Below are 72089 nucleotides of genomic sequence, written 5' to 3' on the forward strand. Positions count from 1 at the left end.
GTTGATGATGGAGTATTTCTTGGCTGACTCTCTTCTTCAGGAATTGAAATATGAGGAAGCAAAAATGTTTGTAATATGTGCGATTAAGAAGAACCCCGGATCAAAAATCAGAGGAAACACCAATGCTACTATTTCAGAGTATAAGAGGTTAATTGATCGTGTCATGCAAGAAGGGGTTCATCTCCAAACCTCAGTATTGATTGCCAAAGTCCCACATCGGTTGTGGGCAAAATATTTATGGAAATTTCACCTATAAAAGGAGGCCTAATGTTTAGGATTAAAACACACCTCTCATTTGTTTTCTTATCTTCTTAAGGCATTTGAATCTTCTCTCTTTTAGTATTATTTCACTTGTATTTTTGGAGTGGAATAAATATTGGTTGTGTCCGAGGAAGTAGGCAAAATTGTCCGAACCTCGTAAATTCTAGTGTTCTTTTTATTGTTGCTTTATTGTCTTATTTATTATTTGGTGGCTGCCATAATTTTTGGTATAGTAATTGTGACTCATTCACACTATATATATTTGGCTTCCGCAACAATTGGTATCAGAGCCAAGGTACTGTCTAAGTATGCTCTATGGTTGCAGCATAGTCTGATCTTCCACATCAAAAAAAATTTATCTTGGTAACTGTGTCAAGGTTATGTCTTAGTATGCTCTGTGGTTGCAGCTTAGTCTGATCTTCCACACCAGAAAGGAAATAATCTTGATTCGTGTCGTCAGCTATTAAATAATATTCGTGTCAAAATGGGAGACAATAAACAAGAAGAATCTACATCAAGTGTCAATAATACGTCATCGTTGACATCTTCTCTTATGACAAGAATTGTGTCAAATGCGAAATTTGCGGTAGAAATATTTGACGGATCAGGACATTTTGGGATGTGGCAAGGCGGGGTTCTAGATGTCCTTTTTTAACAAGGGCTAGATCTTGCCATTGAAGAAAAAAGACCAGATGTTATTGGAGAAGAAGATTGGAGAATTATCAACCGTGTTGCGTGCGGTACCATTCGATCCTACCTTGCTAGTGAGCAGAAATATCCATACACAAAGGAAACTTCTGCAAGTAAATTATGGAAAGCACTGGAGGATAAATTTTTGAAGAAAACAGTCAAAATAAATTGTGCATGAAGAAGAGACTGTTTCGCTTCACCTATGTTCCTAGTACCACAATGAACGAACATATCACCAGTTTCAATAAGTTGGTCACAGACTTACAAAATATGGATGCAACATTTGATGATGGTGACTTGACCTTGATGTTATTGGGGTCACTTCCTGATGAGTACGAGTACCTTGAAACTACTCTACTCCATGGGAATGACGAAATTTCTCTCAGAGAAGTTTATTCGGCTTTGTACAGCTATGAACAAAGAAAGGGAGAAAAACAAAAGGGCGGAGAAGGAGAAGCACTGGTTGTGAGGGGTCGTCCTCAAAATCAAATGAGGACAAAGAAGGGAAGATCCAAGTCAAGATCTAAACCCAGCAAAGATGAATGTGCCTTTTGTCGAGAAAAGGGGCACTGGAAGAAAGACTGTCTGAAGTTGAAGAATAAGGCCAAACATAACAATGGAAAGGCCATTATGGATTCAAATGTAGCTGATTGTGATGATTCAGACTTCTCATTAGTTACAATAGAGTCATCAACATCATCAGACATATGGTTGATGGACTCGGCTTGTAGCTATCATATGTGTCCCAACAGGGACTGGTTCGTGGAATTTCAAGAAGGAGAATATGGAGTCATCCACACAGCGGATAACAGCCATCTTACCTCATATGGCATTGGTTCAATACGATTAAGGAACCATGATGGAATGATCAGAACATTAACAGATGTTCGACATGTACCGGATTTGAAGAAGAATCTCATCTCTGTGGGAGCCCTAGAATCAAAAGGGTTCAAAATCATTGCAGAAAATGGAGTGATGAGAGTATGCTCTGGTGCACTAGTGGTAATGAAGGCTAATCGGAAGAACAATAACATGTACCACTATCGTGGTAGTACAGTTATTGGGACAACGACAGTGACGTCCAATGACGACAAAGAGGCAGAAGCAACCAGGCTATGACACATGCGCTTGGGACATGCTGGAGGAAAATCCTTGAAAACTCTATCAGATCAAGGATTGTTAAAAGGAGTAAAGACTTGCAACTTGGAGTTTTGTGAGCATTGTGTCAAAAGAAAACAGACAAGGGTTAAATTTGGTACAACGATCCATAATACTAAAGGTATTTTGGATTATGTACACTCTGATATTTGGGGTCCTTCCAAAACACCTTCATTGGATGGGAAGCACTATTTTGTAACCTTTGTTAATGATTTTTCCCGAAGAGTGTGGGTGTATACAATGAAGAGCAAAGATGAAGTGCTGAGAATTTTTCTCAAATGGAAGACGATGGTGGAGAATCAAACAAGTAGGAGGATCAAGTGTATTCACATAGATAATGGAGGTGAATATAAAAATGATCATTTCAATAAGGTTTGTGAAAATGGTGGCATCGTCCGACACTACACTATCAGACATACACCACAACAGAATGGAGTGGCAGAACGTATGAACCGGACCTTGCTGGAGAAGGTACGGTGTATGTTGTCCAATGCTGGCTTGGGCAAAGAATTTTGGGCTGAGGCAATTATATATGCATGCCACCTTATTAATCGTCTACCATCTGCTGCTATTGATGGCAAGACACCATTTGAAAAATGGTATGGAAAGCCTGCTGTAGATTATGACTCTTTGCACGTGTTTGGCTCAACTGCATATTATCATGTGACAGAGTCAAAATTGGATCCAAGATCAAAGAAGGCTTTTTTTATGAGGATTACTTCTGGAGTCAAAGGATATCGCTTATGGTGTCCTATGACAAAGAAAGTAATATTCAGCAGGGATGTTACCTTTGATGAATCTGCTATGGTAAATAAGGTAATAGAAGATACCAAACAAAAGAGGGTGCTTCTAAGCAGGTGGAGTTTGAGGGGAAATTTATTTTTCCTATACAAGAAGCAGAAGAGGAAACAAATGAAGATTATCCTCTGGAAGAAGAGCCAGTAGAGAGAGAGATTCCAACTCAGGAACCTCAACAACAACTTGAATCAATAGCAACCAGCAGGCTAAAAAGGACAATAACAAAACTTGTTCGTCTCATAGAGACAGTTGCTTGTGTCACCTCAATTGTAGCTGATGATGTTCCTACCACTTATAAAGATGCAGTCCAAAGTTCAGAAGAAGATAAGTGGAGGATTGCCATGAATGATGAAATACAGTCCCTTCATCAGAATCATACATGGAGATTGGCCAATCTCCCGAAGGGAAAGAAAGCAATTGGGTGCAAATGGGTATTTGCAAAGAAAGAAGGATTTCCTAACCAAGAAGATGTTCGCTACAAAGCAAGATTGGTGGCCAAAGGATATGCTCAAAAGGAGGGAATTGATTACAATGAAGTATTTTCTCCAGTTGTAAAACATTCCTCCATTAGAATTATGTTGGCTTTGGTAGCACAGTTGGATTTGGAACTAGCTCAGATGGATGTAAAAACTGCGTTTTTACATGGAAACTTGGAGGAGGAAATCTACATGACTCAGCCAGAAGGATTCAAAGTTGCTGGAAAGGAAAATATGGTGTGCAAACTTGAAAAATCGTTGTACGGATTGAAACAATCTTCTAGACAATGGTACAAAAGATTTGACAAGTTTATGTTGCGGCAAGGGTACAAGAGAAGCAAGTACGATCATTGTGTGTATTTGCGTAAGCTCAAAGATGGTTCTTTTGTATATCTTCTCCTATATGTTAATGATATGTTGATAGCTTCTAAGAATTCGGAAGAAATTGATAAGTTGAAGATTCAACTAAAGAAGGAGTTCGAGATGAAGGATCTGGGTGAGGCAAAGAAAATTCTTGGCATGGAGATAATAAGAGATAGACGTTCAAAGAAACTCTGTTTATCTCAGAAAGAATATTTGAAAAGAGTACTACACGTTTTGGCATAGATGAAAATACTAAGCGAGTTAGTACTCCACTTGCTCCCCATTTTAAGCTAAGTACTACTATGTCGCCAAAAGATGAAGCTGAACGAGAGTATATGTCAAAGGTACCATACGCAAATGTTGTTGGTAGCTTGATGTATGCAATGGTCTGCACGAGACCTGACATTTCACAAGTTGTTGGAGTTATTAGCAGATATATGCATAATCCAGGAAAGGAGCATTGGCAAGATGTGAAGTGGATTCTACGGTATGTTCATAATACTGTAGATGTCGGGTTAGTTTTTGAGCAGGAAGACAATCAGTCTATAGTTGGATATTGTGACTCAGATTTTGCGGGTGATCTGGACAAACGAAGATCAACTACTGGTTATGTGTTTACTTTTGCAAAGGCACCAGTTAGTTGGAAGTCTACTTTGCAGTCAACAGTTGCTTTGTCTACAACAGAGGCAGAATACATGGCTATTATAGAGGCTGTGAAGGAGGCAATTTGGCTTCAAGGGTTGCTAAAGGAGCTTGGTGTTGAACAAAAAAGTATCATAATTTTTTGTGATAGTCAAAGTGCTATTCAATTAGCGAAGAACCAAGTTTATCATGCAAGGATGAAGCACATTGATGTTCGATATCATTTCGTACGAGAAATCATTGAAGAAGGTGGAGTCACGGTGAAGAAAATTCATACTACAGAGAATCCTGCTGATATGCTGACAAAAGTGGTGACTGCGGTCAAGTTTCAATATTGTTTGGATTTGATCAACATTGTTGAACACTGAAGATTGAAGATGAAGACACAACCAAAATTTGTTACTGAGAGAAAATTGAAGATGTGGAATTTTGCAAGGTGGAGATTTGTTGATTGCCAAAGTCCCACATCGGTTGTGGGCAAAATGTTTATGGAAATTTCACCTATAAAAGGAGGCCTAATGTTTAGGATTAAAACACACCTCTCATTTGCTTTCTTATCTTCTTAAGGTATTTGAATCTTCTATCTTTTAGTATTATTTCACTTGTATTTTTGGAGTGGAATAAAATATTTGTTGTATCCGAGGAAGTAGGCAAAATTGTCCGAACCTCGTAAATTCTAGTATTCTTTTTATTGTTGCTTTATTGTCTTATTTATTATTTGATGGCTGCCATAATTTTTGGTATAGTAATTGTGACTCATTCACACTATATATATTTGGCTTCCGCAACACTCAGAACCCTCACAACAGAGTATTATGATTTTCTCTAAGAACAGTCCTATGATGTTGGAGAGCACTTCCTCTAATGTTTTCTCTATGGGACAATTAGAACAAAATAATGGAATGCTGGTTCAGACTGATTCTGATGAATTCTTTGGAATGGTGAACGTGGAAAATCAAGAATGCTATTATCAGGAAGGTTTCTTGGAAGAATTTGATTGGGATTCTGTTTTGGATTTTGATAATCATGGTTTTATGCAGAATGACTTGGTTTACTAATTCTGGAAAATTGGACCTTAATGATGTTTTTGAAAAGGGTATTTTTCATTTTGGAGTTTCTTTGAAATCCAAGATTTTTTTAAAATTAAATTAGGGTACTTTTAATTGGTATATCTGTGAGATCTTAGGAATTTAGGAGCATGATTCTGACATTGACTTATGTTAGGAGTATAAACTAGGATGTTTAGATGATGTTTTTTAAGTTCATTCTTGTTGTTTATAATGAAAAGTTCAGTTATAAAAAATGCTCTACTTTGCTTTTGCCCATTTGTTGATGTCATGTTTCTTTTATCCATTTGAAATTTTCTCTTGGTTTGGAGTTCCTTGTATTGTTATGTCTTGCACTCATTATATTAGTACTTAGAACTTTCACTTACCGAATACAAAAAAGAAGTAATGAGAAGAACTTTTACTGTCTCGTTGTATTCCATGAATATATTCATATGTTTTTTTTAATTAATATAATTTATGTATTCAAATGTATATATGTATTCAAATTGCTCTGTTATTGTTGTATTTATCGGCTGGGAAAAATATTCAGCATATTTTCTCTGAAGATTGCTATGTGTTTGAGGTGTTTTTCGGTTGAGAATCTTTTTTATAACTGGAAATACAAATTTTGTGTGTTATAATTGAGTTTGTTGAGTTATATTAGGAGTCTATTATGTTAATTGATTCACTTTTTGTTTAAAAACAGTTGTAATCCCCTATTTCATGTCGTGAATACAGTCGAATACAAAAATCTGTCTAACTGTAATCCCCTGTTTCACGCCTAGAAATACTACTGTATTCATGAATACAATAGCTTAAATACATCAAATACACTCTAAAAACTCTGAAAACATAGCTATAGGAAGTAATATAGTAAATGATAGCTACAACTAACTAATAACTACTAAAATATAGTGGTTTATGAAAGTTTCTCCCTGCTGTATACTCCACTTGTACTTCTCCGGATCTTATAGGCTATAGCTACTATAGAACAAGTGTTGTGTAAAATGCATGTACTAGTTGTAGACCTTACACTAAAGTTAGAAGCAACTTGAGTTATGGATGTAGTATAACTTGAGGATTAGAAAACTTTTTTTATTTTGTGTCTCACACATTTATTAGCTTTTCTTTTTTTGTTAATTTTGAAATTTCTTTTACCTTATTTTTAAAAAAAGAAGTAGAAATGACACTAGGTAGCCACTTTAAAAGGTTGCTATTTAAGAATTACCCTGCGTCCTAAATTTCAGTTTTTCAGTTCAAATTTTCAGGACTAAAATGTCCTGAGTTATCCTGAAGTTAAGATTTTTAGTTTAAGATTTCAGGACAAAATAAGTACTGGTTAATTTCTAAAGAACATCCATAAGAATGGTTATTTTTGCACTTGCCCCTTTTTAAAATTCATCACCAATAAAATCCATTTTTATTAAAGGAGCTTCAATATATAAAGGGTGACAAATCGTTTTATCATAAAAGCAAGGTTGAAATTATAATTAAAAAAATGGATAAAATTTAAAAGCTAAAAGTTGAAGAACCTCATCAACCCTTATTTTTCTTAATTGATTTTTTTCATGTATTAGTATCTTTACTTGTCAAATAATGAGATGCCTAGCGTAACTTTTGTTTGTTATGCAAAATACAAATAAAGTTTCTTCTGTAGAAGTATAAATTAAACCTAGCTAGCTTCACATATATAACACGTGGGACATTTTTAATGGGTTTGAAATAGTATTACGATTCCGCGAAACTTTCGTACTTTGCAGATTCAATATGTCATCATGTTGCACCCTCTCATCGTCCCTTTTTCTTCATCATTGCTAAGTAGAGATTAACACTGCAGCAATTTAAGAAGAATCAAGAATTGCATAACGTACGGTGAGAATACAAATTTAAGTTTAAAAAGTTCCTATGCATTATTGTTTATGTATTTATATTTTAGATGGACAAGTTAAATAAGCTTTGTATTTGTTCAAAAATCAAAATACAAATGATTTCGCCAGGCAATTACCATAGAAAATGCACTTCTTGATGGTGATTTTGCTATCTCCAAATTTACAATTTTAATGGGCTATGCTGTAGCATCAATTTTTATAAAACCTGTGATTCAATGCATATAAGGACTTTACTCTATGTACGAAATAGGAGTGGCAAACGGGCGGGTCAGGTCAGATATGGTTCGGGTCGAAAACGGGTAATGAAAAAATGAATAAATTATCCGACCCCACCATATTTAATACGGATAAAAAACGGGCTAACCGGCGGATCATGACTTCTTGCATATTGATCACTTTTGGGAGAATTCTTAGTCTCCTCACTTGAGGAACCCCCAATTTGAGGTTTTACAAATGAAAAAGTTAGACTCATTGGTTATCCATTGGTTACCCATTGGTTATCCATTTTCTAAATGGATAATCTGGTTCTTATCCATATTTGACCCATTTTAGAAAAGTTCATTATCCAACCCATTTTTTAGTGGATAATAGGGGTGGTTAACTATTTTCTTTGAACCATTTTGCCACATCTAGTACGAAACAAGGCTAATTATACGTGGGTAGTCGGGTTATAATGATTACATGTCCGTCTCCAAATACAATGTAGTTCATGGTTGTTGAGAATATGCTTTACCAGCTCTTGGTTGAAATTCTCAGGAGTATAATATAAGTATCAAGTTAAGTAGTTCACTTTTTTGGGTCTGGTTTCTCTATTACTCTGTGCGTATGCATTCCCATAAACTATTTCTCGTGTTCTATTTCTCAATGATATCAGAGCTAGACCCTACTCCATTCTTGGTTTACTCAATATGGGACCCTCATGTTGTGTTGTCCATGCTTCAAATGTCCAATCTGGGTATGCAGGGTGTTATATGTCCCATATTGATTGGGGGAATGGGCCATTGTCTCCTTATATAGTTTTAGGAAATTTCTCACTTTATGTATTTAGCTTTTACTGTTGAGTTAGACCCAATGTGTATTTTCTTAACAGGATCTCACAGTTTATGACATGGTTATAAGCAATAAAAGGGCAGCCCGGTGCATTAAGCTCCCGCTATCCGCGTAGTTCGGGGAAGGGCTGAACCACAAGGGTCTATTGTATACAACTTTACCCTACATTTGTGCAAGAGGCTATTTCCACGACTCGAACCCGTAACCTTCTGGTCACATGACAGCAACTTTACCGGTTACGCCAAGGCTCCCTTTCAACATGGTGTAAGCAATACATGAACGAAAGGGTCTTTTATCTCAAAGGAGAGTGAGTAGAAGAATCTTCAATTGAACCGTTGGTAACCAAAGTAGTCCAGGCAAAGGATGCAAGCCATTATTCTACTACACTCTATCATTAAAGCCAATTCAAGCCTATGAGAGCAGTGGGACCCTCCAATTCATGTATGCTAGAGTTTTACATCAATTAAGAGTACATACTCCACTTGTCCAGTCTTGACTATGTGGGGTGTTAGAATCCTACATCGGTTAAGTGTCTTCTTATGTGGTTTTTGAACAACTCTCACCGCTTAAGCTAGCTATTGGAGTTGAGTTAAGTGCGGGATCCATTTTCTTAACAATGTTGTTATAAGCCCTTATGATGTTCAACTTTTGTGTAATACCAGCTACTTGGACAAGCATGATAAGGTTAAGCAAAAAAGGGAAGATTTCAAATGAAAATGCATTATTCCAAAGAATATGTGAAATAAGAGATGAAATTGACATAAAATAGATCTACATCTACAATCACCCGATCGACTTTTACCCGACATAAGAAGTATTTGGGCAGATTCAATATTTTCTTCAATTTTTGTGGCATTTGTTTTATCTTTATTGTTAAGTTCCTACTGGCTGTCAATCATGCCCTAATATCACTTAGTAATGAATTTTCTGGTGCCAATGAGAATAATGATGCTTTCTCTCTGATGCACCATATTTGTACTAATTTTTACTCACTTTTGCTGTTTGTCAAATGATCATGTTTCATGTGGACTAGATGAAAGAGATTAGAGATGGATCGCAGGCTAATCATATGTCAAAATCTGCATCTTCTGACTCTAATCCACTAGTTCTTGATGTTGATGATTTCAAGGTGATGTCTCAGTCATCATTTAGAGCGGAAAATAATCCAAACTTAATTTAAAATATTCAATTGTTAATTGTTAGCAATGTGCTATGTTGGATTATGCAGGGAAACTTTTCATTTGATGATTTGTTTGGTAACTTGGTGACTGAGCTATTGCCTTCTTATCTGGAAAAAGAAGCAGACTCATCAGAAAGTCATGGGAACATCGTTGGAATTGATGCACTATCAAATGGGAATTTGCGGTCAAATGCAGGAAAATCGGCTCAAGGACTATCAAGCCCATTGTTCCCTGAAGTTGATGCTTTATTATCTTTATTTAAGAATTCAAGCACCCAATTGGTTGATCTCAAAAGACAGGTATTCATAAAGGACATTGTGCTGATCCACTGAGGTATATTCTTTCTGAATAGTTTTTATCTAAAGCCCTTATCTTTGGTGTAAGGTTGATGGTAAACTAAACAATCTCAAAAAAGAAGTTGCTGTCCAAGACTTGAAGCACCGTAAGACACTTGCTGAGGTCAGTAAGACCAGGAAATTCACGCATATGTATAGTTCTGGCGTTACGAGATAAAATCATTAGCTTGATAATGGAAAACCTTTCCGTTTATTGCTTGGAAACGTTATCTCACCTTGAATGGAATCCTTCTCTTTCTTTGAGAGGAAGAACATGGGATTCATGGAACTAGACTTGACTAATTAAAGAACGAAGTTGTGTCCGAGTAAACATGTTAAATGACACTATGATGTGAAACATTACTTGATGTGCTTACGATATTTCTTTCTTGATGTACTTGATGTGAACCATTTGGTTCTTCATTTGCCTCTCAGATCATCTATTATTTACGTTGAACACCTAATCATGTTCATTATCTTTGGTGGTACATGGAGCTTCTTTATATACACATTGATCTAACGAAAGCCTAGAGCTTAGCTTTGATTAGTATTAAATTGTGCAGCTGGAAAAAGGTGTAGATGGATTGTTTGGTAGCTTTGCACGTCTAGATTCACGTATATCCAGTGTGGGTCATACTGCAGCCAAAATAGGAGATCACTTGCAGGTAAATATTATCTTTGCTTAATTAACTCGGCTATTTTGTTCTTTGCTAGTGTTGCAAGAAATTGATTTGATGCATGACTTGGGTTACATTTATCTAATACATAAGTAAGAAAGTAAGATTTGATTACTCCCAGAAAAACTTAAGTGTTCTTCCTCCATTAAAAGAATGCCACTGTCACGACCCTAACCCGGACTCGGTCATGATGACGCCTCTCGTGAAGACAAGACTAGCCAACTATTCCCAATTCGACGTTAAACAGTTAAAACAGCAGTAAAACAGTTTAAGACATGATTAATAATACGGAGTAGCAGATAATATCGATAAAAATGTGGAAGTACAACCCAACACAGCCCTAACCGGGGTGTCACAAGTCACGAGCATCTACTAAGGTCTAAAATACAACGGGATTCTGGAAATATACTCAAAATAGTCTAATGACATCAAGAGGGAGTAAAGCTGTGCTGCGGACGTCGGGCAACTACCTCGCTAAAACTGCAATGACTCTGCCTCAGCTCAGTCAATACCTGCTATCGAGTGCAAAAATACCTGAATCTGCACACAAGGTGCAGAGAGTAAAGTGAGTACTCCAACTCAGTAAGTAATAATCATAACTAAAGTCTGAGTGGTAAGAAATCAGGAAAAGTGCATCAACATGCTGTATAGAAGTAGTACAAAAACCAGTAAGAAAGCAATAAAGCTGTGAAATCTCTTAAAACATCTTACCTCAGTTTAAACTTCTTTAAAAAAATGACTTTTTCAACAGTTGCACAAATGAATGCAAAACAATTAGTGCAGATAAGCACAGAAAATCCGCCCCTCGGGCACAAATACACAATTAAACAGGTAAATGACAGGCAAATAAGAAAGATAAACACATAAGGTTCGCTCCTCGGGCACAATGTCAACAAATCCGCCCCTCGGGCAATATCTCAGAACAATACCAGCCCCTCGGCCAATCGCATAGAACAATACCAGCCCCTCGGGCTATATCTCACATCACAATGGGTACCCGCACTCACTGGGGGTGTGCAGACTCCGGGAGGGGCCCCTTACGGCCCAAGCGCAATATCAAGCCATCTCGTGGCATCATCTCTAGGCTCTGGGCCTCATATCAACAAGCCACCTCGTGGCGTACATATCTCAGGCCCTCGGCCTCATAATCACAATCAGTGTATCACCGTTACGGCGTGCAGCCCGACCCATAAGATATCCTCACAACACAGGCGCTCGGCCTTACTCAGTCAAAAATCACATAAGCCACTCGGGCAACAGTAAAACATGATGCTCAACCCGAAAATATTATTTGAAATATCATTTCAAGTGTTAAAGCAAAGTAAACATGGCTGAGTTTTGAAAATAGTGAAAAATAACATGACTGAGTTCAAGTATAAAGTCAAAACAGTGAGGAAATATCAACAAAAATCCCTGAAGGGTTCAAATAGTTGGCACGAAGCCCAAATATGGCATTCAGTCTAAATAATGATGATATCAAATAGTTTTCAGTCAAATACACAGTAAAATCTTCAATCGGGACGGACTAAGTCACAATCCCTAATAGTGCACGACCCCATGCTCGTCATCAATCGTGTGCCACACCTCAATATAGCACTACGACGTGCAATTCGGGGTTTCAAACCCTCAGAACATCATTTACAATCATTACTCACCTCGATCCGGTCCAAACTCTAGCTTGCGATGCTTTGCCTGCACGAATCGACCTCCGAATGCTCCAAATCTAGCCACAATCACTACATAATAATTAAAATATGCTAACGGAACGAAGCCCACTCGAAAATATCCAATTTAACATCAAAATCCCAAAATTGCTCAAACCCGGCCCCTGGGCCCACGTCTCGGAATCCGATAAAATTAACATCAATGGAATCCTCATCCTATCACGAGTTCATACATATCAAGAACATCAAAATCGGACCTCAAATAGCCCCTCAAATCCCCACTCAAAGATCTCTTAATCTCAAGCCCTAATTACCCATTTTTGCTACTGATTTTTCCATGGATTCAAGCTTACAATGTTAAAATTCATCATAGAAACAAGTTTAGGGTCCAAAAATCTTTCCTTCGTGAAATCCTCTTGAATTCCCTCTTCAATTAGCTCTCCCAAGCTTTTTCCCGAATGAAATATGGTGAAAACCCTCTCAAAATCGCGAAGGGTGCAATATATGCATTCTGACCCAGGCATTTTCGCATCTGCGGTCCCATACCCGCTTCTGCGGTACCGCATTTGCGGTTATTCCTCCACTTCTGCGGAAATCACTTAACTTACGATCCTCCGCATCTGCGATCCCTCATCCGCATCTGCGACTTCGCAGATGCGGCCATCTCACTGCTTCTGCGGTTTCCAGCCTACCTCTCAGCTTCCGCTTCTGCGGTCACTCTTCCTCTTATGTGGCGCCGCACTTGCGGTCCCCAATCCGCAGGTGCGAAAATACCAGAAGCAGCAAATTCAGCAGCTGCAACACAATCCAAACTTCTCCGTTAACCATCCGAAATCACCCCGAGGCCCCCGGGACCTCAACCAAAAGCACAAACATATCCTAATACCTTGTCCAAACTTGTTCAAATTATCAAAACACCTCAAACAACATCAAATCACCCAAAACACTTCGGATTCAAGCCAAACTTTCTAAAATCTTCCGAATTCCGCTTTTGATCAAAAACCCAACCAAACCACGTCCGAATGACCTGAAATCTTGCACACACATCCCAAATGACACAACGGAACTACCGAAACTTCTTGAATTCCATTCCGACACCTATATCAAAATCTCACCTATCAACCGGAAAACGCCAAAATCTCAATTTCGCCAACTTAAGCCTAAACCTTCTACGGACCTCCAAAATGCATTCTGATCACGCTCCTAAGTCCCAAATCACCTAACGGAGCTAATCGAATCATAAAAATTCCGATCCGAGATCATATACCAACAAGTCAAATCTTGGTCAAACCTTTCAAATTTCAAGCTTCAAGGTGAGAACTGTTCTTCCAATCATTCCGATTACCCTGAAAACCAAAACCAAGGATTTACATAAGTCATAATACATCACGCGGGGCAAGTCATGCCCGAGAACTGGCGAGCAAAGTGCAAAAGCTCAAAACAACCGGTCGGGTCGTTACAACCACTTTTTCCGAGGACAAAAAGAAAAACATTTCTTCTAAATTTTTTAATTTTCCCTATATCAATTTGTTTCCTAAGTTAGTTGAGACTAAGTTGGTATTAATGAACCTTTGTTTCCGGTCAGAGTGCAGATACGCAGAGAGAATCTGCTAGTCAGACGATAGAGCTCATAAAGGTAACATTTTGATGAATAACCATCTGAAAGTCATCTCATTCATGGTGCACAATGCATAAACTCATCCTTTGCTTAAGAATCTCTTTTTTGTGTTTATTTTTATACAAAAAAAAATTGACGGTATTACATTGACTTGCATTCAACAGTACTTGATGGAGTTCAATAGAAGTCCAGGAGACCTGACAGCACTTTCTCCTTTATTTACCGATGATAACCGTGTTGCTGAAGCTGCTTCAATTGCACAGAAATTAAGTAATATTATTACCCTTCTCTGGATATTCTCAAAGCTGTAAATGTGAAGTTTCCTCACCAAAATTTGTTTTACAATCTTCAGTTGAGCTCACCTTCTTAGGGACAAACTTGGTAACTGGTTGTAACTAGTAGCTACTATTAAGGAAATGCCCTGCTTGGCTGCTTATGCCTCTTCATTTTTTTTTTCTTTTACTTCAGCTTTCCTGTTTTGGATAGTTAAAGTGCTTGGCTGTATGGGGCATTTCCATCTGGTTTTCCTTTGCCTACAAAAAATAAAAGTGACTTTAGATGCCTTCATTTATCGTCCTTTGTCCCCCTATTCTTTCTTTCTTCTTCCTCTTTCTTCTTCGTCTTCTTCCTTTCTCTCTCTTTTCAACTTTTCTTGAGCCGAGGGTCTATCAAAAACAGCCTCTCTACCTCCCCAGGTAGGGGTCAGGCCTGCGTACATACTACCCTCCCCAGACCCCACTTGTGGGATTATACTGGGTATGTTGTTGTTTAGATACCTTCATTGGAAATCAATTAGCAATATTCTGCTTCCTCTAATTACTTTTACCAGAGAAAGCTCAGTGTTTCTGACTCTCAGACAACTTATATCTCAAATACCAGGTTTTGGTTTTGTGATAACAATGTAATGGTTCACTAGTCCTCTTTCTGTGGAGTGCCATCACATATGAGAATACTTGACACAAATGGTTGGGTGCTCTATGTCCTTTTACTTTTGGGGTTAGGTGGTGGGACTACCTGAGAGTTCACTTCAGAGTGGCGCTGGAGAAACTTAATAGCCCTTTGGTTTAGGTTTGACTTAATTCTCTTAATAATTGCCTGTTCTCCCATTGGTGATGTTGCTTTAGGTTTTGTTTTTAATTATCAGTAAAAACACTAATATATTTACTTTGCAACATGTCCTTAATATGTGAGGATATTAGAGGATTTTTGTCGTCCACTTGTTTAGCTTCTTCTTTTTGTACAACTAAAAGCAATGTCTTGATCCCTGATTCAATACTCCGGCTTGAGGGGGAGTGTTAGAGATAGCTATGTAAATGTTAGAGATAGCTATGTAATTGTCCCACATTGGAATAGGAGTAGTATCCCCTTTGTATAGAGTAGCTATAAATAGCACCTCTTGTATTGCATCACACACAATATCAATATATCATATTTTCTCCCGTGCCTTCTCACATGGTATCAGAGCTATCGTGAGAGATTTATCGCTGTGCATAAATTCCAGCGATTCCGGAAAGTAAAATCAGTCACCGGAACCCTTTTTTTCCGGCGACTTTCAAAGTTGTTTTGCGTCTGCTTTGTCTCGGTCAGTGTTGTGCACAAAATCCAACACTACCACAAGAGTAGTCACTGTCCGGCGACCAAATCCCAGGGAAAATCTCCGGCGGTACTGTAGTTGTCCAAAGAAAATTTTCCGGCGAAGTTCCAACATTGCGTGGGCCACCTTCCAGCCATTTTTTGGCGACGACTCTTCAGGACAGATTGTTTCCCTTGCAATTCCGAGCCTACCCATCCAGGTTACACCAAATTCCGACCAGTTTTTTATTTTTCCGGCGTGAATAGTGATTTCAAAAAGTTGATTTCCGGCCATTTTTGAAAAAGTTCCTTCAGAACAGTTGGGTCTTCTGGTAATTCCGATCCTACCCCTACTGTTTTTATTTCATTCCGACCACTTTGAATATTTTTCGGCTACAACAGTAACTTTCCAACTGCTACAGTTGTTTACTATTCTGGTTCAGTGTTCCTTACTCTATTTTCAGTGGATTACAGTTGATTATTTCTCTTATTTGGTAATAATTTACAAGATGTCTTTGGGAATTGATGTTTTTGGGTCTAAAAGCATGAGTTCTGGAAACTCTAATGTTATGATTACCTCGGAACCTTTAATGGGAGGTTCAAACTACTTAGCTTGGGCTTCATCTGTCGAGTTGTGGTGTAAAGGTCAAGGTGTGCAAGATCATCTGATTAAACAGTCTAGCGAAGGAGATGAAAAGGCGATAGCGCTTTGGGCAAAAATTGATGCTCAATTATGTAGCATCTTGTGGCGTTCTATTGATTCTAAGTTGATGCCTTTGTTTCGGCCATTCCAGACATGTTATTTGGTTTGGGCAAAGGCTCGTACGTTATACACTAATGATATATCTCGCTTCTATGATGTGATATCACGGATGACAAACTTAAAGAAGCAAGAATTAGATATGTCTACTTACTTGGGTCAGGTACAGGCAGTCATGGAGGAATTTGAGACATTGATGCCAGTTTCTGCTAGTGTGTCAAAACAACAAGAGCAGCGACAGAAAATGTTTCTAGTTCTTACACTCGCTGGACTTCCTCATGATCTTGATTCAGTACGAGACCAGATTTTGGCGAGTCCGACTGTCCCTACAGTTGATGAATTATTCTCTCGATTACTTCGCCTTGCTGCAGCACCAAGTCACCTAGTGATTTCATCACAGATACTTGATTTCTCTATTCTTGCATCCCAGACAGTGGATGTTCGGGCATCTCAAGCTATGGAGAATAGACGAGGAGGCGGTCGTTTTGGGAGATCTAGACCCAAGTGTTCTTATTGTCACAAACTTGGACACACTCGCGAAATGTGTTATTCCTTAAATGGCCGTCCACCCAAAAATGCCTACGTTGCTCAGAGCGAGACTACAGGTAACCAGGGCTTTTCTTGTATCTAAAGAAGAATATAATGAGCTCCTTCAGTATCGAGCAAGTAAGCAAACATCTCCACAAGTAGCCTCAGTTGCCCAGACTGACACTCCTATTGTTGGTAATTCTTTTGCTTGTGTTTCCCAGTCTAGTACTCTTGGACCATGGGTCATGGACTCAGGCGCTTCTGATCATATCTCTGGTAATAAATCACTTTTGTCGAATATTGTATATTCACAGTCTCTTCCTACTGTTACTTTAGCCAATGGATGTCAAACTAAGGCACAAGGAGTTGGACAAGCCAACCCATTGTCTTCTATCACCCTAGATTCCGTTCTTTATGTTCCTGGTTGTCCTTTTAGTCTTGCATCTGTTAGTCGTTTGACTCGTGCCCTCAATTGTGGTATATATTTTATTGATGATTCTTTTATTATGCAGGACCGCAGTACGGGACGGACAATTGGTACAGGTCGTGAATCAGAAGGTCTTTACTACCTTAACTCGCTCAGTCCTTCCACAACATGTCTAGTTACAGATCCTCCAGATCTAATCCACAGACGTTTAGGACATCCGAGTTTATCCAAACTTCAAAAGATGGTGCCTAGTTTATCCAGTTTGTCTAGATTAGATTGTGAGTCGTGTCAGCTTGGGAAACATACCCGAGCTTCCTTTACGCGTAGTGTTGAGAGTCATGCAGAGTCTGTTTTCTCCTTGGTTCATTCTGATATATGGGGTCCTAGTAGAGTTAGTTCAACCTTGGGATTTCGTTATTTTGTTAGCTTTATTGATGATTACTCAAGATGTACTTGGCTTTTCTTAATGAAAGATCGTTCTGAGTTATTCTCTATATTCCAGAGTTTTTGTGCTGAAATCAAAAACCAATTTGGTGTCTCTATCCGCATTTTTCGCAGTAATAATGCCTTAGAATATGTATCTTCTCAGTTTCAGCAGTTTATGTCTTCTCATGGAATTATTCATCAGACATCTTGTCCTTATACCCCTCAGCAAAATGGGGTTGCAGAAAGAAAGAATAGGCACCTTATTGAGACTGCTCGCACACTTCTAATTGAGTCTCGTGTTCCGCTGCATTTTTGGGGCGATGCAGTTCTCACCGCTTGTTATTTGATTAATAGGATGCCTTCATCTCCCATCAAGGATCAGATTCTACATTCAATATTGTTTCTCCAGTCAGCCTTATACCCTCTTCCACCTCGGGTTTTTGGGAGCACATGTTTTGTTCATAACTTAGCCCCGGGGAAAGATAAGTTAGCTCCTCGTGCTCTCAAGTGTGCCTTCCTTGGTTATTCTCATGTTCAGAAGGGATATCGTTGTTATTCACCTGATCTTCATAGGTACCTTATGTCAGCTGACGTCACATTTTTCGAGTCTAAACCTTTCTTCACAACTGATGTCACTTCTGCTGACCACCATGACATATCTGAGGTCTTACCTATACCGACTTTTGAGGAGTTTAGTAATCCTCCTCCACCTTCAACCACAGAGGTTTCACCCATACCAACTTTTGAGGAGTCCAGTGTTATCCCTCCTAGTTCCCCAGCCACAGGAACACCACTCTTGACTTATCATCGTCGTTCGCGCCCTACATCAGGCCCATCTGGTTCTCGTCCTGCACCTGACACGGCTCCTACTGCGGATCCTACTCCTAGTACACCGATTGCACTTCAAAAAGGTATACGGACCACACTAAACCCTAATCCTCATTATGTTGGTTTGAGTTATCATCGTCTGTCATCTCCCATTATGCTTTTATATCTTCATTGTCCTCGGTTTCCATCCCTAAGTCTACAGGTGAAGCATTGTCTCATCCAGGATGGCGACAGGCTATGAGTGACGAGATGTCTGCTTTACATACAAGTGGTACATGGGAGCTTGTTCCTCTTCCTTCAGGTAAATCTACCGTTGGTTGTCGTTGGGTTTATGCAGTCAAAGTTGGTCCCGATGGCCAGATTGATCGACTTAAGGCACGTCTTGTTGCCAAAGGATACACTCAAATATTTGGGCTAGATTACAGTGATACCTTCTCTCCAGTGGCTAAAATGGCATCAGTTCGCCTTTTTCTATCCATGGCTGCAGTTCGTCATTGGCCCCTCTATCAGTTGGACATTAAGAATGCCTTTCTTCATGGTGATCTTGAGGATGAGGTTTATATGGAGCAACCACCTGGTTTTATTGCTCAGGGGGAGTCTCGTGGCCTTGTATGTCGCTTGCGTCGGTCACTTTATGGTCTAAAGCAGTCTCCTCGAGCCTGGTTTGGTAAGTTCAGCACGGTTATCCTGGAGTTTGGCATGACTCGTAGTGAAGCTGATCACTCTGTGTTTTATTGCCACTCTGCTTCAAGTCTATGTATTTATCTGGTAGTCAATGTTGATGATATTGTTATTACGGGCAATGATCAGGATGGTATTACTAATCTGAAGCAACATCTCTTCCAGCACTTTCAAACTAAGGATCTAGGCGGATTGAAGTACTTTCTAGGTATTGAGGTTGCTCAATCTAGCTCAGGTATTGTTATTTCTCAAAGGAAATATGTGTTAGACATTCTTGAGGAAACAGGGATGACAGGTTGCAGACCTGTTGACACGCCGATGGATCCGAATTCTAAACTTCTGCCTAGACAGGGGGAGCCGCTTAGCGATCCTGCAAGCTATAGGTGGCTGGTTGGTAAATTAAATTATCTCACAATGACTAGGCCCGACATTTCTTATCCTGTGAGTGTTGTAAGTCAGTTTATGAATTCTCCCTGTGATAGTCATTGGGATGCAGTTGTCCGCATTATCCGGTATATAAAATCGGCTCCAGGTAAAGGATTACTGTTTGAGGATCGAGGTCATGAGCAGATCGTTGGGTACTCGGATGCTGATTGGGCAGGATCACCTTCTGATAGACGTTCTACGTCTGGATATTGTGTTTTAGTAGGAGGAAATTTGGTGTCCTGGAAAAGTAATAAACAGAATGTAGTTGCTCGGTCTAGTGCAGAAGCAGAATACCGAGCAATGGCTATGGCAACATGTGAACTAGTCTGGACCAAACAATTGCTCAAGGAGTTGAAATTTGGTGAAATCAGTCGGATGGAACTTGTGTGCGATAATCAAGCTGCACTTCATATTGCATCAAATCCGGTGTTTCATGAGAGAACTAAACACATTGAGATTGATTGTCACTTCGTCAGAGAAAAGATACTCTCAGGAGATATTACTACGAAGTTTGTGAGATCGAATGATCAACTTGCAGATATTTTCACCAAGTCCCTCACTAGTCCTCGCATTGATTATATATGTAACAAGCTCGGTACATATGATTTATATGCTCCGGCTTGAGGGGGAGTGTTAGAGATAGCTATGTAAATGTTAGAGATAGCTATGTAATTGTCCCACATTGGAATAGGAGTAGTATCCCCTTTGTATAGAGTAGCTATAAATAGCACCTCTTGTATTGCATCACACACAATATCAATATATCATATTTTCTCCCGTGCCTTCTCACAGTAACAACAGAGAATTTCTTTGATATGTAACACTAAGATTTTTTCCCCTGGATATAATCACATTTCATTTGTTTTCAGGATCATTTGCTGATGAAGATATTGGAAGACAAAAAACAACTGTCTCCTCTGCTGTTGGCAATGCAACTTCAAGTAAAGGATTGGAAGTTGCTATCTCAAACCTTCAAGAGTACTGCAATGGTACAACAGTGAAAAATTCTTTTCTTTAACTACTTGTGGTTCAGTGCTCCTCATGAATTTCTTCAAGAGCTGTAAAATGGCTTTGTATACTGCTAACTTTGCAACTGCTGTTCTCGTTGACAAGCTAGTAATTCACAAACTAGCTCAAGGAGAAATGGAGAATCTAAATCCGCAGCTGGAACTTCGCTTTTATGTTAAAGGAGCAGAATTTTTTATTGAACTCGCGCTGATAAAAAAGGAGAGCAGAAGTAGGTTATTTAGCAGTACACGAGATGTGGAATTCTAAAAACCTTTTGACAACTCTTAGATGAACCTTTTTAAGATACTTCTTAGAACATGCGCATTCTCACATTGTGCTTCCTCATTTGATTAGCTTCTACGGTTACTTTATTCTTTTCTGGAAGCAAGTGGCAGTGTCGTCAATGGCTCGCAAAAAGGCGTTTTAGGCCCTAAACATAGGTTCAAAACAGGTTAAGTGATTCACCTCGCTTAGGTAGTGCTTAAGTCCCAGGCACCAAGGCAATAAGACCTGCGTCTAATCGCGCAATGGGTTCTATATTGATGATGGAGGCACTAAACAATAACTATGTCACCTAAATAATTTTTATCAAATTTTAGACCATAACATTGTTGTTTGACACAATGCTTTTCTTGTCTGGCATGGAACATATTTGACACCAATGGAAGTGCTTAAGACTTAAAGTCACAGACTTTACAATTATAACTAAGCCAGAAGGTTCTTATCCTTTGGGTAGTCCAGCACGAAGCATGTTCAGGACCAATGAACATGCACAATAACTATGAAACTCATATCATCGATGTGTTACCCTTTTTCACGTCTCTTGACCTTTTTTTTTGGAAGATGTAAGGTCATTTCATATAAGGATTTTGGGACTTTTGTTTAGTCCATCTGTATCCCTAAGAAGAGAAAAGAACAAGGAAAGAGGTCAATCAAACATTTGTTTTTAAAGTAAGGGAATAATGCATGCTAGAATATTATGTTCTAGCTCTTTCAAAGATCATACTGCTCTGAATCTGAACTTGTACTGATCTTTGTATTGGATGGTCCAGTTTGAAGCTCTGAGTTAGAAGCCATTAACTTGAATTTACTCAACTTGTGACAGTCCTGAATATTTTTTACAATAAACATAAATTTGACATATCATAGAAGGGTAGCGTACATTAAAAGGGCATCTGAGTTACCAATGCCTTTTATTCATGCTCAGGTTACTGGTTTTTATTTCAAAAAGTTTCATCTGGAGAAGTAGCTACATTTGTGAAGATCTGTGGATCTGCTTAAACTTGTAAAAATTAATTTTGTCAACGATTACTTGGGGTATTGTCTCTTTAGTTTCAAATGGATTTTACGAGATTGACAGACAGTACTGCATTTTAAGATCTAAAGTGTAAAACTAAGTGGGGTTCTCGAGTTCTACATTTGCTGTATGAATGTCTAGCTTTTTTTCTCTACTTGTGATGGTTTTTGCTAGCTAAAGTATCTATTTCTATTCTTCTTTTTTTCCCTTTTGTGTGTGTGTGTGTGTTTCCTCTAATGTCGCATTCACATTTTCATCTTGAAGGACATTCTAAGTCATCTTCTTATTTTGTAACCTGTAGAGTTGGAAAACAGATTATTAGCTCGATTTGATGCGGCCACACAGAAGCGCGATTTGACTAGGATGGGTGAATATGCTAAAATTTTGTCACAGGTAAATCAAGCAGTTTCTGTAGACCTGTCAAAAGTTCTTTCATCAGATTATTACTTCATGAAACTTACTGGAAATATGGTATAAGGTGCAGCTGATCAAAATGTATGAATAACTTAAAGGGATTACTTTTTCTTTGCGCACATATTCTGGACAAGGCAGAGTCTCATAAATTTTTGGTTGTTCTCCATTGGAAACATCTGAAACAGTTTACTCTTTCTCTGAATTATGTACCAAATATCAAAAAGAACTTCTGACATGTTCGTTCATCGAAACAGTTTAACAGGGGTACCAGTGCCATGCAACACTATGTGGGATTACGTCCAATGTTTGATGTTGAGGTGATGAATGCAGATGCCAAATTGGTTCTTGGTGATGAGGGTGCCCAACCCAGCCCTAGCAATGTTGCTAAGGGACTTTCTTCAATGTTTAAAGAGATTACAGGTTAATCTGATTGGAGTTTAGAAGAAAGGTGTTTCTCTTCTAAATATGTTCCTTTTAAATTTTAGCACATTGTGTTTTCTTCCAGACACGGTGCGAAAAGAAGCTGCCACCATAGCAGCAGTTTTCCCTTCCCCTAAGGATGTAATGTCGATATTAGTTCAGGTATGGTTGATTAATACTTTTTGCGGCAGTTTAAGTCCTAGTTTTATCTTCTTTTTGTATGATGGTGCTGTATCAGCAAAAATTAAGCCAACTCAATTTTCTATTCTTACTTATTCTGGGTCTTTGTTAAATACTTCAACTATTGAATTCAAGAAGTTACAATTTGGTCAAATGATATGAAAGGGATTAATTACTAGTCTCTTTTGAAATAGGCCTATTTTTTCTCCAAATTTAACCTGTGAATCGAACGGGGATTCAAGTTTTTCATTTATGAAGTAAAAATGCGCTATGTCGTTAAAGGAGCTTTGGCAATATATGCGTAAAAGGAGTAATATACGTGCTTTGAAATTGCATTAGTTATTTTAGAAGCAGGCAATTTCTACTCATGAGTTTCTTGAGCTTCCTCCAATTTGTCTGCTGTATTTTATATATTCTGATGGTTTCCATTCCAGCAAAGTGTTTTCTGAATGAGTATTGCCACAAAAAGAAAGTGCAGTTATGGAACTGATGACTAATTGATTGAGGTTATGAACAGCGTGTCTTGGAGGATCGTGTTCCAAAACTTCTAGAGAAGCTCTTGCAGAAACCATCTCTTGTTAACCCACCTCCCATGGAAGAAGGTGGACTTGTATTAGTAAGTGATGTCACGGAGATTGTTTTTTCCTTTGTACTTATCAAAAAGGGAAACTAAGGGCTTTGACTCTTTTCTTGCCTTGTTAAGTATCTCAGATTGCTGGCCGTTGCATATGAGAAGACACAAGAGTTTTCTAAGGACTTACGAAGTGTAGGATGTGGTGACTTGGATGTTGAAGGTACAAATGAAAAATAACCATTTACCATCTTGTTGCTGCTTGAATGTAGCTGTTGAAATTGAATAACATGTGCTATAACCTTTAACAGAGGTGCCGAGTGCCAAAATCATCATATGGCTGCTTTTAATTTAGAGAACGTGCTGCTTCAGAATGGTACTTTAAGGATTTACCTTACAAAGACACTTGTAAATGGATGAATTAAGCCTTTGAGTCTTCGTTCTGAAATCTCTGTCAATTTGGACAGCTAGTGAAAGGTTCTGAAGAACCTTTAAGAGGTAATATAGCAGACGCGACACAAATAGGATGTATAATAGGGGAGTTATTTCCTTGCAGACAGATCATTTTCTAGTCAAAAAGTGTGCAGAGATGGCAGAGGGACCATAAATTAGTATGAGTAGCAGATAACTTAATCAGCTTATTCTACCGAGTTATGAAGAAAAATGAAAGAGTTCTTCTTTTTTCTTATGGCGTTAAGGAATAATATTAGCAAATAGAATACGACAAGTAAGTCCAAAGAAAGAGTAAGATTTCCTAAATGCTAGAAGAAATAAAGATTGAGTTATTAGGCATTCCCTGCATTGCACGGGTCCGTTGGAAGACGTTAACAAGATGAAAGAAGAACATGGTGTTCAGCATAGTGGAAGGAAAAAACAGATTCTTGAAGAAACTTGGGTTGTAGGTATTGCTAGGATGCCTGGTTCTTAATAAAGAGAAGTCTTGGATACCCAACTTCTGTTCTTTTCTGTCCTTTGAAACATGTACTGCTTTAGACATTTATTGATTGATTAACATTGTAGAATCCTTTTTTTGTTTTACCTGTTTAAGAGAAATAAACTAAAATGGTAAATACATGACAACTTATATCAAATCGAAAGTGTAATGCTTCTTGTAGTACGCTAAGATAGTTTTTACATTTGCTTCATTTTCAAAAACTCCAGAAAAGCTCTAGTCCTGTAACATCGCTTACTGTGGCCTGCCGCTGTCTTTGGATTCTTTGAAGCAACTCCGTATTTTTTAACCACAAGGCCAATCTAGATTGTCCTGATCACAGACTCTTTCCTTTTCTAATTTCTTTGACTGACTTTGTTTATGTTGATTATATTTGTCATCTCCATTTTTCTTCTGGTTCAGGTTTGACTGAGTCTTTGTTTCTACCACACAAAGACATATACGTGGAGTGCGAGCAAGCCTCTCTTAAGCAACTTTACAAAGCTAAGGTTTGTGGCAGTTTCTCTCTTTGAACAGTCTATCACTCTAGTTTTTGTTTAAGGAATCCATTTTTCTCTCTTTTGCTTAGGTAGAAGAAGAAAATTTTGAAAGAAGATATTTTCATGATATAAATAATCAAAACTCCTGAAGTAAAATCTATCATAACAAATAAAAGAAAGAATTTATTGGTTGTCGATTTTCCGGTATAAACTGGCTCTTGGGAACCTTGAGATATTTCCGATCCAAAGCACCAAGTAGGTTCCATATAAATTGCAAAAGATTTACTCCACATAAGCTCCCGCCAATTTAAACATAGTTTGCATGAAATTTTTGCACGGTAGCTGACAAGGCTACCTGTCTCTGGAGAGCATTAAACAATCTTGAAACTCCACAATGTCATTGTAATAATAGACACTTCTGAACTTATTAGATGTTTATAAAAGTTTTCCACCTATAGCATATCATTCTACTGAACCCTGCTCTTGAACAATATTGAACGGACTTCTTGCTTTAATTTGCAGATGGACGAACTGCGTACTGAAAACCAGCTGTCCTCAGAGTCGTCCGGGACAATTGGACGCTCAAAAGGTGCTTCAATGGCACTTTCTAACCCTGAAATTTCTGTCGCTGTGGTGACAGAGTTTGTTCGTTGGAATGAAGAAGCAACATCCAGATGCAGTTTGTTTTCATTACAGGTATATATGACATGTTTCAAGATCTTGCTGAAGCCGCACCTTCATCATCTCTTAATATTTTGCCTTTGCTTGGCAGACTAAACGGAACTATTTATTGCATTAGGCTTGTTGAATTGTCTGAGTAGATTTTGTTGACACCATATCCATTGCAAGTCCAATCGAGTTCTTAACCTCTTCTCTTAAAAAAGATGCCGTGGGCTAGTCAGATTAGAATATGGATTGAAAAGATTTTAGGCAGTATAATAACTGCTGATAGTGAAAGCGCAAGATTCCCTATGTCGGACATCTTGTATGCGCAGATTTCCATATCATACCAATAAATTATTTAGTTCATAGAGAGGTCGGTAGAATAGCGAAAACCAATACTTGACTTATACATACATAGGGAGTGACAGGCTTTTCCATGCTTTCTTTTGTAAGAAAAATACATTTTATTCAAAGGACCTCAGCACAAAGATTTCGCTGGTTATATGCAAAAGAGCTGGATTTGTCCCTTTAAGTTTGTCGGCAATCTATAAAATCCAGCATTGTATATATGTCATTTGCAACCATTATCTTACACCAAATTCTTAATTCTAAAAAAAACTAAACTTTACAAGAGAGTAATCTGATTACTCTTGAAACACATGGTTTCTTTCTAGCAAAACTGTCCAAAATCCATATAAAGGAATTCTTCTCCATGCCAGCATCTGATCCTTAGCTTTTTTCCTAGCCAACTGATTACTGTTTGTTTTAAACTGAAGGCATCGGCACTGGATTCAGTTAAAATTTAAAAATAAAAAAAATACGAAATTGCGAAGTAAATTTACAGTGTGGCAGTACATTTTGCGGATTCAGCCAAATCCTCAATTAATAAATCACCACTATATAGGTTAAATACTCTTCTTTGCAAATTGTCATCAGCTTGATATGCCTCATGTAGAGCTAAACATCCCAATCTCACTGGTTTAATTTTTCTAAGGAGCTTGATAACAAGATTTAAGTGAGCATCTGCCGTCCTCTTTAGCTTTTTACCAAAGGAGCCTTTTGTGCTTACATCCAATGCCAGCTTCTCCATCAATTGCAGTCGCATATTGACCCTATAAGTCTCCCATTCATTAAAGTTTCTCCCCAATTGTATCTTCCAACCATCAATTTCTTTTTGAATTTTTGAACAACACTCTAGAATTTGTCGCCAAATGTTGCTTGTATGAATCCCTCTGTCGGTCAGAATTTTAGACCTTCTATTTGCTTTAACTCCCAAGTCCTAGAGTCATATTCTTTTTTCTTCTATTTTTGGACTATTTCCCTATCCCTTATGTACCCATTTTTAGGATGCCGTATTCAAAGATATAAAAGTAATGAAGAGCAAAATACACTTCAGATAATCGTATCCTAGGTGCATAGTATGTGCATCTCAGCTGGAGTCTGGATACCAAAAAGCAAAAATGTTGGATACAGTTTCCTATATATACGTTGCATCAGTGCTTCACCGTATTTAGTAGAAGACTGTGTCCTGTGTTTTATTTCAGCATAAGGTGATTATTGTTAAACATTATTATGCAAACAGGATACAAATGTACTACTAGTGTTACCTTTTGTGACAATAACACCTTGTCAGTAGTCTTGTCAATTTTACTAATTACCGCTTGCATGTTACTTCATCTTTTGAGAAGAATGAATTCAATTAATTAGTAAACAAGTACATGAAGGACTATTATCTCACACTTTTATCATGTTTCTCCTTTGATGCCCAGCCTCATAACTCTAGCTGGATTTGCATTGATGCATATGCTAGTTATCCATGTAAAATTGAGGAGAGCGGTGCTAAATTTTCAATGTCTTCAATTTAAGCTTCACGATGTCACGTCCTCAATTTGCAATATGAATATAAAGACAATTTAGAGCATTAATTTTTGTAGTAATTAAATAAGCCGTAGTTACTTATCTTTTTAATTTGTCATCCACTGGTACACGTCTTTAGATATCCATTCTCCTAACATGTTGATCTATTTTTCAACTGTTTTATTTCTCAGTTAGAAACCTACAGGGAGAAACTAATTGATCAGTACGTTTTGTGCACAGCCTGCGACACTTGCTGCTAGTGTTAAAGTTGTTTTCACATGTCTTCTGGACCAAGTAAGTTCATCACCTTTGTTTATGTTTAGAGTTTGTTCCTGTTGACGCCATCTTATAATTCTTTCATCATGTTATTGGGAAGTATTGAAGAATTGAATTGGAATTTCATAGATAGTAAAATATACGTCTTATATGATAGATCCAAATTTTCTGTAGCTGATTTTTAATCTGCATTTCTCTCAGATTGAGAATTCATGTAAGAAATTCCTCTAGTGAAGAATTAAGGAGTTACATTTTTATTTTGTTCTCTTTACTTGTCATTAACTGCGGAAATTATCTTGAATTTGTATAGAAACATATTTGATGATGAAGGCAAGAGTCCCATTCAATTTTTGTAATATCTTTTTGCTTTATTGTGGTAGAAAGGAGCTTTAACAAGTGTTAAAAGAGTGGAGATATAAAAGATTTTTTCCCATAATCATGGGTTGCATCATACTCATTTACCCTAGTTATTGATAAGCTAATCAATAGTATACAAGATAGGACTCTATGGTATATTAGCTGCAGACAGTATTGTGTTAAGAGACGAAACTAGCAAAGAAGTCAACCAAAATCTTGAACTATAGAGAAGCACTCTAGAGAGCAATGGATTTAGGATAAGTAGAAGTAACAAAAAAATAAATATACACCTAAATTTAGCCAGCATATGAAGAATGATATAAGGTGAAATTAGATGCATTGTGTTGCCTAAATGCAGTCAATTCAAATAGATGAAGTTGTAATGCAGAGTTAAAAAAGGATTGACTGGGATGGAAAAATGCTACAACAAAGCTATGCAATAAGAGTATAGCTACCAAAGTAAAAGGTAAGTTCTATAAAATTCTCCTGAAACCTGCAATATTATATGGAAATAAATGTTGGATTGCAAGGCACAACATGTCCACATAATGACTACCCTTGTTATTTGTACACTTACATTAGGTCCCCGTCCTGTGTATGTACACTTACATTAGGTCCTCATCCTTGTTACACTTACATTAAGTCTGGTGTTTGACAAGAGTCCTTTTAGTTCAGGTATATATATTATTTAAATTTAGGGATGGCTAGTTTCGGATAATACCTAATTTGTGCTAAAGAACGAATTATTGAGTATAGAATGAAACAAGCCAAATAGAAATGGTTATTGAGGATTCATATAACCAGCCCCAACTAGTTTGTGATTAAGGCACTTGTAGCTGTTGTGATACAATTGTTTGCCTTACTCTAGCCTTTTGCAGGTAAGTCAATACATAACAGGAGGTCTTGAAAGAGCCCGAGATGGTCTTACTGAAGCTGCTGCCTTAAGGGAAAAGCACTTGCTGGGAACTAGTGTTAGCCGAAGAGTTGCTGCAGCTGCTGCTTCTGCCGTAATTATTCTGTCTTTTTTATGATCCAAAGTTTGTACTTTGTACAACATCTAAATGGTAGAGAATGACCAGCTGGCTTATGATATGTTTGGTGGTATATAGGCGGAAAATGCAGCTGCTGCTGGCGAAAGCAGTTTCAGATCTTTCATGCTCGCTGTGCAACGTTGTGGAAGCAGTGTGGCTATTTTGCAGCAAGTGGGTTGGTTTGAACTGTAATTAGATTTTTTTTTATGCTTCTTGAAACACTCAATTGCAACTAAAGTCTTGCTTTTCTTCAGTATTTTGTGAACTCCTTATCGCGGCTTTTGCTTCCTGTGGATGGTGCTCATGCTGCTTCCAGTGAAGAAATGGCAACAGCTATGTCGCGTGCAGAGAATGTTGCCTGTAAGGGACTTCAACAGTGCATTGAAACTGTCATGGCTGAGGTTGGTGCTTCATAATATCTGCTCTGCTGTATAGGACTATAGGCTTGATATGTGGTATATGTGGACACCTTATCTTCCCTAGGCAAAAGATCCTATTGATCACTTTTACCAACTATTTTAAATTTTCCTGTTCTTGTGTATGTGCTCTCGACCTCCACTTCCAACCAAGAGGTTCTGAGTTCGAGTCACCCCAAGAGCAAGGTGGGGAATTCTTGGAGGAAGGATGCCGAGGGTCTATCGGAAACAGCCTCTCTACCCCAGGGTAGGGGTAAGGTCTGCGTACACACTACCCTCCCCAGACCCCACTAGTGAGATTATACTGGGTTGTTGTTGTTGTTGTTGTTGTCTTGTTGTTAAACCCTTCCATCCTTTACTCAATGAAATATAGTTTGTCCGGTGGAAAGGCTACTGTCAACCGAGCAAAAAGCAACAGATTATCGATCACCTGATGATGGCATTATCCCCGACCATCGGCCAACAAGTGCTTGTGCATGGTGAAGCTTCATATATATTAGTTACAAGATGCATATATTTAATTTCCTCATTTATCATATGCTGATAATTCTCGATTGACCAGTGTTGTTGCATATCTTTCTCGTGTGCTTGAGTCGGCATTCACTGGATTGGAAGGGCTTAACAAACAAGCGTTCCTGACTGAATTGGTATGCTAATATTCTTCTTGCTTCTAATGCTCTTATTTTTTTCCAACCCCTTGATGTTCAAACTATTCTCTTAATCATCTATCAAGTAAAATTATGTTCTTGAGATTGCCCGGTCCAATGATGTTTCTAGACGTATGGCAATTGATCCTTGCCCCAAATCCCAATCGGCTTTTTTTGTAGTTTCAAGGAATTCTGTTTTTGGAAATTGTTCAGTAGCTCTTTTGAATTGGCATAATCTACTTTAATGGCATTACACATGACCTAGCTTGTAGCTCTCAGATTCACCAATTAGCGGAACCGAGTAAATTGATCTGCTAAGTAGATATGCAGGGTTGGTTTGTGCCTCCATACATTTGTTATATGAATGCTGGGATGAAATTAAGATTTTGGCTCCCTGCATCCCTTTTAGTTCTATGTGTTTCTGTTGAGTCTGACAATTAACCCATCTTTAAATTATCTGCAACTGTTTTTGATGCTGTATTTAGTAGTCTTTGTATCAGACTTTCTAGTATTGACGCTGTGTTTTTCTATGTTTTAAATCTGTTATAGGGGAATCGCTTGCACAAAGCATTGCTTAACCATTGGCAAAAGCTCACTTTTAATCCTAGGTAATTCCTTTCTCTTGTGCATTTAGTGTTGCTTGGGTTGTAGAATTATGGGTGCAAAAAGAAACTATAGAGACTTCCTCTCATTGACGTGTTGAACCTGTAATCATGGATTAACGAAATTCAGAGATCATAATTAATAATTAAGATAAAGCTTTATTGTTGTTGTTGTTGTATGTAAATATTTCATAGTTAAATCGGCTTTGGGAGCCAAATAAAAGGTTAACCATGATATAATTAGGCAATGTAATGTAATCAGGCACATATCTTTATGCAAGAGGAATGAATTGTGGTGAATCAAGATTGATCCCCAGAAATTGTGATAAAATAAAGAAGACTAGAGAAAAAAGAAAAAAGAAGGCCAAAAAATAATCAAAGATTCTTCTGATGATAGTGTAGCGAAAGAGAAGGGTGATGTTGATGTTCTTTTTGTGCCAATTCATAGCACAGTTCAAATTACGATTTGCATTTGCTCAAAGCTGCTTCATCTACTTATCATGTTACTTCTAATTGACATAATTTCTCTCTGGCTTGTGCAGTGGAGGATTGCGTTTGAAGCGTGATATAACAGAATATGGGGAGTTTGTTCGTAGTTTCAATGCCCCTCAGATTGATGAGAAATTTGAACAGCTCGGGATGTAAGTAGCAAGTGTTCTGAAAATTGTAGGCCTTATACTAAATATATTCTCCCCTAATGTTTCCTGTTTTAACTTTTGCTTCAGCATCGCAAATGTGTTTATTGTTGCTCCTGAAAGTCTTGGCCCACTGTTTGAGGGAACTCCAAGCATTAAGAAAGATGCTCAGAGGTAACTAAAATACATATTCTTGTGCACTGTGTGCAGAAATCTACATTGTGCTTCCTGCAGATTCTCACGTGATTACTTCTATAATATATGTTCTTTGTCGCCCACAAGGGGTGGGTGATTGGTTTCCGACACGGAGACCTGAGATCGATTCCCCTCACCACTAACCCCCTCAGTCAAAGCTCGTCGCTCCGGGCTTGCTTAGTGTCGTTTACATCTCTTGTGTGGTTTGCGAGCTATTGCATAGTGAGCAGGTTACCCAGTGCACATCCGCAAGGGGTTGCTAAGTTGGTTGGGGGAGTGGTGTCCCACATGGGAGACCTGGGATCGATTCCTCTCACCAGCAACCTCCTCAGTCAGAGCTCGTCGCATTGCCTAGTGCGGTTTAAATCTTCTATGTGGTTTGCGAGCTATTGCATAGTGAGCAGGTTACCCAGTGCACACTCGAAAGGTAGCGGCTACATTTTTTTCATAGTTTTCCAAAAAAGAAAAAAGATCTTCTCTTTGTCATGTTATGCATGTGTTTAAGTGAAATGTCCACCACAGTTTTTAATAACCAAAATTCTGTTTTATTAGTACTCCTAGTAAACACTAAAAAGGTTGAATGACTTCTATTCCGTTATGCTTGTCAGCCTGTACAAGTTCGCATAAGAAGGAACAGTTTTTTGAGCTCTTTTTTACTCTATTTCTAGCCTGTTTTTCATCCTAGGATAACATTTCTTGTGTCTGCAAACTCAGGTTTATTCAACTTCGCGACGATTACAAGAGTGCAAAACTTGCGTCAAGGCTCAGCTCCTTGTGGCATTAGCTTTAGTTAGATCAGAAATTGCATTCTGAAGTCAAGACATCCTACTGCTGGTAGCATAGATAGAGTTGACGATTATATGGCAAGGCTCGTCCATCTAATACTGGAACTTTTATTCCTGAGCTAGAAGATTTGGGGAAGTTTTGCTAATTTAGAGGTAGTTCATTGGTCCTAGTTCTAAGTGATATGTGTGGCAATATTTTAATGCCCTTTGGACAAGTGTTTTAGCCCTTCTAGAAGGTTATTATTAGTGGCAAAAGAAGACTAAAAAGTGGTAAATGTTCAGCCACGTTTTTGCCATGCAAAATCCAAGTTTCATGCAATTACAACTATAAATAGGCTCTCACTTGACAAGGAAATGACCATTAGCAAAAAAACATCACTACTCCCCTTTCCTTTCACGCCTACCTTCTTCTTTTGTTGTCCAATATTAAACATTAGTTGTTTCCTTTCTTATTTACTTTTTCTACTTGCTAGCTGGATTTGTAATATTTAATTTTGTTGATTCCTGTATCCTCTAAATAAAATAGAGGTAAGCTTGTTTAATTGGAGAAACATTTTACACAGCTGAAATAGTTTCTTAGGACAGTACCCAACACGACTCAAGCTAATTCGTGTAACTGCTTACAGAGAATATTGAAATAGTGTTATTGAAATTTTTGCTTTCAATTACTACAATCTAAGAAACTATGGCAAATAACATTGATGCTGAAAATACTACTGATACTGCCAATATTGGCATTACGTCCGTTGCTCCAGCCCCAGTTGCACTACCATATGCCAAGCCATTTCCAGATGTGTCAAATATCGAATTTTTCGCCAATGAAAATTTCAAGCATTGGCAAGAACGTATTTTCTCACTGCTTGATGTCCATGGTGTTTCACATGCACTGTTACATCCACAACCTAGTGCAAACGCTGATAATAAAATAGTGGAATCATGGCAACACGCCAACAAGGTATGCTGTCATACCATATTGCAAACTATTTCTAATGAACTGTTTGACGTGTATTGCAGTTATAAAGAAGCAAAAGCTATATGGGAAGCCTTAATTAAAAAATTCGCTACTGAAGATGCTACAAAACAAAAATTTGTAGTAGGAAAATTTTATCAGTGGCAGATGAGAGATGATAAAGAGATGAACGTATAAATCAATGAATTTCAAAAATTGTTAGAAGACTTGAAGGCCGAGGGAATGTCTTTACCAGAAAGTTTGCTGCTGGAGTGCTAATTGAGAAGCTGCCTGACTCATGGAGTGACTACAAAAATAACTTAAAGCACAAACAGAAAAATTTCACCATTGAGGAAATTGTGACCCACATCCTAATTAAAGATTCCAATAGAAAAGAATTTGCCAAAGCTAGGATGACCGCTCTTAAAGCAAACTTAGTGCAAAGCAGCAAGAACAATCGCAAAAGGTACGAGAATAAGTCTTAAGGTTGCAAGCCTAAAAATCCTAACCTTAAAAGAAAAAAAGGCTCTTGTTTTGTTTGTGGAAAACCGGGCCATCATGCCTCACAGTGCAGGTACAAATCAGGAAATGACAAAGGAAAAACTAAATACTCCTAAGGCTAACTTAGCTGAAGGAGGTGATATTATTGCATCTGCCATTTCTCAAGTAAACATTGCAGCACATGCAAAAGAATGAGTGATAGACTCTGGGGCTACTCGGCACATTTGTGCAAATCGAGAAGCATTTTCCTCTTATACTCCTCTAGAGGATGATAGAGAAGAGGTCTACCTTGGAGACTCAAGTACTACCAAAGTCTTGGGCAAGGGTAAAGTTCTCCTGAAACTCACTTCGGGAAAACCTTTAGCCCTTATTGATGTATTGCATGTTCCTACTATGAGGGCAAACTTGATCTCTGTATCCTTGTTGGGAAGAGCCGGAGTGAAAGTGTCATTTGAATCTGATAAGACTATAATGACAATAAATAATGTATTTGTGGGAAAGGGCTATTATAATCAAGGACTCTTTGTACTTAATATTTCTGATGTTATCAATGGAAATGTATCTACTTCTACGTATATGGTTTAATCTATTTCTCTATGACATGCTAGACTAGGACATGTTAATGTCACATATATAAAGAAAATGCAGTCACTAGGATTAATATCTAGTTTAGACTCAAATAATATTAACAAGTGTGAAATATGTGTTGAAGCTAAAAGTACTAGACTTATTTTTTCGTAAATAGAGAAACTGAATTGTTATCTTTAATTCACACTGATTTAGGCGGACTTGAAGCAGACTATGACTAGAGGTGGTAAAAGATATTATGTGACTTTTATTGATGATTTTTCTAGATATACTAAATTGTATTTGCTTAGGAACAAAGATGATGCATTTAATGCTTTTATTTCTTATAATACTGATGTTGAAAATCAACTTAGTAAAAAAATCAAGAGAATTAGATTAGATAAAGGTGGAGAATATTTATCTTTAAATAAATTTTGTGAAAATAATGGAATTATTCATGAAGTAACTCCGCCTTATTCACCTGAGTCGAATGGAGTAGCTGAAAGAAAAAATAGAACATTGAAAGAAATGATGAACTCTATGTTAGTTAGTTCTAATGCTCCTGATAACTTGTGGGGTGAAGCTATTTTATCTGCATGTCACTTATAAAATAGAATACCATATAGAAAACATGCAAAACTCCTTATGAATTATGGAAGGGTTATAAACCTAATTTGAAATATTTAAAAGTGTGGGGGTGCCTTGCTAAAGTTCTTTTGCCTGAACCTAAAAAGAGAAAAATAGGTTCTAAAACTGCCGATTGCATGTTTATTGGATATGTTGAACATAGTGCTGCATATAGATTTATTATTTTAAAAAGTGATGTGCTTGATTGCAATAGTATAATTGAGACAAAGAATGCAAAATTCTTTGAGCATATTTTTCCACTATCTGATAAAATTTATAATATACCTGTTGAAACAAATAATGAAATTACCTCTAATGAGGAATTGTGAAGGAGTAAAAGGCCTAGGAAATAATATTTTTCATATGGAAATAATTTTCAAACTTTTCTTGTCGATAATGAACCATCAAATTATTTTGAATCTATATCTTCTTCTGATGCTAAATATTAGAAAGAGACAATAAAAGTTGAAATTGATTTTATTAAGAAAAATAATACATGGATTTTAACTGATTTACCTCCTGGTGCAAAGCCTATTGGTTGTAAATGGATTTTCAAAAGAAAATTTAATCCTGATGGATCTTTAGATAAATATAAAGCTCAGTTAGTAGCAAAAGGTTCTTCTCAAAAACAAAATATAGATTATTTTGATACATTTGCACGAGTGACTAGAATTTCTTCTATTCGAATTTTAATTGCCTTAGCTTTAATCCGTAAGCTTTTTATCCACCAAATGGATGTGAAAACTGCTTTTCTAAATGGTGATTTAGAAGAAGAGATTTATATGGTTCAACCTGAAGGCTGTGTCATTCCTGGACTAGAAAATAAAGTTTGTAAATTAATTAAATCTCTTTATAGCCTTAAACAAGCTCCTAAGCAGTGGTATGAGAAATTTGAATAAGTCTTACTGAGAGACAATTTTTCTTCAGTTGAGGTGGATAAATGTGTTTATACTAAAGTGGTAGACAATGATTATGTGATAATATATCTGTATGTTGATGACATGCTTATATTTTGTACAAGTTTAAATATTGTACAAAGTAATAAATTATTTTTATCTGCTAATTTTGATATGAAAGATCTGGGTGAAGTAAATATGATATTGGGAGTTAAAGTTATAAGGAGTAAATATGACATAATATTGTCTCAAGAACATTATGTTGAGAGACTTCTTAAGAAGTTTGAATATTTTAATGTCACATCTGTGAGCACTCCTTTTGATGCTAACTCTAAGTTGAAAAAGAATAATGGTGACCCAGTTGCTCAGTCTAAATATGCTCAGATTATTGGGAGTCTGATGCATTTAATGAATTTTAAAAGGCCTGATATAGCATATGAGTGTGTAGACTGAGCAGATATACTCATAATCCCAACAGAGAGCATTGGTCTGCATTAGATAGACTAATGAAATATTTGAGAGGAACCATGAATTATGGTATCCTATATTGTGGATTTCCTTCTACTTTAGAAGGGTACAGTGATGCAAACTGGATCTCTAATTCAGATGAGACAAAATCCACGAGTGAATATGTATTCACCCTTGGTGGTGGTGCAATATCTTGAAAACAGCTAAACAGACGATCATTGCTAGATTGACTATGGAATCAGAGTTTGTAGCTCTAGAGTTAGCTGGTTTTGAGGCTAAGTGGCTAAGAAACTTCTTAGTTAATATCCCTTTAATAAAGGACGTATTGCCTCATGTGTCTATACATTGTGATTACCAGGCAACAATAGATATAGCAAAGAATAAATCTTATAATTGTAAAAGTAGACACATTAAATTGAGACATGATGTCATAAAACAGTTGTTGAGAGATGGAATAATTTTCATTGACTATGTGAAGTCAGAGATAAATTTGGCTGATCCTCTGACTAAACTCATAGGAAGAAAATTAATTCTTCAAACCTCAAAAGAGATGGGGTTAATGCCGACATGTTGTCAATAGAAATGGTAACCCAACCTATGTGATTAGAGATCCCATGAAGTGGGTTCATATGGGTAATAACAAGTCGATATTGGAACTGAACCACTAAAAGAGAGTGTTTGACTGCTACTAATTGAGAGGCTGATTTATAACTATTAATGAAATTCATAGTCCTTATGAATGGTGTATTTAAAAGCAGTATACACTTGATGAATTCACCTATATGAGAGTGGAGTGGGCCGCTCCTATGAGATTTTGGTCAAATCTTTAGAGCTCTCATGAATCACCAGGCATGCGCATGGCCTAGTGGCGGAAAACCGCGTTGAACAACAAAATATTGAGGGTCGAAGTGTGATTGATAAAATCTCTGACTTAAAATGAGAGTTATTGGTTCATAGAAATATTAAATTTCACCAGTAATTCTGTGAGTTAAATTTTTATTGATTTAAGTTTGGTTCATATTCTAGAAGACACCAAACCTATTACATTTAGACCATACAAATCCAGCAAGTTTATTTCAAAAGACCTTTAAATAGTGGGGAACTGTGGCAATATTTTAATGCCCTTTGGATAAGTGTTTTAGCCCTTCTAGAAGGTTATGATTAGTGGCAAAAGAAGATTAAAAAGTGGCAAATGTTCAGCCACGTTTTTGCCATGCAAAATTCAAGCTTCATGCAATTACAACTATAAATAGGCTGTCACTTGCCAAGGAAGTGACCATCAGCAAAAAAACATCATTCCTCTCCTTTCCTTTCACGCCTACCTTCTTCTTTTGTTGTCCAATATTAAACATTAATTGTTTCCTTTCTTATTTACTTTTTCTACTTGCTAGTAGGGTTTGTAATATTTAATTTTGCTGATTCATGTATCCTCTAAATAAAATAGAGGTAAGCTAGTTTAATCCTGAAGAAATATTTTGCACTGCTGAAATAATTTTTTAGGATAGTACCCAGCACGACTCACGCTAATTCGTGTAACTGCTTACAAAGAATATTGAAATAGTGTTATTGAAATTTTTGCTCTCAATTACTACAATATGAACCCTCTTTCCTGGATTAGTTTTGGTGATTTTTCACTCTCCCATTGTTGTTTATGTTTTTCAAACCTGCAAAAGTTTTTCCTGCTAATTGATTTTTCTAGATGTGCTTGTTGCTATATTCTTAATAATTGACGATAAAGATATCAGTTTTGTTGGTATAGATTAGATTGGCTAATCTTGTTTTTTTGTAGCCGAAATCCCGATGCATAGTTCAAAATTTGATGGATAATGGATCCGCCCCTCTACCCTTCTTCACTTGGATAACATTTTTTTTTTGGAAAATCATGAATGAAAAGTTTTTATATTAAGAGGCATATTTTTTCCCTATGTGGAAACTTTTGGCACTTAGCACCTGACCAACTAGTTACTTTATCTTTTTCACATTGCAAACCATTATGTTAAATGGTTTTTTAATCAAATTCAATAAAATAATGACATATTTATATTGGAAAAAATTGTATTTATGTATAAAGGTGACGTGTCAAGACACGCATACTGGTCAAATGGTCAAAGAATTACAATTAGCCAAGAGGCACGAGCAGCAATGGAAACGAGCAAAGGCAAAGGAAGAGGCACAGGAGGTTATTCGAAGGATTCAGTGCCCGTACCTATTTAAGTCATTTATATCCAAGAATCAAAAGGAATGGATCTGACGATAGAAAAGAGTGCAGATACGGTATTTAATAGGCATTAAATGTTGAATACGTTAGAGAATTTGTATTAAATATTATGATTATGTAACGTAGCATTTAATGTCTTTAATTATTCATAATAGCCTCATTATGATTTGGGAAAAACGCATATCTCCAAGATATCTATAAAAGGGAGATATCTGATCAATTGTAAGGACACGAAATACTATTGGAATATACTTTGGTTTACTTGTTTTTCTCCTGATTATATTCTTGCTACCCAAATTACTCTCTTTTACATATTCTTTCGATTATTAGTAACCCGTGTTCTTCTAAATTCTAGCTTTGACTAAAATTCCATTTTTGGTTAAACAAATTGGTTCCGTTACCGAAAATCTGATAATCTATTTTCTTTTCGTTTAACTTTCCTTGTTGCATCAACTATGTCGAACAACAATGACAATATTCAAGAAAACCAAGACCATACAAACCAACAACTTCAGAGAGACCCTCAGGATAATAACACACTGATTATTTCTCCACGAGGCTCTCCTCGGCGATTTCGTGAAGGAACTCCTGAGGGATCTCATACAGATGGACAGGCTCAATTCGAAAATGTTGAAGCTATGTATAAGGCTTTGCAAAAACTTATTACCGCACAGGTCAATAAAGTCGTTCAGGCCTTGGTTAGCCAGTTACCTGCTGCACCACCCACACCTACTCCAAATAACAACACTCTAGAGAACCCTCGTCCCGGGCTTGTTAATTCAGGAAGCGGTGGAACTCCCAGTGAATCGCAAGAGGGAGAACCAGGTAATTTAGTTAATTCAGATAACATTGCAGAAACAGCTCAAGGAGCAAAGTGACCGCATAGAGCAAATACCCGGGGTGCCGCCCGTAATCAAAGGGGTAGATATGGATAAATATTCTCAACAACCTTGGAAGCCAAATGCTGCTCCCCTTCCAATTCCAAAGAAATTCAAAATGCCTGATATTCCAAAATACAATGGAACAACAGACCCACGAGATCACGTGATTACATTCACAATAGGCGTAAAAGGCAACGATTTGACTAAGTAGGAGATTGAATCAGTATTAGTCAAAAAATTCGGTGAAACACTCACCAAGGGTGCATTAACATGGTATTCTCTTTTACCCGAAAATTCTATAAACTCTTTTGCTGAGCTTGCAGATTCTTTCATTAAACCACACTCGGGAGCTCAAAAAGTCGAAAAAAGAATGGAAGATATTTTCAAGATCAAGCAAGGGAACTCAGAATTGCTTAGAGAATTCGTGGATAGGTTCCGACGTGAAAGAATGACCTTACCCCGTGTACCTGATAATTGGGCAGCTATAGCTTTCACAAGCAACTTGAATGAGAAAATCTCGGAAGCTACGAGGAAACTCAAGGAAAACCTTCGTGAATTCCCAGATACAACGTGGAATGATGTTTATAACAGGTATAGAACGAAGCTGAGGATCGAAGAAGATACTGTTCTGCAATTTCAAAAAAGAAGAAAATGTAAGTTCAAGACGTGCGGAGACCGAAACAAATTTGGTAAAAACAGGTACGAGCCGTATATGGGACCTGTGGGAAAGGACTCACGATCAAAGCAGGACAATCAAAGGTACGATCACAGATCAAGAAATAGAGAATCAGGTTCTTCATCAAGATTCAGGAACGAGCGAAACAACTATGAGTCACGAGATGATGATAGAAATTTAAAAGCGAGATTCGGTGGTTACAACTTCAACGTCAGCACTCTGAGCACGTGGCTGTTTTGAGAAGCATGGGGGATAAGGTTCGATGGCCAAAGGAAATGAGATCGAATCCAAACAGGCACAACCCTGATCATTGGTGCGAGTTTCATAATGACCACAGACATAAAATAGCAGATTGCAGATTTTTACAAAGTGAAGTTGATCATTTATTAAAACAAGGATATCTTACTAAGTTGTTCAGTAAGAAAGGCAATCAAGCTTACATGAAGAACAGACAGGAGCCTCCAAAACCACCTTCCCCAAAAGAACTGTCAACGTTATGAGTGGGGGTGAAGACATCAATGGTATATCATATACTGCAGCTAGCAAAATTTCCAAAGTGAAAATTACCCAAGGAAAATGGGTGCGGCATGTCTTAGAGGAAGACAACATTACATTCAATGATGCAGATGCAGATGTCGTATTAACCCCTCATAACAATGCACTGGTAATATCTTTAATTGTATATGATACTAATGTAAAACGAGTTTTGATTGATCCAGGTAGTTCCGTGAATATTATTTTGCTAAGAGTATTACGTGAGATGCAACCTGAAGATAGAGTAATACCAAAGGCGCATACTCTATCTGGATTTGATAATTCCAGTGTTGTCACGAAAGGAGAGGTAACACTTACCACATTTACTGAAGGAGTCATCAAAGATACAAAGTTCCAGGTAGTAGACATGGAGATGGCTTACAACATAATTCTTGGGAGACCATGGATCCACGAAATGGATGTTGTTCCTTCAACCTTGCATCAGGTTATTAAATTTCCATCGCCACGGGGAATCTGTCAAATTCGTGGAGATCAACATACATCCAGGGCTATCAACTCCATTGCAGATACAAGCATGAGAAGTGAAGGTAAATAGCAATCACAGAAGGCAGTTGAGGACACCACAACACAAACCTCAACTGAACAAGGGCAAACAAATGTAGATTCAAGGCCTGATACCATTCAAGAACTAGAAGAGAATGAAAATATCAAAACAACAATAGAGGAATTATAGCCTATCGTGTTATTTGCTCAATGGCCTGATAAGAAAGTCTACGTTGGGGCCAATCTTAGCCAAGGTATGAGAGGTAAGTTAATTGAATTTCTGAAAAATAACGTGGATTGCTTTGCTTGGTCCCACTATGACATGACAGGCATACCACCAGAGGTGATGACTCATAAACTAAATGAAGATCCATCATACCCTCCTGTTAAACAAAAGAAAAGAAAGCAAGGAACTTTCAAGAATCAGATGATTCAAGAAAAAGTCCAAAAATTGCTTACAATCGGTTCCATTCATGAGGTAAAGTATCCTAACTGGTTAGCTAATACTGTTGTGGTTCCAAAGAAGAACGGTAAAGGGCGGGTTTGTGTAGATTACACACATCTTAATAAAGCCTGCCCTAAAGATTCTTTTCTACTACCACACATAGATCAATTGATTGATGCAACTGCAGGTCATGAGCTATTAAGTTTTTTAGATGCATATTCAGGTTATAATCAGATTAAAATGGATCCGGGAGATAAAGAAAAAACTTCATTCATAACAGACAGGGGGACTTACTGTTATAAAGTAATGCCCTTTGGTCTAAAGAATGCAGGTGCAACGTATTAGAGGTTAGTTACCAAAATGTTTCAAGAGCATTTAGGAAAAACTATGGAAGTATATATAGATGATATGCTTGTTAAAACTCAGTATTCAAAAGATCACATATCACACTTATCTGACACTTTTTCAATTTTGCGCAAATTTAATATGAAGTTAAATCCTGAGAAATGTGCATTTGGCGTTGCATCAGGTAAGTTTTTGGGTTTTCTTGTTTCTAACCGTGGTATTGAAGTGAATCCTGCACAGATTAAGGCCATTGAAGAAATCCCCGATATACTTTCAAACAAGAAAGAAGTTCAAAGATTAACAGGGAGAATTGCAGCCTTGGGAAGATTCATTTCAAAATCATCAGAGAAGTGTTTTAAATTCTTCTCAGCCCTTAAAAAGCAGGATCATTTTGAATGGAATGAGGAATGTCAACAGGCACTCAGGAATTTGAAAATGTACTTATCAAATCCACCTTTGCTGGCAAAACCAAAGGTTGGGGAAAGACTACTCATTTACCTTGCTATTTTAGAAGTAGCGGTAAGCGCTATTTTGGTCCAAGAAGAACAAGGTAAATAATCCCCCATCTATTATGTTAGTAAATCTTTGTTAGATGCGGAGATGCGGTATCCTCAGTTAGAAAAACTTGCACTTGCATTAATCATGGCATCTAGGAAGTTAAGACCTTACTTTCAGTATCATCCTATTGTTGTAGTAACTGCCTACACTTTACGTAATATATTACATAAACATGAGTTATCAGGTAGGTTGGCTAAGTGGGCTATAGAGTTAAGTGAATACGAAATCACGTACCAACCTAGAACTGCTATAAAATCACAAGTATTAGCTGATTTCGTGGTTAATTTTAGCCAAGGGATGCAATTAGAAGCAAAGAAGGAATTACAGGTGTTCAATGGAGCTAACCCAGGAACTTGGACTTTATTCACTGATGGTTCATCTAACGTAAAAGGTGCAGGTTTAGGGATTGTTTTGGTACCACCTACGGGTAAAACCATTCGACTAGCTATTAAATGTCACTCTATAACTAACAATGAAGCGGAGTATGAGGCTGTGATTGCAGGTCTAGAATTGGCACGAGAACTTGGCATAAATCAGATTATAATCAAGAGTGATTCGCAACTCGTGGTTAATCAAATGCTGGGGACTTATACAGATAGGGAAGCAAGGATGCAACAGTACTTAGAAAAGGTACGAGAATTAATAAAGCAATTTTAGACCTGGAAAGTTATACAAATATCAAGGGATGAAAATGTTAAAGCGGACGCCGTAGCTAATCTTGCATCTGCAGCTGATGTGGCAAGTGATGCAAACACCTCAGTTATACATTTATTTCATTCAGTTCTCGATCCTGATAAGAATGAGGTAAATTTTAATAATTTAACTTGGGATTGGAGGAACGAGATTGTTGCTTTTTTGCATTATGGTACCGTCCCTGATGATAAGAAAAAAGCTCATGCGCTTCGAAAAAAGGCTGCTCGGTACTGCTTAAAGCTAGGCAATCTATATCGTAAAATGTTCAATGGTCCCTTAGTAAGATGTCTCAGACCTTCGCAAACGGAGTATGTAATGAGAGAAATACACGAGGGACATTGCGGGAATCACGCAGGAGGAAGGTCACTGGTATGAACCTTAATTAGGGCAGGTTATTACTGGCCTAAAATGGAAGAAGAAGCAGAAAGTTTCGTGGCAAAATGTGATAAATGTCAAAGGTACGGTAACAATATGCATAGACCTGCGGAGTTATTACATCCGACCATTATGCCGTGGCCATTTATGAAATGGGGAATGGATATCGTGGGTCCATTACCACAAACAAAAGGATAGGTAAAGTTTTTGCTTGTTCTCACTGATTATTTTACTAAATGGGTAGAGGCAGGAGCATTCAAACAGGTGCGAGAAAGGAAGTCAAAGATTTTATTTGGCGGAATATCATATGCCGGTTCAGTGTACCAAAGGATATCGTATGTGATAATGGCCCTCAATTTATTGGAGCTCAAATCACGAAATTCTTTCAAAGGTGGCAAATTAAAAGGATTACGTCTACACCTTATCACTCGGTGGGTAATGGGCAAGCAGAATCAACAAACACGGTTATTATCAACAATTTAAAGAAGCGATTGGAGGAATCAAAAGGTAACTAGCCTGAAGTGTTACCTGGAGTTTTATGTGCATATCGCACAACTTCAAAAACAAGCACGGGAGAAACACCGTTTTCATTGGTTTATGGAGCTGCCTTTAATTCCAGTTGAGATAGGAGAATCGAGTACACGATTCAGACAGGCGACACAAGAATCTAATAACGAGGAGATGCGGGTCAATCTAGATTTACTCGAAGGGAGGAGAGAAGTTGCATTAATAAGAATGGCAGCACAAAAGCAAGTCATATAGTGATATTATAACCGAAAAGCACGCCTCAGATTCTTCAAAGTTGGGGACTTCGTGCTTAAAAAGGTTTTTCCATCTACAAAGATAGCTAACACGGGTAAATTAAGTCCAACATGGGAAGGACCCTATAGAGTTCGTGATATTGCAGGAAAGGGAGCATATGAACTGGAGACAATGGATGGCAAGATACTACCTTCACATTGGAATGTTGTTCATTTGAAGAGATACTATTTCTAAGGAATACCCACGGTCAGGTATCACTATTTTAAATTTAATTTTTGAATTGTTACAATTTTACTAACGATTTTAGATGATAGGCAAAAATCTAACCCGTACTAAATGATGAGTCACGACCTGTAAGGCACATGGAATAACCTAAAAATCCTGGACTAGGGTTACAATTATTCTGATAGAAATTCAAATGGGTTAAGCAGTCTTTATCTATAATCGCACCTCCGAGTCCCGTTTGTTTTTCCTTTTCAGGAAAAGGAACAAATGAGAGAAACTATCAAGTGTTCGAGACTTCATACTTCAACACTCAAACACTTGGGGGACTACATAATATACACAGACATGTGTATAAATAAGGCAAAGAAGATTGAGGAAAAAACAATCCTAAAAGAGTTAAGTGCAGAGTAAAAGTTACAAAGTCACGAGATGGAGCCACGAGCTAAGGCCAAAGAAAAACCTCACTATAGTTAGGGTAAAGGCTATGTACTAAAACGGGTTATAAGGAAAAACCTCGTGTCTATTATTCTTCTTTTGTAAAAATCTGTTACAAGAAAAATATTTACGAGAAAGTTATAGATGTAATTCAAATACATGTAAAGTTTTATTTGGAACTCGACAAGGTTCAAAAATAAAAACTTGTCAAAGTTATTTCAAAGAAACATGTGTTTCTATTTCTTTTATCGTATGATAATACCATTATGAAGTTGAGACGTCTTCTTCATTAAATGTCGAAATATAAAAGGGCCCTCTTTTATAAAATTCATGTTTAAATTAATTAGTCATGAGGTAAATAGAAGCATTTTCGAAAAACAAAAATGCAAATTATTCTGTAAGTCCTTAAAAATAAAGGCAAGAATAAAGCAAACAGAAGTTTAAGATAATAACATGAAAAACTTCTTAATATGTAAAAAATCTAAGACTAGTTCGAACTTAGTCATAAATTATGAAATTGTTTATACAGATTGCCCCATAAAAGACTTGGGGACTTGTAAATCAACCCTCAAATGAAGCTAAGGGTTTGATTACAATTTTCGAAAATAAAAACAAAACAAAATCATTCAAATGATTAAAACTGGTGACTGAGAAGTTTGTGGAACTGAAGCAGGAGCATCAATAGCAGCGGGCTCAATTTGGGCAGGTGTATCAACAGATGCGGTTTCAACCTGCTTGCAGCAACAGGCTCGATTGGGCTTGAAAGAGTTGGGATACCCGTATCAGCTTCAACATTCACGGGAGCTTCAACCACGGGAGAAGAGAAGTCCTGAGTTACTGAGCTTTTTCAATGGTTTCATTGATCTTAGCTAACTCCGACTCCAGGTTGAAGTTTTCTTGGCCAGCTTCAATTAGGGGATCACGACGTGAATTCAAAAATGCCCAACTTACCTCAACAACAGATTTTTCTTCAAGGATCTCATAATCCTTTTCCCAATCAGCAATCTCATTCTTTAGCTCTTTATTTTCAGCCAAGGCGGAGTTGTAAGAAGCTTGAAGAGAGGCATGGGAGCTCTCCAAATCACGCACTTTATCAGCATAGACTCTAAGGTACTCTTGCTCTCTTGTAAGTCTTCCACATCAAATTTGTGCACTCTCGAATTGTTCCTTCCAATTGATCGCCTCCAACTGAGAATCACGTGTTATCTTCTCCAATAGGGGGATTTTGTTCATCATTTCTGTGCCAATAAGATTGGCCTAAAAAGGTGGGGAAAATAAGAATACCAAAGATAGTCAAATTATAAAGCAAAAAAGGAAGAGAAGGAAAATACCTTCAAAGTAGCATGCACGATATCATTTATTAAAGTCAGGGAACTATGACTCTCCAACTTGGCTTTTCAATTGGGCCAATTAAAGGCTCCAACCATACATCTGCCTGACCTGACTTTCTCAAAAGGCTGCTCTCAGCAGGAACTTCAATAATTACCCTCCTCATAGCGGCACTTCTACTTGAAGAGCCCACTTCCGTATGATGAATGATAGGAGGAATTGTCAAAGGAGGGGCAGTAGAAGAGGTGAAAACAGTAGAGGAAGGAACAGAAATAGCTGGGGCTGGTAAGGAAGGAATCACAGGCACGGGATTTGAAAAAGAAGATACGGGTATTTCATCTAAAACAGGCCCTAAACCTTCACGGCCAAATCCACTGATAAAAAGTTGATCAATAGACTCGCGAGTATCATGGGGAGTGACATCATCGTCAGGAATTATTACTGGGTTTCAACAGGTTCGGTAAGAGAAACAGAAAGACGAGGGAAAACTTCAGCTTCGTCATCAGAGACGATGCGTCTCCTAGCTCGAGTCCTAGTCACCAGGGAGCCCCCATCTTCCTCTTCTTTAGAGTCTTCTTCTTCAACAGCTTTCCTTTTCGCAGAAGAAGAACCCAAGACTATTTCTCGGGCTCTTTCTAAAGAGATACGGGTTCCCGAAGGAGTACGGGGTCCCGAAGAGACACGAGAGGCCGCAACTGCTTCTGCAGTAACTCCTCAAATAGCAAATCCTGATAAAAAGAAGGATGGAAGTTAGAACAATAAAGGAAAATATAGGCTTGAAAGAACAAAATATAAACTCTTACCATGAGTCTTTACTTTCCAACCGAAATGGTTAGAAAGTATTTTCCAAGACCTACCATCCATTGGTGCGGTCTTCAGCAATTTATCTACCCAACCACGGAAATCGGGAACATCCTCCACAACTCCCATGGTTACTAAAAAAAGAAGCAAAATTAGAGAAATTGATAAACTTGAAGGGAAAAGATACGAGAAGGATAAAAGACTCACGTGCAAAATTTCACTTCTCAGGGAAGGGAACGTCATCCTCACCCACTAAGCCAACAGTGGGGGTAGCAACAAACTAGGCATACCATCCACGGTCCTTGTCATCTTCAGGGCTCACCAAAACCCTCTTGCTCATGGCTACTAGTGTAAAAACACCATTGCGAAAAAGCCTAGGAGAGTAAAGATAAATCAGGTGAGGGAAAGTAAAAGGAACTTCAACTTTAGTAGTTAAATGCCTTAAACAGGCAACAACCCTCCATATGATTGGGCCAATTTGACCCAAACAGACATTGAAGAAACGGAAAAATTCAAGAATGACTGGGTCAATAGCTGGTTTGAACCCTAAAGTGAAAGGGTATGTGTAAACAAAAGAGAACCCAGTCAAATAAGAAGTAACTCTCTGATTTGGATTAGGGATAATAATGGGAAAATCGTTACTCCAATGGCAGTCTTTATGAACTACAAGAGTCAAAACTTCTGTAATTTGAGTGAGGAAGCATCAGCACGATCTAAAGCGGAAACCTGATTTCTAAGAGATTCTCTATCATGGTAAAAAGATAATTCTGTAGGGACTATCTCCTCTACTAAAGGTTCGCGTAATGGTTCAGAAGGTTCTTTATCCCTAGAAGAAGATTTGTGAGAAAGGGAACCTCTAGTTCTAGAAGAAGGACCAGAACTAGGAGAAGGCATAGACGAACCACCACGAGTAGATCCTAAGCTACGAAGCCTACCTCCCCTTCTATGCCTAATGGGGGCATTGGGGAAGGTATCAACAATGGGAACTCTACTAGGGTTAGGATTTGGTGAAGACATAGCGAAGAAGAATGATGTGAGGAAGAAGTAAACAGAGATTTGGAGAATTAAGTATTCAATAAGCTTTATGTGGTAAAAGACAAGGAAAGAAGTTATATTTATATCGATAAGCAACCGCCAAAGGTAAAAATGCAGTGATGGAAGGACCATAATAATGACAACTGGCACTTCGTGAATAGTGGAGCCATAAAAAAACCTTGAAAAAGGCTGCAAAACTGCAGAATCAATGGAAAAATGACACGTGTACGGAGCATTAAATGGAAGCGACAATTGAAGAGTCAATTTTGTCATAGCATTAATGGTGACAAAAATTCTCTTTTAATGAAATCCACTTCCCAAATATTCAACTGATGAATAAATGAAAAGTGGGGGGACTATCTGTATTGGGAAAAATTATATTTATGTATAAAGGTGACGTGTCAAGACACGTGGACTGGTCAAATGGTCAAAGAATTACAATTAGCCAAGAGGCACGAGCAGCAACGGAAACGAGCAAAGGCAAAGGAAGAGGCACGAGTAGTTATTCGAAGGATTCAGTGCCCGTACCTATTTAAGTCATTTATATCCAAGAATCAAAAGGAATGGATCTGACGATAGAAAAGAGTGCAGATACGGTATTTAATAGGCATTAAATGCTGAATACGTTAGAGAATTTGTATTGAATATAATGATTATGTAACGTAGCATTCAATGTCTTTAATTATTCATAATAGCCTCATTATGATTTGGGCAAAACGCATATCTCCAAGATATCTATAAAAGGGAGATATCTGATCAATTGTAAGGACACGAAATACTATTGGAATATACTTTGGTTTACTTGTTTTTCTCCTGATTATATTCGTGCTACCCAAATTACTCTCTTTTACATATTCTTTCGATTATCAGTAACCTGTGTTCTTCTAAATTCTAGCTTTGACTAAAATTTCATTTTTTGGTTAAACAATATTCGCCAATTTACTTTTAATAACATTGCAGGTCAAAACATATCTGGTTTGTTGGGATGGAAAAAATAGTTAGCGATTCCCAAACAGGATTAGACCAATTATTTTTTGTTTTTAGATTAGTAGATGTTCTCCCGTTAAGTGCCGGCAAAACTCGGGTGGAAAGAGGGGGGGGGGGGGGAAATCCAACTTTACACATAGCGAACTCTCAAAACTCAGAGGTTTAAAGGTACAATCTTTTTGTTTGTTTTCTTAAACCGCAATAGTCAAAATAGACAGACGCCTATTTTCTTGCAAATTCTAAATGAATTTAATTTTGGGAAATTATCAGTTATGTCAGTTCATAAGTAAATTAGTACAAAAATTAGTTATTTCATAAAATATTACCAATATTAATCAAATGTACCAATATTAGCCAATTAGCTATTAGTAGCCAAGAAAATATCAAATTTTTGCTTTCTTTTGAGTGGATGTTGTTGGAATAGATTGGGTACATATTAAGAAGTTAGAATCTCAGTTTTGGGATGATTTGGTGGAGTTTGAGGTGGTTTGAATTGAAAATTCGAAATAGAAGATGAACATGGAAAAAGATAATATGTGTAACACACATATCATTTGTGTATCACATATGTATCAAATGTGTATAACATGTATATTCGTGTGTGAGATACACGCGTAATATATGTTTGATATATCTGTTGCAGAATAATTTTTTTAAACTCGATATTAACTACGTATTTTGATACTAAACTAGTTCAAATCACCTCCAATCTTGCAAAAATTTTGCATAATGCCTCGTCTATATGTTTTCAACAAATTTTAACCATACTCATTGAAAAAAAAATCTTTTTGCCTAATTTTTTTCAATATTGTATTTCAAATTTTTTGCTATTTTGGGTAGCATGGTTAAAATGGTTAGTTGATGATAAATAATATCCTTTTTTCGTACATTTTCGTAAGATTTCCTTTAATTTTTCTAAGAAGATATCGAGTTAAGAAGAAACTAATGTATGCAGAGTATACCAAGTATAGAGCGCATAAAATAAAGCGGCATCAGATATAACTAATAAATCTCGTAAAATTTTGTAGCCAATTGTCACTGCGAAATTTTCTGTTACTTGGATTGGTTACCTTTGTAACCTTCACGAGAAATTTTCAAAAATCACTATGTTTTAGTGATTATTAGCTTACTATAGTTACTATTTACTAAATTATTTTCTATAGCTATATTTTAACTTGTTATAGAGTGTATTCGATGTATTTAAATGTATTCATGAATACAATAGGAAAAGTCGGCGAAAAAAAGGGAATTACAGCTAACGTATAGACTGTATTCATATGTATTCGTGAATACAATAACGGAAATTTGCGAAAAAAAGATCTTTAGCTATTTAAAAACGGTAATTGAATCAATTAACGCGATAGACTCCTAATATAACTCAACAAACTCAATTATAACACACAAAATCTATATTTCCAGCTATAGAAAAGATTCTCAATCGAAAAACACCCCAAAAACAGAGCAATCTTCAGAGATTCAATCCATCCTTTCTTTTCTTAGTGGTATCTTTACTAAAATATTTTTTAGTGGTATCTTTACAAATAGATTTATATATTGAAATTATATAATTACATTGAATAGAGTTAAATACATTGAATACATGAAGTATAACAGGTCATCTATAGTCAAAAACATATGAATACATACTGCAGATACATTTGAACACATATGTACATCTGAATACATAAATTATATTAATTAAAAAACATATGAATACATTCTACAATACGTAGAATACATACTGTTGAATATATATTGCTGAACAAAACAGTGAAACAAAGTGAAGCTTTGAAATTATATAATTACATTGAATACAGTTAAATACAATGAATATGTTGACAAAGTAGAAAAAACTAAAGACAATGAATACAATGAAATACATGAAATACATTGAAAAATAATGAAAAAAAGGTAATAGACTCCTCAAGTTCCTCAGTCCCAAACTCCGTCCTCAATCCATCGATATCCAGGCCGCCGCCATATGGGGCATCGCCACCGTTACCGGCGCCCTCTGAGTCGTACAGGTAGTGAATCTCTCATTTCTGCTTTGAAAATTTTGAGATCTGCGCTTGTATTTCTCCAGATCTTTGTTTCTCCTTTATCTTGTTTTCCCCAGATCTTTGTTTCTACTAAGCACAACTCTTTGGAGCAAAAAAAGTTAAAAATTGAGAGAGACAATGAAGATAAATCAGTGGAGAATCGTTGATAGAAAGAATGGGGAAGAGAATGGCGCTATGACGGAGAGAAATTGGAGAGAGAGATCGTGGAGAGAGAAGTTTACTTCCTATACGGTAATTTTGTGAGAGAAAAATAATACACAACGTATTTAATGGCTTAAAGGTAGGAAGTGGCCATAAATAGATATTTTGCTATAAAAATTAAAAGGTAGCTATAGGAGATTATTTTTTGAAAGGGTATTTATTTATAATAAATAAGGTATCAACATTTGCTACAGAAGGTAAAATTTCCAAACTTCACCGCATCAATTCAAGCAATGCCAGTCCAAAGACTAATTACACAGCCTAGTAATTACACAGTTGTGTAATTACGACGACCTGTTTGTTTGTCATAGTGTAATCACAGTGTAATTACAAGTTTACTGTTTGGTTGCACAAGTGTAATTACACAATTAAATAAAATTTTAAATGAAGCAATTATCAAAACTTAAAAGTTAATATAATAAATATATGCCTATAAATTTGTATAAGTATAAATGATATTATATTTGGTATTTAAGATGTATATTTTTCGTGAATATACATTAATTAGTAATCATATATTTATAATTAATATTGTAAAAATAATTTTTATATATATTCTAAATTAATAATATTTAATTTAGATACTTACAAAAACTAAAAACATATATTTTGTAAAATATCATGGAATTTATGTTTGATAAATAAATTAATATTTATAAATATAATGTCATAACATTATTCAAATGAACAACATGCAATATGAGTCAATACTATTAAAACAAGTAAATTGGAACCATGAATATAACACAATTTTAAAATCCAAAAAATATAGTTTAACATATGTCAAATTCCAACATAATAATAGTAAGTTCTACTACAACTTAAGATTAAGAAACATAATAAGTTTATAACCACATTCAACAATGAAATTTCACTTTAATTGCATCAATCATTATATACCAAGTTTGTTAATGACTCATTATTTCTAATATTAGGAGGCGTAGTTTCAAAAAAATAGAATAATAAAATAAATAAAAAATAAAATATAAGCAATTTCATGGAATCACAAGAAGTAAAGGTAGAGAAATAAAATATAAATAATGTACAAATAAAATATATTTTAAAATTTCAAAAAAAATAAAAGTAAAAATAAAATTTAAAAATTTAAAAAAATATAGATATAAAAAGTTGTAAAGAAAAAAATTAAAATTAAAATTAAAATAAAAAGGAAAGAAACTAAAAGGCAACCTTGTAATTACCTAGTGTAATTGCCATTAATTCTCACCTCCCCTTGAGAATTGGAGAGTGTAATTATACCTCTTTAATTACACCCAATTCCATACTGACCAAGTAATTACCTGGCCAAACAAACATGCCAAACTATGTAATTACACCCAATTACATTCAAATCCAATTCCTAAATGGCTTTCCAAACAGGCTCTAAATCTCTTACCTTTCTAACACATCAATAATTGCATTGCTCTTCTGTGTCGCTAATTCAACATTAGAATACTGCATTGAAACATCTTAATATAACTGAGACTAGGGGTGTGCATTCGAATCGGTTTATCGACAAATCGAATCGATTATTTGTTATCGGTTTATCGATTTCGATTTCGAAAATTTTCTTATCGAGTTATCGATTTCGATTTCGATTTTGTCCACTTCGGTTATCATTTTATCGATAAACCGATAAGATAAACTAAAAAGACAACTATACCCTTATTCTATATAAATAAGTAATAACCCTTCCTTTACCCTAACTTATGTTTCCATTTTCATGCGCCGCTTCTGCCTTCTTAATCTGAAGTTCCTCAAGATTTTCCCCTACCCTATTATTTTCTCTTCACGAGTCACGACTTCATCGGTTCATCCGTTCAGTTCAGGCGCCGGCGAGCCGTTTCTGCTTCAGTTCAGAATCTGAAGTTCCTCAAGAGTCAAGCTCTGCTCAAGAACTGTTCTGCTTCTGCCCCTTTAGAGCCGAAGCCTCAAATTTTCTTCAATCAAAATTCCTCCTTTCTCGGTTTCTCCCACAGATCTGGTAATTCTCTATCTCCAAATGGGTTCTCTCAGTAATTTTTTTTTCTTCTGTTTTTACTAAATTACTAAATTTTATAGAAGCTATGAACATGATGCTTGAACAAATGCTTAATTTTATATAAGTGTACGCACTAACAGTGATTCTCAACAGAATTGCTTTTAAGGATTTCCGAAAAGGATTTTCATTTTTAAACAGCAGGTAATTGGAAAAGAAAAAAAACATTTTACTTTTTTGAAATCAAGATGAAGCCATGAGAAGTTGAAATCTTGAAGTTGCTTTGATATAAAACAGGTTGATGATGGAAAAGTTCTTGATGATGGAAAATGGAAAAACATTTTCCATTGCTTTAAAATGGAAGAGTTCGTGATCCAATTAACACATAAAGCACTACATGAATCAAACTAAATAATTAACAAAGTGACAAAATAAATGGACATGAGTTTTAACACTTTCTGGACCTTACACTTTACGTCATATTTTTTTTTGAACAACCCTTTTTTATTGGTATCATTTTCCACCTTATTAGTGTGATGATGTACAACTAAGTTTCAATTGCTTATTGTATGCAAATGGTGAAAACCTACTTGTGGCAACCATGTAAAACAAGGTTTGTATTTTATTTTGATATGTAGATTCAAGAGCGAGGAGTGCTGACTTCGTCTTGCTTTGGTTCATTCAACTCGTTTAAGACTGTAAGTTACATTCTTCATTCACTTCACATGGCTGAAAATGGTAATACTGATAAAGTGGGTGATGAAAGTAGAGGTTCCGAGTCTACCACTGCAACTACTCACTCGACAATTACAAAACAAAGGAAAAAACGATCTCGGGCATAGGATTTTTTTGAAGAAAAGGTTGATGCTACAGGAAATAATAAATATGCATGTAGATTTTGTGGACAAGAATATTTTGAGACAAAAGGTAAAAGTATGACACAAATGAATAATCATATCGATAAATGTCCAAAGAATCCTTATAAAGTTGAAAAAGGTCAAAAACTATTACAATTTCAAACATTACCGGGGGGTAATAAAGGTGGTCTTATTCCATGGAAATTTGATCAAGAAGAGTGTAGGATGGCTTTGTGTAGTATAGTGATTGTTGATGAACTTTCATTTAGTTTTGTTAAGAAGGAAGGCTTTAGAAACTTTATGAAAATGACACAACCTTGTTTTCATATTCCTTCCCGTACTACTGTTACACGGGATTGTTTTGCTCTTTTTAATGTGGAAAAAAATAAATTACTGAAGTTTCTTAAAGGAACAAGTCAAAGAGTAAGTCTTACCACTGATACATGGACTTCTATTCAAAAAATTAACTATATGTGCATCACAACCCATTGGATTGATAGTGAATGGATTATGCATAAAAGAATTATTAACTTTTCTCCAATTACTAGTCATAAAGGTGAAGATATGGCAAGGTGTATTATTGATTATTTGCGTGAGTGGGGTTTGCAAAAGATTTTCACTGTCATAGTTGACAATGCTAGTTCAAATGATGTGACCGTGGAGCAGCTGTCTGACAAATTAGATGATTGGGGAACCAATTCCATGAATGGTCATCACCTTCACATGCGATGCATGGCACATATTGTAAATCTTATTGTGAAAGATGGTTTAAAAGAGTCAAGTATTTCTATTGCTCGTGTTAGATGTGTAGTCAGATACATTAGACAGTCTCCTGCTAGGTTGAGGAAGTTTCAGGAATGTTGTGAAAGTGAAAATATTGTCAAGAAGTCTTTATGCTTAGATGTTCCTACAAGGTGGAATTCCACCTACTTGATGTTGAGCAGGGCTATTGAATATGAGCGTGCAATTAAAGAATATTCTGATCGTGATACCAACTTGTCACGTTATCTTATGTTTGATGCCATTTCAGATGGAAAGCCTGTAGGTATTCTTACAAGAACTGATTGGGATGAGGTAAAGAGAATTGCACAATTTCTTGAAATATTTTATAATCTCACTTTGAAGGTGTCCGGGTCACTTTATGTAACATCGAATGCCCATTTTATTGAAATTGGTCAAGTTGCTGTTTACTTAAATCGATTAATAACAACTGAAGATAAATTGTTGAGTGAGATGGCATTAAGTATGTGGAAAAAATTTGAGAAGTATTGGGGTGAACCAAAAAAAATGAACAAAATGATTTTCATTGCTTGTGTTTTGGATCCTCGCTACAAGTTTACTACTGTTAGTTTTGTACTTAAGAAGATGTTTGGAGATGATGAAGGAACAATTATTGAAAAAGAGGTTCATACTTATATGAGTTCATTGTTTAATGAGTATGTCTCTAAGTCGGTTTCAAAAGATACTGGTGGTAAAGTTTCTACCTCTTTGCCAAGCTCTTCATTCAGCACAATGGAAACTTCAACTGGTTTAGGTGCACTCTTAGATGAAATAAGGAAACATAAAGCTGCAAGTGGAGGTGTAGATTCTAAAACATAATTGGAAAAGTATCTTGGAGAAGATCCTGAAAATGAAAGACCGGAGTTTGATATCTTGGCTTGGTGGAAGGTGAACTCACCTAGATTTCCTATTCTTGGTATGATGGCTCGAGATGTGCTTGCTATTCCAATTTCAAGTGTGGCATCTGTAAGTGCATTTAGTACCGGAGGGCGTATTCTTGACCAATTTAGGAGTTCATTAACTCCTAAATTGGTTGAAACTCTAGTGTGCCTTCAAGATTGGCTTCGAAGTGAATAGCTTCCTGTAAATGTTGAGGAAGATTTAGATTTTCTCGAGACACTCGAGGAAGGCATGTATATTTTAATTAATTTTATTGTATTGCCTAAGATAGTTAAATAATATATTAATTGCTTGACTTGTTAATGTATATTCTTATTAGATTTTACTAATATTGACAAAGAAGCTTTCACCGACGATGTTTGCTAAAGTTTGTTAGCTGCTATGTAAGTTCTCCATTTTAAATAATATACTTGTAAAAGAATGTGATGTATTACAAAGTTATTAATATTTTTTTAATTTCTTTCAGGTTTAAAGCTTGGTGTCTTAAAATTGCTCTGTGCAAGAAGAAGAGCTGCAGGTCCAATTGCACGCTCTAATCTCTATTGTGTTCAATGTTCATCCAACATAATTTCATAAGAACAGTTCTGCGCTTAACATTCTGATTTCAGGTGTATTAAAATTATTTGAGATTGTTTGATTCTGTGGCTTTAGCCTGTCACTAAAGGGTTTGACAGCATGCTCATTTTATTTGAGATTGTTTGTTATCAGTTGGTAGCATGTTGGTGACTTCTGATTGTTGTAAAAACATTTGTAACTTGTTCAGTTTTTTTTAGTGTGCTGACACTTTTCTGGTCAAATGAACAGTCAAGCAAAGGAAAAAAACGTAAAAGAGAGAGCAAAAAAGTCTATGTTACTGTATGTAGAACAATAGAAGGAACAATTGTTACTACTTACTATGATTATCTTAAGTTATTCTATACTTAAAGGGACAACAAATTTTCTTATTGGTGTAATCGATAACCGAATCGATAAGCCCCAAATATCGATAAATCGAAATCGAAAAAATCGAAACCTTATTGAAACGATAACGATAAGCATATGCATAAATCGATAATCGATAAGTAATTATCGATAAGGGTCAAAATCGAATCGATAAATCGAATGCACACCCCTAACTGAGACACTTTACTTGATTCACGCCAAACTGAGACAATTATCGTTCATGAAATTGTGCAATTAAAACATCTTTTGACCGTTCTCCTTAAATACTCTACTTGAAAGCCAAATAAGTTATTAGACGATAACACCATGTTTGGCCATACTTCTAAAATCAGCTTTCTTTTAAAAAGTATTTTAGGTGAGAAGCAGTTTGTGCTTGAGCAACAATTAGTGTTTGGCCAAACTTTTAAAAAATCCTTCTAATAACCCGTTTGGCCAAGCTACAAAAATCAGCTTATTTTGAGAAGTGCTTTTTTTCAAAAGTGTTTTTCTCAAAAGTACTTTTGGTGAGAAGCAGTTTGTGTTTGGTTAATTAGTTTGAAAAGCACTTCTGAGCAGCAATTAGTGTTTGACCAAGCTTTAAAAAACTGCTTCTAAGTATATTTTTCTCAAAAGTGCTTTTGGAGAGAAGCTATTTTTTTCTGCTTCTCCAAAATTGCTTCTGCTTCTCCTTAAAAGCACTTTTTTCCTTCCAAAAGCTTGGCCAAACACCTCAGTTTTTGGCCAAAAGTGCTTTTGGGAAGAAAAAATAACCACTTTTGGCAAAAAATAAGCTTGGCCAAACATGCTATAAGTGTGTTTCTCTCAAGAGTGCTTTTGGGAAGAAGCTACTTTTTTTTGCTTCTCAAAAAATGCTTCTAATTCTAGTGAAAAACACTTTTTGCCTTCTAAACACTTTGCCAAACACCTTAACCTTGGGGGGAAAAGTACTTTTGGCTATGAAAAAAAACACTTCTTGCAAAACGGCAGCACAGCCAAACAGGCTATAATTTTAGTATCACGTGATATTGTTGTATAAATTCCCTTTGTTTTTTAATCTGATTTTCAAGTTAAGATTTTGACCCCGAAACAAGCACATCTCCTACATCCTAGACTTCAACTTTACGCAAATGATGAATAGGATTTATAATTATCAGGTTCGAGAAGGAAAAAAGTTACTGGAGAATAGTCGTGGCTGGGGTAGGATGGTGGAGGAAGGGGGAGGGTAGGGGGGGTGGACCAGGAGGCTAGGAACCTTCTTCTTGGAATAAAAAGAACTCAGAACACAGGAATGTCATAAGTGACATCTCATACATAAAACCACATATTGCTCCAGTTTGGAAGAACTGAGACAAGCAAATTGTCGCGAAAATAGATTTGCAAAGTCAATAGAACATATAAATCCTTTGCCTTGGGAGGAAATCCAGCAGGCCATGAAACGAGAAAGTAGTCATTGTGTTTCAATCAAACCAATTCTATGCCTACTTCTTTCACTGAATCAATAACTGCTTTGACCTTTCCATGGTACCTTTGCTCTCTCTTAAAGAAAACAGATACGGCAGGAATACCTTTAGCCTGCAATCGCTCTCCTAACAACTTACCTATTTTTGCAGCAGCAGCAACATCTCTAGTATTTTCTTTTCCTTCTACCATGGCAAGCCTTAAGCCTTTCTCTTGTGTACTTGCAGAAGCGGCAACCGTTGCAGTTGGTGTGTGAACTACTTGAGCATTTACATACTTGTTTGTGAAGTGCATCCTCAGCACGTAAGGTTTGAGATACTTTGTAACTCTGTCTGGTCTAATTGGCGGGGGAATCACCATTCTGCTAGAAGTAACAAAGACATCAAAAGAAGTATCATCAAGGAAGTTAACTAAACAAAAAGGGCAGCCCGGTGCACTAAACTCCAGCTATGTGCGGGGTCCGGGGTCCGGGAAAGGGCCGGACCACATGGGTCTATTGTACGCGGCCTTACCCTGCATTTCTGCAAGAGGCTGTTTCCACGGCTCGAACCCGTGACCTCCTGATCACATGACAGCAATTTTATCAGTTACACCAAGGCTCCCCTTCCATCAAGGAAGTTAACTGAAATATCAAAAAATCATAGATAGAGATCAACATTCAGGGAGTACTTCTCATCATCAAGAAATGCAATTTAGTATCTTACACTAGAGCTAACTATAAGTACTAATCCTAAGAGATTGCTAAGTGAGCACAAATCCATCATTTATGAGATGACTTCATAGACCCACTGTTCCAAATCCAGCAATGAAGAGTTATTAGCATATATATACAACTTGACAGATAATCTAACATTTCGAGTTTCAAGGATTTAAAGTCTCTTTTTATATAGTCGATCTATTTGTAAATCAACTTCTACGAAGTGTCATGTCCTCTAAAATTTCAGTTTTCTTAAATTTCATTGAAAACTAATTCCTAATTTCCACATTGAACGAGGCAATCTTTCATTTAGTACCTTTTATAATTACACGGAAAGCAACAGGAAAGGTGAAGATGGACCTGAGATATAGCAAGTGTCGCTGGAAACGGCAGTTAGCAAGTAAGCATGACGGTGGGCCAAGGTACAGACTGGTGTGAGTTAACAGAAAGGATTCGATTGCAATGGATTGATAACTGAGGTGCATGGCTCTTGGGGCAAAACGTGGAATAGGATAAAGAGTTGGGCAGGTAAACAAGGTAATTGTCACCACTTCCATAAAGGTGGAATATGGCTTCTTTTTGACTCTCTGAGGAAATAAACAGTAATGTAACCATAGTCACCCCCCCCCCCCAAAAAAAAGTATCATTTAATGAGGCCAGGTTTGTCTTCAAAAGATCCGAAGGTGAAACATTGGGATGAATTTCGAAGAAACAACTTTTTTTGATAAGTAATAAGGATTTATTAACGCATCCAGCAAAAAAAAATGCTGGAATGTAGTTACAAAAGTGCATTAACACTTCATATCGTGTAATGTAACATGGCTTCAACATCATTTACATTTGCCATGTTACACCAAGAAGAAACAACTAATTTTTACTCATAATAGTTGGTTTTAAGCCATTAAAACCCATCTTCTGTAAAGTTTACAGAAGACTATGTTTTAATTTTTCCAAATATTAAGCTTCAAACTTTATAGGTTCCTCAATGATTTCAGCTTATGGAAAAGATTAAGGAGGCCAACTTGGTAAACCAATTCCTCTAGCACTGTTAAAGATGGACTCAAGATTACTCCGACTCTTGCAAGATATCAGGTGTGCTCGGTTTGAATTTTGAAACTGATTCAAACACTTTATGTATTTTGGTACTAGATAATTGTATAGAAATTAATCAATTATATAAGTAACAGTTTGGTTATTCACTAATAAGTGATTATTCTATACACTGACAGAAATAAGCTAAGCAAAACATATAAAAACTACACGCCAAACAGGATTTTAACATCTTCATCTTCATGAAAACATCATCTTAATGATTTACTTTCTCATCAAACACTCATCTATAGCAAATACTAAATTCATGCTTCCTTCCTACAAATTCTTCAATTTTTAGCGAATTACTCACAACATTTCATTCAATTGATCCAGAAACCAAAAGGGTTTTGTTAACCAAGACAGCCCAATACTAATTGCACTAGAACAGATTCATGTATAGACATTCCATCAAACAGGTAGCAGGCACTGGTCAATCCTAAACGAAACGTACCAAGTGACATTAAATGGGTATAGTTTGAATGCTTCACATATAACGAATAACAATAAAGCAAACCTGAATCAGATGTGTGTTTGGACGAATTCTTTAGGTTTTCCTCACTGAAATTCAGCAGAGCAAATATAGAGAAGAGAGTTGTGTCTTTCTTTCTTTGAATGCGGTCATAAATATAAGAGACGAAGCATTTGAGGGCTCTTCTTGGGCCGCGTCCAATAAGTGAAACCCAAATTTTAAGTAAAAATAGCACGGTATAGCTAGTTTTCGGACTGGTCATTCAAAAATAGTCAGCGTTCACCAAGTTAATAAAAAATAGTCACTATTTTGTTGCAACAGTGACTGGTCCAGCACAATATACTGGAGCTCGGTGCACCTGTGTATGAACTTCCAGCCTGTTATGCTGGACGGGTATACTTTGCTGGCTCCAGTATAATATATTGGAGACTAGAGCACCGATCCTCCAAACTCCAGTATATTATGCTGGATCGGTATATTATACTAGAACTCCAGTATATTATGCTGGAGTATTTTTCCGGATGTTGAATAGTATTTTTGTTCAGATTTATCTTTACAAGAAAAGTGGCTAAATTTCTATTACTTTTAAAATTGTGGCTATTTTTGAATGAACACTGCTACATCTAGCTATTTTTAAATTTCTCCCCTCAAATGGTTCTCAAATTTATGTCAAGACGCGTGTTCTTCTCTATGGAATTTTTGAGCTTGAACTTGGAAGTCCGAAAACAGAGCTAAACCAGGTTTGTTTTATTTTCATAGTACTTGTCATACATCAAAACTTTAGTTGGATACAAATCATAAACAATCCGATATTAGTTTTGCACATAGCAAAAGTTTCTTCTGGGATTGACTAATGCCTGTTACCTATTCGATAGAATGTTTGTATAAGATGTTATTTATGTTCTAGTGATTAGATTGCTAAATTTTGGATTTTATTGAAGTAAAGCACTATAGTTGGGCCTGTTTGTTTGGATTTTTCTTATATGCTGAATAAATCGGTTCTACCAGTATAAAGAATATTTATTTTTTAGTGAATAACTTACTGATATTTTAGAATAATTGATTAGTCTTTAATTAGTTGTCTAGTATTTACGGAAAGAAAAATATCACAATTAATTAAAAATCCAAGCCAGGCAATGTCTGATATTTGTAAATCTCCGAGCTAGTTCTTGAGTCCATTTTGCTAGAGAAGTTCGTTTGCACGTTGCTCAAAATGCTAAGTTGTCATTGTATCCCGCAGTTTTTCCGAACTGGAATGAAGCGAATCATCATTTTCTCTTTGAAGCAAAATAATAAATTGTTAGCAGGTACATACCCTTAATGATATCATTGATGTAAGGCTTTGGCAGAGGCAAATTTCAGACCCGTAGGTCTGAAATTGGAAACTTTAGACCTGTGGATTTCAACTTCAGACCTGCATTGTAAATTTCAGCTATTCTTTAAGTAAGGGGTCCTAAAAACGGCTATTTGTGCACTTCGCTCAATTTATTCATTACTTAAAATTTGAGTTTCACTTATTGGACGCTGCCCAAGAAGAGCCCTCAAATGCTTCTCTCTTATATTTGTGCCACACATTCAGAGAAAGACACAAAATGCTTCTCTATATTTGCTCTGCTGAATTTGAGTAAGGAAAACCTAAAGAGTCGTCCAAATCTAGGTTGCTCGGACTCTTCACTTTTGGTGTCACACCCGTGTCGACACGACATGGGTGTGGGTATGGGATCCGTACCGGATTTAGTCAACCGATTATGGGTGCTTTGACCAAAATCGACTGAAGAATTCGGGACAAATATAATGATTTTTGAAATCAAAACAAAAACGAGGGTGAAATTGAAGAAAATGGAATACCTTGTATATAGAAACTTCTGTGTCAGTCAGTTTCCTTTTATTTTCTTCTTGGATTCTCCTTTTGATCATTAATCTCTCTTTCTCGGAATACCTTGTTAGTTTTCCTCATAATATCTCATAATGTAGTCATATTTTTATAACTCTACTTTTAGATATTTGAATTATTTTTAGCCGAATACCCACACCCGTATTCGTATCTGGATCCGTAACCTCCGAATCTTAAGATTTAGATCATGAAGGATCCAACCTCTAAATTAACACCCGTATCAGACACCCGCACCCGAGTCCGAGCAACTTAGGTCCAAACACACATCTGATTCAGGTTTGCTTTAATGTTACTTGTTATATATGAAGCATTACCCTTTTCAGACCTTAAATATGTCTTGTTAGTCTTGCAAATTTGGTAATTTTCGTTTAGGATTGACCAGTGCTTGCTACCTGTTCGATGGAATGTTAAACATGAACCTGTTTTTAGTGCAATTGGTATTGGGCTGTCTTGATGAAAAAAACCCTTTTGGTTTCTGGATCAATCGAGTGAAATGTTGCGAGTAAATCGCTAAAATTTGAAAGAATTTGTAGGAAGCATGAATTTAGTATTTGCATGTATTTGAGGAGGAAGTAAAACATTAAGATGATGTTTTCATGGAGATGAAGATGTTAAAGCTCTGTTTAGTATGTTGTTTTTATGTGTTTTGCTTAGCTTATTTTTGCTAGCGTTTAGGACAATCACTTATTAGCGAATAACCTAATTTTTACTTATATAATTGGTTAATTCTATTCAATTGTCTTCTACCAGAATACGAAAAAGTGTCTGAATCAGTTTCAAAATCCAAATCAACCACACCCTGATATCTTGCAAGAGTCAGAGTATTCTTGAGTCCATCTTTACCAGTGCTAGAGGAATTGGTTTACCAAGTTTGCCTCCTTAATCTTTTCCATGAGCTGAAATCATTGAGGAACCTATAAAGTACTACGCTTAACATTTGGAAAAATTAAAACAAAGTTTCTGTATTAAATTTAACAGAGGATGGGCTTTAATGGCTTTAAACCAACTTTTATGAGTAAAAATTAGTTGTTTCTTCTTGGTGTAACTTGGCAAATGTGAATGATGTTGAAGCCGAGTTACACCGAGTACATTACACGATGTGAAGTGTTAACGCACTTTTGTAACTAGATTCTATCATTTTCTTTCGGTTGGAGCATTAATAAAATCCTTATTACTCATCAAAAAAAAAAGCTGCTTTATCAAAATTCATGTTACACCCCGTACTTTCATGTTAGAATATGAGCCGGAGAGGTTAAGGACCTTTACAAAGATAACGATGGGTTAAAACAAGTGGTAAGGAAGTATTTTGAGGGCTGGAGGTTAAACGAACCAAAGATGCTACAACCCATACTTTCGAGGTAAAACTAGGAGTACTTAATATTCTAAGGAGGTCGTGTTTTAAGGTAATTGAATCATATAATATTCGTATGTTAATTTTTGAAGTCAAACAAGTTGTAAAATAAAAGTCGACAAAGTAAGTTATAACCCTTGCAATTTTGACGCTCAACTCCTTGAAGCTGTTTTTGCGTGGCAACATCCGTTCCTCTCCATCAAAACCAAGTTTTAAGTATCTCTCTCCCCCAGATTTCGCGAATGGCAAGAAACCCTTGTGCCTTTCTAATGCTGATTTTTGGATGATTTCTGCTTTGTCTGATTGGATTGAGAAAGCCTGCTCAGATTCATATTTTTCTTCTTTGTGATCTTTTATGATATAATTTTCCAATTATTATCTATTTCGCATGTATCGATCTTTCTTTTTGGGCTTTCGTAATCTGTTTTCTGAACAAAAAAAGGAAAAAAAACGAACAAGGTCGTCAGAAATAGAACATTATCTATTCCGTTGATGTGTAGGATACTAGGATGCATATCCTTACATTAATTAATTAACCTACTAGAATATCTAAGCAAGCATTCAACATCGATTGATTTTGAAGTACACCAGTATCTCCCGTAATTAGTATTTCTGTTAACTTAGACCCATAATTGAATCACGACAAGACTTTGGTTTTCTTGGTTTTTGGAATGAAATGGGGCTGAGTAGATGCTACGGAATATATAGCTGGCACCAACTAGCTTAGGATTGAGGCATTATCTAATGATTTTTACTTGGGGATGCACTGTACTTGGAAGAGTAAAAATTGTATTAAAAAATGTGGTTGAAAGATTATACTTTGATTACTTTTTTGGCTGGTTTTTGGTTATCTTTCCACTAACCTTAACTCTTTGTGCTGTTCTCTAGTTTTCTGCCCAGGGTACTGGTAGAGATTAAGGCTAACTTGAAGAGGGGACTCTTCTTTGTTGAGTGCCAATATCATGGCATCCTCTAAGAATGAGGAAAGTGGTGCTCAGGATGCAGCAGAAAGGATTAAGGTTGCAGCCTTGTCAGCTGCAAAGGGTTTGAGTCGTGCTCAGGCTGAGCGCGCCGCTGCTCCTGCTGCTAGAAATGTCAATGCGTATGGCCAGAAGGAAGAAGGACCCAGTCGATGGCAGGAAAGAAAAGAAGCAAAGAGGCAGATGTATTTGATGAGTACTGAGAAACAGGTGAGATTGGGTGAAAGGAAAGACCTCAAGGCTTCAGGTTCCACCCTTGCTGCAGCTTCTCAATGTCAGAAATGTTTCCAGTTAGGGCACTGGACTTATGAGTGCAAGAATGAGAGGGTTTACATATCACGTCCTTCTCGTACACAGCAGCTGAAGAATCCAAAACTGAGGATGAAATTATCAATATCTTATGATCTAGAAAACCCAGATATTGAGAAGGAGAGGAAGAGTGAAAACCCTTCCCACTAGCGAGGGCTATAACGGTAATCGGTAATTACAAGGTGCACCAGGTCTAACGAACCCGCCGTTAGCTACGGGATCCTTCAATATCTACTCCCATTTATACTCGTCTTTGTAATCCGTATATACTCGTAGAAACTATTTTATAACAATATAGGGCATTTCGGTTCTTATCAAATCATATAATTTCCTTTCGATAACAGTAAATTCAAGTAACGATCAAACAGATCTAGTGACAACGAAAATATTTAAAACCACGGTATTCACCTCAAATAACTATTTCGGTATCATATCGAGTAAAAGATTTGTCCCACATGCAACTCAAAATAATCGGTAACATATTCATATTAAAAATCATGTGTAAATCATACAAGTTATGAAAACACAAATTGCGGTAAGATTACTACTCACCGTACTCGTGCCGAAATACCAACTGCTTCACCTCAAGCAACTCGTACAAATTCCTCCAATCAATCTATAATTACATAATATCGATCTCATGTTAATTTCCTTTTTTAAGCTAATTCATAGCTATTTTAGAATACCCCAATCCTCCGAGTTTTATACTTTATCATCAATTCGTCGAATTATATTTACCCATGCTATGAGTAATTTAAATTAGTCCAAAATCTTTTAAGTAAAAATATATTTACAAGGTTTATTCCCTTTACTGTCCAATTTCCTTAATCGTGTGCATAAATTGAAACTGAAATAACTTTACTGTCCATAATATTCCTTCTTAATTAGTACCTATCTTTTGTACTTAATACTAGACTCATAACATTCAAACCCAAATTCACTATTGTCATTGCAACACAGTTAAACACCAAAACTCAAATCCTTGTACCCTAACTTAATTTACACCTAACAAAGATCATATATAATCAGACTAGTTTAAGTACAAATACATCAATACCCTTCTTTTTCCAAGTGAATTTATCCTACAATAACATTGACCAACTTTCAATTGCATAAGTTGCCCAGAATAACTCTAATTGGTATTAAATTTCTTATACCTTGTGAAACCTTTCAAATATATGAATTGAGATAAAAAAATCAGGAGAAAAGAACTTAGATGAGAAATTCGAGTATTACCCGTAAAAACCAGTGTGTATTTAAAATTTCTCAAGATTTGGTTCTAGCCTCTTTCTTCTTCTCCCTTTCTTTCCTTCTCTGTTTTTTTTCTTGTTTCGTTTCTGAAGCTTTCGTCGAACTCGGCAGCCCTTTCTTTTCTTTTAGGCAAATGGGCTTCGGCCCTTTTGCCTTACTTATCTTTTTTTTTTTTTAAAGTTATTTTTGTTGTTATTTTACCAATAAAATAAGGCACGTGAACAGTAAAAAGTTTATATGTGATGTTTTATTTGAACGGTCCAAATTTGATAAATTGATCTAACAATTTAAAATGATTTTTTTTCTTTTTCTTTTTTCCTTTTTTTTCTTTCTTTGTTTTTTCCCCATTTTCCTTAACTAATCTACAGCCTCTTTCATCATTTTCTTGCCAAGTGTTCAACGGAGAAACAAAGAGCAGATACTTGCTTTGCCAAAAACTGAACAATTTTTTCAGCATTTATATAGATCTTCTCTTCCTCCTCAATAGTTCTATTAGCAACTCGATTTAAAAAAAAATTACTCAGATCTGATAAAGATTCATAGCTCATTCACCACTTCAGCCCACACTCACACTCCTGATTCTTGTACCGATTTATGTGCCTCCTCCTTCAGTGAATACCAAACATTTTACTGGTGGAGACAGATTCCTTTTTGAAGAATGTCAAGAATCCAATAGAGATAAAGTTTTGCTTTTGACCATATTTTGCCGTCTGGGTTTTCGTTAACATCCAATCAATTTTATATAGCAAGAGAAATGAGTTTCGGCAGGAAGAGTGACAAGAAAATAGAGGAGGATTATATAATTCTAACCTTTAGAATTATGCATGGACAGGTGACGAATTGAAATCCCCATTGAACATTACCGGAGACCCCGGGTGGGGGAAGGTGCATAATATTTTCTTCTTTTTTAAAAAAAAATTAATCAATTAAAGTTTACTTTAAATATATATTTATTTATAGTTGAAGTTATGACACGTGTTGTATTTTGATTGGTACGTGGTTGCAATCTCCAGATAAAAAACTGGTCAAGAAAAAAGTGGTGTGTCTTAGACATACTTTAGAAAGGTTGAGTGTAGGGGTGTTTATAAAAACACATAAATTGAAACCAAGGGAGTATATTTTTAATCGAGTCCTTCACTATTTGATTCAATTATCATCAATATATCTTGGTAAATAATAAATTTCTCAAAGGGCAATTGATTTGATAGTGTTAAGTTAAAAATGTGATCGCCGAAATATGTGTTTGGTAGTGTATGTTTTATATTTAAGAAAAAACCGAAAAATAACCGAAAAAATCGAAAAACCGACATAAACCGAATCGAGAAAAAACCAACATAATTGGTTTGGTTTGGTTCTAATAGTTAAATAACCGACTTAGTTTGGTTTCTTTTTAGGGAAAAACTGATTCATACCGAACCATGAACACCCTTAGTTGAGTGTGTAAAAGAATGTTCGTGCTCAGAAAGTGCGTCAAAGGGATTTGGTCCTAAGTTCCGGGGGGTAAACTATGTATTTTGCCATTTTATATTCGGTAGCCGAAAAAATATATAAAATTTGTATAGTTTTTGTATATAACATATGAAATGTATCTAAAAACAAACAATATACATTTTTCGGCTATTATTTTGAAAGTGACTATACAATGTTATTTTCCCTAACCAAATGGAATTCTTTCAACTTGACTCGACAGATGGAGGGGAAGCCCTCCAACTCAAGTACGACATCAAAGTTGATCGTAGTCACTATTTTATCTTTTCACTGTTCCAGCAGTAAAGGACAGCTCAGTGCACAAGGCATTCTGTATGTAGGATTCAGGGAAGGGCCGCACCCCAAAGGTGTGATGTAGACAGCTTATTCTAATACAAACATTAGCAGTTGCTTTGACGATTCGAGCATGTGACCTATAGATCATTGTTCTAGCAGTGATTGGGCCTTTTTCTTATAGCTATAAATTGAATAGGTTCCGGAAATAAACTACCAGTCAACGATAGGTTCGGAAAATAAACTATCAGTCAACGATATGGTTTCATTATCAAAATAGATGTATTTCTTTGCCTTTTAGCAGACAAAGAGAGACAATATCGTAGGTTCCAGCAATCTGGCCATCCCAAGCAATCTTTTCTCTGATAAATCTCAACAATATAAGAATTAAAATCTGTCCTACGGAGGAATCTGTTACTTGGACCAATGGCAATTGACTAGTTTTTTCCTTCAAGGAACAAGACAAGTACTAAGAAAGCAGGCAAAAAGTTCTAGAGACTACCTCCAATAGGCTGGATCAAGTTATGCAAGACATAGCAGCAGCTACTCAACTGCAAAATCATCAAATGCTACATACTTTCTCTTGGCAAGTCCAACTAATTCCCAGTAAGGTCAAAGCCACATGGTACAAGTTTAACATTTAAGTCCAACTCCAGAAAAGGACAACTCTAAAAAAAGGGGCAGCCCCACAAAGCATCCCGGCGTTCACGCAGGGTCCGGGGAAGGGTGAACGCCGGGTCCGGGGAAGGGTGAACGCCGGGTCCCAAGGGGGTCTAATGTAGGCAACCTACCATATTGCAAGCATCAGTGGCTGATTCCACGGCTCGAACCCATAACCTACAATTCATACGGAGACAACTTGTCCGTTGCTCCAAGGCTCTCCATCAGAAAAGGACAACTCTGCCAAAGTTAAATGAGTAGGACAATTTCAAGCAGGCAAGAGACAAGAAAGACAGTCAAATACGAGCTGGGAAATGAGTAAGCCAGCAACATGGAAAAAAGAAAATACAAGAGACGACTCTTGCCACGCTGAATTCTACAACCACAACATAAGTTTACAATAAAAACATATTCGTTTGAAACAGCAAATCCTAGTTATCATAGGTGCATTGCTCAAAAGCTCTTTTATCACATGAGAACAGAAATATAAATATTTTCAACGTTAAAGAACCAGATACCACACATCTGATTACTCATATTGTTCAATGTTTCACCGCTTTCTGGTATGCCTCCTGCTGCTCTTCTTACGGCTAGTTCGCTCTTCAGAATCGGACCCAGAATCTGAAGATGAACCAGAAGACTCAGAGGTTGAGCTGTATTTCCGGTGTCTTCTCTTCTTCTGCTGCTGCTTCTTCTTCTTCTTCCTCTTCCTCCTCTCTTCCTCTGAATCAGTTGAAGAACTATAACTTGATTCACTTTCCCCAGAAGAATCATCGGACCTTGTCGCTGATGACGCATCACTGTCAGATTCAAAGACTGAAGCCTCACTATCACTTCCGGACTCTGTATCCGACTTATGCTTCCTCTTACTCTTCTTCACAGATTTTTCACTCTTCCTCTCCTTCTCAATATCTGGGTTTTCAAGATCATAAGATATTGATACTTTCATCCTCAGTTTTGGATTTTTCAGCTGCTGTGTACGAGATGGTCGTGATATGTAAACCCTTTCATTCTTGCACTCATAAGTCCAGTGCCCTGACTGGAAACATTTCTGACATTGAGAAGCTGCAGCAAGGGTGGAACCTGAAGCCTTGAGGTCTTTCCTTTCACCCAATCTCACCTGTTTCTCAGTACTCATCAAATACATCTGCCTCTTTGCTTCTTTTCTTTCCTGCCATCGACTGGGTCCTTCTTCCTTCTGGCCATATGCATTGACATTTCTAGCAGCAGCGGCAGCGGCACGCTCAGCCTGAGCACGACTCAAACCCTTTGCAGCTGACAAGGCTGCAACCTTAATCCTTTCTGCTGCATCCTGAGCACCACTTTCCTCATTCTTAGAGGATGCCATGATATTGGCACTCAACAAAGAAGAGTCCCCTCTTCAAGTTAACCTTAATCTCTACCAGTACCCTGGGCAGAAAACTAGAGAACAGCACAAAGAGTTACGGTTAGTGGAAAGATAACCAAAAACCAGCCAAAACATTAAAGTAATCAAAGTATAATCTTTCAACCACATTTTTTAATACAATTTTTACTCTTCCAAGTACAGTGCATCCCCAAGTAAAAATCATTAGATAATGCCTCAATCCTAAGCTAGTTGGTGTCAGCTATTTATTCCGTAGCATCTACTCAGCCCCAATTCATTCCAAAAACCAAGAAAACCAAAGTCTTGTCGTGATTCAATTATGGGTCTAAGTTAACAGAAATACTAATTACGGGAGGTACAGGTGTACTTCAAAATCAATCGATGTTGAATGCTTGCTTAGATATTCTAGTAGGTTAATTAATTAATTTAAGGATATGCATCCTAGTATCCTACATATCAACGGAATAGATAATGTTCTATTTCTGACAACCTTGTTCGGTTTTTTTTCCTTTTTTCCTAGTTCAGAAAACAGATTACGAAAGCCCAAAAAGAAAGATCGATACATGCGAAATAGATAATAATTGGAAAATTATATCATAAAAGATCGCAAAGAAGAAAAATATGAATCTGACCAGGCTTTCTCAATCCAATTAGACAAAGCAGAAATCATCCAAAAATCAGCATAAGAAAGGCACAAGGGTTTCTTGCCATTCGCGAAATCTGGGGGAGAGAGATACTTACAACTTGGTTTTGATGGAGAGGAACGGATGTTGCTACGCAAAAACAGCTTCAAGGAGTTGAGCGTCAAAATTGCAAGGGTTATAACTTACTTTGCCTACTTTTATTTTACAACTTGTTTGACTTCAAAAATTAACATACGAATATTATATGATTCAATTACCTTAAAATACGACCTCCTTAAAATATTAAGTACTCCTAGTTTTACCCTGAAAGTACGGGTTGTAGCATCTTTGGTTCGTTTAACCTCCAGCCCTCAAAATACTTCCTTACCACTTGTTTTAACCCATCGTTATCTTTGTAAAGGTCCTTAACCTCTCCGGCTCATATTCTAACATGAAAGTACGGGGTGTAACATGAATTTTGATAAGTAACAAGGATTTTATTAATGCTCCCACCGAAAGAAAATGATAGAATCTAGTTACAAAAGCGCGTTAACACTTCACATCGTGTAATGTACTCGATGTAACTCAGCTTCAACATCATTCACATTTGCCAAGTTACACCAAGAAGAAACAACTAATTTTTACTCATAAAAGTTGGTTTAAAGCCATTAAAGCCCATCCTCTGTTAAATTTAATACAGAAACTTTGTTTTAATTTTTCCAAATGTTAAGCGTAGTACTTTATAGGTTCCTCAATGATTTCAGCTCATGGAAAAGATTAAGGAGGCAAACTTGGTAAACCAATTCCTCTAGCACTGGTAAAGATGGACTCAAGAATACTCTGACTCTTGTAAGATATCAGGGTGTGGTTGATTTGGATTTTGAAACTGATTCAAACACTTTTTCGTATTCTGGTAGAAGACAATTGAATAGAAATTAACCAATTATATAAGTAAAAATTAGGTTATTCACTAATAAGTGATTGTCCTATACGCTAGCAGAAATAAGCTAAGCAAAACACATAAAAACAACATACTAAACAAGGCTTTAACATCTTCATCTCCATGAAAACATCATCTTAATGCTTTACTTCCTCCTCAAATACATGCAAATACTAAATTCATGCTTCCTACAAATTCTTTCAAATTTTAGCGATTTACTCGCAATATTTCACTCGATTGATCCAGAAACCAAAAGGGTTTTTTCCATCAAGACAGCCCAATACCAATTGCACTAAAAACAGGTTCATGTTTAACATTCCATCGAACAAGTAGCAAGCACTGGTCAATCCTAAACGAAAGTTACCAAATTCGCAAGGCTAACAAGACATATTTAAGGTCTGAAAAGGGTAATGCTTCATATATAACAAGTAACATTAAACAAACCTGAA

At 36.6% G+C, this 72089-nt stretch overlaps 3 protein-coding genes and 1 non-coding gene across 13 annotated transcripts in view; 2 read left to right on the plus strand and 2 right to left on the minus strand.

Annotated features, from left to right (window-relative positions):
- Positions 1-7161: 7161 nt before the first annotated feature.
- LOC107831614 (exocyst complex component SEC10b) lies at positions 7162-32741 on the plus strand. Of its 8 annotated transcripts, none has more exons than XM_075254521.1 (26): positions 7162-7309; positions 9410-9505; positions 9605-9856; positions 9942-10016; positions 10456-10557; positions 13819-13869; positions 14016-14121; positions 20369-20488; positions 22106-22197; positions 22473-22638; positions 22724-22800; positions 23336-23434; positions 23522-23612; positions 24744-24829; positions 25343-25516; positions 27581-27634; positions 28852-28980; positions 29083-29175; positions 29259-29405; positions 29577-29677; positions 29801-29899; positions 29983-30067; positions 30617-30675; positions 31212-31310; positions 31395-31478; positions 32214-32741. In XM_075254521.1, exons 2-26 carry the CDS (start codon positions 9410-9412, stop codon positions 32281-32283), a joined length of 2607 nt encoding a protein of 868 aa, XP_075110622.1. In that variant the 5' UTR covers positions 7162-7309; the 3' UTR covers positions 32284-32741. The 8 variants fall into 8 exon arrangements, 6 of the variants coding, with proteins under 6 accessions (XP_075110622.1, XP_075110625.1, XP_075110624.1 ...); XM_075254524.1 differs by having other exon boundaries at positions 7174-7304; XM_075254523.1 differs by lacking the exon at positions 7162-7309 and adding an exon at positions 8669-8817.
- Positions 32742-58081: 25340 nt separating this feature from the next.
- LOC107766905 (uncharacterized) lies at positions 58082-66435 on the minus strand. The gene is made up of 3 exons (XR_012710218.1): positions 66276-66435; positions 65592-65655; positions 58082-58608 (listed from the first exon to the last, which is right to left on the minus strand). It is a non-coding gene; the product is annotated as an uncharacterized LOC107766905 (transcript).
- On the plus strand, positions 61934-65585 carry LOC107766904 (uncharacterized). Its single transcript, XM_016585794.2, has one exon. It carries the CDS (start codon positions 64713-64715, stop codon positions 65187-65189), a length of 477 nt encoding a protein of 158 aa, XP_016441280.1. The 5' UTR covers positions 61934-64712; the 3' UTR covers positions 65190-65585.
- A 2610-nt stretch (positions 66436-69045) lies between the features above and the next one.
- Positions 69046-72089, minus strand: part of LOC107766906 (uncharacterized) — a 4570-nt gene continuing 1526 nt past the window's right edge. Inside the window, exons 1-2 of one of the 3 annotated variants that reach the window (XM_016585799.2) lie at positions 70819-70970; positions 69046-70133 (exon numbers count right to left, since the gene is read on the minus strand). In XM_016585799.2, the coding sequence (XP_016441285.1) occupies positions 69262-70059 (798 nt within the window). In that variant the 5' untranslated portion in view covers positions 70060-70133; positions 70819-70970 and the 3' untranslated portion in view covers positions 69046-69261. Of the gene's footprint in view, positions 70134-70709; positions 70971-72089 lie in introns of those variants that run through there. The other 2 variants (XM_016585800.2, XM_016585801.2) reach the window with 2 other exon arrangements.

This window comes from Nicotiana tabacum, chromosome 6, assembly GCF_000715075.1.
Source record: "Nicotiana tabacum cultivar K326 chromosome 6, ASM71507v2, whole genome shotgun sequence".
NCBI lineage: Eukaryota > Viridiplantae > Streptophyta > Magnoliopsida > Solanales > Solanaceae > Nicotiana > Nicotiana tabacum.

What these genes read in the sequence shown, in the direction of transcription:
- LOC107831614 (XM_075254521.1), top strand. Translation starts at nt 9,410, where the DNA reads ATGAAAGAGATTAGAGATGGATCGCAGGCTAATCATATGTCAAAATCT. An exon ending in AAATAGGAGATCACTTGCAG is followed by an intron (nt 10,558 to 13,818) that starts GTAAATATTATC and finishes GTTTCCGGTCAG; the next exon opens with AGTGCAGATACGCAGAGAGA. An exon ending in AAGCGTTCCTGACTGAATTG is followed by an intron (nt 30,068 to 30,616) that starts GTATGCTAATAT and finishes AATCTGTTATAG; the next exon opens with GGGAATCGCTTGCACAAAGC.
- LOC107766904 (XM_016585794.2), top strand. Translation starts at nt 64,713, where the DNA reads ATGGCATCCTCTAAGAATGAGGAAAGTGGTGCTCAGGATGCAGCAGAA.